The sequence below is a fragment of the Dioscorea cayenensis genome, chromosome 2 (genome assembly GCF_009730915.1).
Source record: "Dioscorea cayenensis subsp. rotundata cultivar TDr96_F1 chromosome 2, TDr96_F1_v2_PseudoChromosome.rev07_lg8_w22 25.fasta, whole genome shotgun sequence".
In the NCBI taxonomy this organism is placed as follows: domain Eukaryota; kingdom Viridiplantae; phylum Streptophyta; class Magnoliopsida; order Dioscoreales; family Dioscoreaceae; genus Dioscorea; species Dioscorea cayenensis.
Window position 1 is genome coordinate 13,337,153 of NC_052472.1, and position 72,089 is coordinate 13,409,241.

Genomic DNA, 72,089 nt, shown 5'->3' on the forward strand with positions numbered 1-72,089 from the left:
TTGAGACTAGTTCGGGATTATAATTTTTAGGAATTAAAGCCACATATGTGTTACCCCAAGTTTTATGAAGAGAGGTTGTATGAAAGAAATGACTAACAATATCAAACGATCAAGAATCAACATCATTCTAGTAAAAATGATAAAACTATGCATTGAGACCATAAGACCCTGGGCTCTTTCCTAGAGGGAAAAGAGCATAAAGTCATAAAGACCACTTGTTTGGAAATAGAATTAACAAGAAAATTTTTATCAACTTGATAAGTGCTTGTATATAAGTAATACGAAGTATTCTTTTCTTACATTGAGCATTACTTTTCTCAGATTTTATCACTTATTCGTGTGTGTATATGTGTTCTTTTGTGTATTTGAGGGTTGTGGAGACAACTGTGGAAGAAAAGGAACAAAAAGTAGATCACGGATATATTTGTTGATGAAGTTTTTGGATCAAACAAATGTGAAAACACAAGTTGTGCTCAAAGACATGTGAGTGTGTGCCAACATCCATCGTGCTTTAGCAAACATACAAATTTGGAGGGGCACAAAGGCAGTCACACTCATGTATTCCGACTTATGCAATACTAGCAAGATCTTCGTCAATGTGGTTTAGTTGAAAGACACGACGTGATCTACCGCATGGATATATGTCCCATTCATGTGGCCTCGATGAAAAGGTCCACTGTAGCAAAATCATTGTTCATAGCTCGCAAGAAACTGATTTTTGGAAACTAACACGGCCGTATGGAAATTCCACACACTCGTGTGGATGGCTGATTCCAACCCCTATAAATACCACAATTTGAGACGTTTTGAAGGATCTTTTCCCTATCTTTTCCCCACCTTTGGATGAGTTCACTGCTAGGGTTTGGAGATGCTTTGGCTAGGTCTTTGGAGCAGTTCTATGGCCTTTGACATCATGTTCCTTTGGAAGAGAGTTATTAGGGGAGCTTTTCATCGGTATCGATTTGGCGAGATGTGCCCTAGGCTTGACAAGGGAACCCTTGGAGGTGACGAGGCGACTCCACAAGAACATCGATATGGACTACAAGGGGTTTTTATCTATGGATTGCATGTTTTTACGTTCGATTTCATTGTTGATTATATATTGCTCTATGGAGAGCTAAACTCCTAGTGGGTGCTTGGACTTGTAAACCCTAAGATGATTTTATTTCATTGACTTTCATTATGCTTCTTTAATTGATGTTTTTAATTGAGTTCTATCCTTGAATGCTTGTTGAATTGATTTTCCCTTAGAGTGATACTAGGATTGAGAATCTATCTTAGAAATCCTTGTGAACGAGTGACACTTCATTAGGATTAGACAAAGAAAGGTTGTAGAGGGTCGAGAGGGTGAGTCGAGAGGTAGAGGAACATCTACTTCCTCTTCTGGTGTGATTTATCCTACCTCCACATTCCAAGAGTTCTTTGTGGTCATGATAGAGTGAAGTGCTAAGAGACAAACTCCACTGGGGCCTAGTTGCACGAGCAATAGAGTGAAATGTTGAAATAATCCTTTAGTGCTGGGGCTTAATTGTGACTAAGGGTCTTTCGCTGGACCAAAGGGTTAGATCTATATTAGGGAATATGTTTATCACTTGGAGTCCCTAGATCTTTAAGAAACCTTGCACAGTGTGAGGCATAGAGAGTATTCTTTCCGTCGAGGTATAGTGTAGGGTTAGTTATGGTTGACCTTAGGTTTAAGACCCTATGTTTTAGGATTTCCATGACTCTTTAAACATCAGTTGGGAGACATAATGATTCGTCTTGCACTTGAAACAATAATCCTATGGTGAGCAATATCCGGGTGCCCCATCTTTCTATCGATTGCTCTATCCTTATTTCTATTACGTCTCTCTCTCATGTTCTCTATTTTCATTTGCATTGATATTGTTCACACAACTCCTCAACCATTTTTACTATAGTTAAATAGCAATACTTGTGTTTACAAGCACTATTCCCTTTGTGGATATGATTACCCACTCACCAGGGCACATTTATTACTTCGACAACCCGTGCACTAGCGGTACACACATGCAAGGGGTGTGTCACAACTTCAAAAATTTCATTGAAATCGAAAGGTAAAGCATGCACCAGATCCATAACAAAAGTATAATTACTTTCAAACCACAAATGAGATTAAAAATTCAAGTCCCTATCTAGTAAAATTATTGCCATGCATGTTAGTAATATGAGCAATGAGACTTTATATGCTTATGAATCTAGGAATTATTGTGGAAAAAATAGTAGTAAGATTACCATTGCAAAACAACAAGAGTCTGGCATTCTGAGCCAATTTCATATAGTTTTGATGCAATAAAGCATTCTACTATTGTAGAGGGACCTAAGCTACCTAGAATCAAAAGTCCAAGAATTCTCCCTAGGGCTAAACTCTTCGAAGGCTATGATCTTCCATTCAATATCCAAAATATCTTTTTTGAAAGAATGTTTACTAGAAATTCTCAAGGAAGTAAGATGAGCTCGCCTACGAGCCACAAAATGTGAAAAAGCATGCAGAGGAGTAGAAGTAGAACTAGACTTCCATGTTTTATTACCAATATGATGACAATCAGCATAATCAAACCAATAATTGACAAATCTACAACCTTACTCTTAGAAAGAGTGTGGTGATATGAAACTAAACTAAGAGGAGCATGATCAAAAGTGATTTTTTGGAGATGAAAAATTAAATAAGAAGCAAAACAAGAGGTCTAGGGGATATAACCGAGGCAATGGTCAAGGTGAGTCCATCAATGAGCTAGGCCCACATAACCATTACACCATGTTAGATTGCCCCTTACTCCATATAGCCCAATATCCAAAAGTATATTTCAATTAATAAAATTTTAGAAAAGTTTTAGCTTTATGTGAATGATAATTAAAATATCCATCCCTATGCTTAGAGGTGGAACAGATAATATTGAAGTGCCCCATGGTAAGCTTGGGAAAGGGTAATATTAAACATACCCCTTAATTCTCATCAAAACTTCCTATGAGCCTTAACTTTCTACCCACTATAAATGATTGATAGGATTTAGGCTTTGGGATGATCCAATGAAATAACTAGGTATAGGATAACTCTTGAGATAGTAAGTGGAGTAACAGTGCCTAGAGAATGTTTCCAAAGAATAATAATGCCACCTAAGTAGCCAATCACTGAGATGGTTGGCCATTGCCAAAAGTTGAATTTTTGGCAAAATCTCCTAACTTAATCACTATTACCTCTCCTTCCCACTCAAGGAAATGTGATACGGTTTATGAATCTAAATTATTTCATGGATTCTATTGATCGTGTTTACACTAGAAGTACCCCTACAGTTTTAACATAAATATTTCAGCCTAGTCTTAGTTCAAAGAATATAGAGTAAAGTGAAAGAACACAAAGGGAGAGAAGATACCCAAACAAATGTTAAGGACAGGATTAAGCTAAGGTAGAGGTTCAAATCTCAAGATGGGCATGATCTACCAATCCTTTCTTGTGCGAACCTTTCCCGTGGTATTAGTTACATTGAATTAGAGCTTCCTTCTTCACTTTGCTTCGATGCTAAATTAAATTTATGGCATCATTAATGAGTGTACATTTATTCCTTATTTAATATCATTTTATACACTCATTAAGCATATAATAGAGTACTATTATGAAATTTTAAGCTAAACATGGTAAATATTGTCTCTTCAGGCTTCGGACAGTGCTTAAGTATGAGAGAGATCAAAAAGAAGCATTCTATAGCCAAAACAAGGAATATGGAGCTCTCTTGGCATCAACCATTAAAGAATAGGGGACTTATGGATAGGGCTTACGCTCGTAAGTCAAACCATAAGGGCCGCCCAAAAGAGCTTACAAGGAGCAACATACGGCCGTAATGATGGTCATAAGGGCAATCCAGAGAACTTTACGGTCTAACGCTTATGATTGTAAGCTAGACCGTAACACCAGACAAAAGACTTTATGGATAGGATTTACAGCCGTAAGTAATCCAGTAAGGCTCACAACCCATCATCTCCAGCTCCTTACGATTGTGTTTTTATGCCCATAAGAAGCCCATAAGTGGCTAGATATAAATATTCTTGAATAGGGTTTTAAAAGGGCTCTTTTGTTCTTTTGATGGCAAGGCTTGGGTGAAAGTAAGGAGGTGATTCTCCAGAGCTTTGAAGTTGAATCAAGAAGGATAAATAGCCCACCTACCATGGAGGATAAAGACTTTGAGTTGTCATGGAAATTCTTAGCGGCGTCTTTAGAAGGTTCTTATGAAGATTCGACGGCAATTTGATTGGCACAATTGAGAAGGGATTTTTTATGTTTTCATTTATTCTTATTGCACCTTGTGAATTGTATTGTTATTCTCCATTAATGGAGAACTATTTTTCAGATGCTTGGACATAGATGAACTCTAGGGTTTGATCTATTTTGATATTGATTGTGGATCTTTATTCGTTTATTGTTTTCTGATTGCAATCCGTATTATTTTAATTCAATCTTGTGTTTTCAATGTCTTGAATGGTATCAAGGTGAAAGCCCTACGTTCATGTATGATTTTCTTGTGTTACGAGTTTAAAGACCCACCTAGCATAGGCATCCCATTATTAGAAGGGAATTGTGAGTAAGCCTAGAAATTTGGGCACTTCAGAGTTGAGAGTTCTCCTCTCACAATCCTCCCGAGTGAATTAGCAAGTAATTCTATGCTCTTTGCAATCATAGGGAATGGATTTATGGAGAAATCACATTTTTATTTTGTATGGGATTAGGGGCAATCAGCTTTATAAGAAGGGTTGTCTACTTATTTAATTCTTGTTAATTTACATTAAGATTTCATAGAGTGCAACTCAATCGTGTGGTGTCTAAATTAGCACTATATTGGACTAGTTACTATTCACCATTGCAAGAAGGGATAGTATATTTTAGGATTTCTCTAGTTTAAATAGGATTGCTAAATAACAACATTTGCCTTGGACTTATGAAATCCTAGAGGGATTCAGTGGCCCTAGCATCCCATTTTCCCTTGTTTATTCAACGGATTCTATTTTTGTATTCTTGATTTTTTTTTCATCCTTTTATTCATGTTCACGGACCACAACTTTTGGTAGGCTAGTTTTTGGATTTAGGATTAGTACTAGTACTCTCTATTTTCCCTATGGATTGATACCCTGCTCTTAAGCATGCTATACTAGATGTGTAGCTCGTATACTTGTGTCTCCTATCAATCATCTGGTTCTTCACTTTCCTTTGAACACTCTTCCTCCTCGTTGGACTCTAGCATGTCAAGATCTCGAGTCTCAATCATCTTCCGGGAATGACAATATGACCTCAAAGACTCTATCTATAAGCATATCATGCTCTCTCATGTCAATAGGATCTCATAAGGAATGGGCAAAGAAGGTCATGAGGAGATGATGTAAGGATATGGAAAGGAGATCATGGGAAAATTTCCCAAACACCGTTTTAACCCTTTTTACTTTCTCAAAAGCACACATAATTCTGACATGATTCCGAAAAATCCAAGGCGAAATAGGATTGGATTGGATATGAAATGTGTATTTCCACTGAAACAAAGCGATCATGAGATGAAAACCAATCCCTTAGGTTGGTGAGTGACAGTAGGCAAAGGTGATGCGGGCTGCAATGTAGCAGTCATATCATCCTAGGACTTTTGAAAAGTGAGTGGAGGGTTAAGGGAAAAGGAAATGTAGGTGCCACCACACCCTCTGCAAGCACATCATCCACGTATCCTATTTTGGATCAACATAGGGGCCATGTGTCTTTGTTCTGGGCCTTGCACAAGTTTGGGCATAGGGCCAGTTTCTATCTTGCTACTACTAGCATTTTATGAGCATTACATTGATTTTTAAAGAATTTGCAATTTCCATAGTTCCATCACTCAATATCTTTTGCACTTCATTAGCCGTTGTTAGTATCCCTAGGATTTCTTGATTTTGATATTTCTTCTCTTGATTTTGATTTGACTCAACTATATACTTTGTTCATATCTTTTCCTATATTGTCCATGTTTATTACAAGCCTAAACTAGAAATAAATCTTCATGCGTCCAGATATCTTCATTCATGATCATGTCAATGACCCCTTTAAAACTTCAATTTTTATTTTAATGAACCACTAAATAAAGTCATAATCTTAGTTAGTTTATTTGCATATAATAGATTAACTATACAGCATATGTAAGTATAATTGACACATCTCTTATGTGCATGTGTGCATGAGTGTCGAATTTAATAAAGTACCCAATGAGTAGGGTAGTTGAATCCACATGGAACGGAAGTAATAGTAGTAACTATTTCTAAGTTATCTAGTTTGGAATCATGAATATGGTGAAATAAACTCAATCACAAGAATGTGAGTATCACAAGCAAGCAAGGAAGAGTAGAAACGAGGGAAGTCTCAATGAATAAAGATGAAGTACCTGGGCAATGCTCCTCCTAGTATCTATCATTATGCACAAGATTTAGCTAAGTGTTTTTAAACTGAGTCAATCAAGTCGAAGAAATCTTAGAATAATCGGTCCCTGCCTCCAACCACCGATACTAGTCCCCTACTAGGTCCCGGTGGATGAAATCACTCAATCTCAACACCTTACACCACATATGACCATAATAGACTCTAGGGATCCTAAGAGTACATCCGATTCCTAAGGATAGACCTAATCCTATTTATAGGTGAAAGATTCCCTAACCCCATACAAGGTTCCTGAGGAGAAATCTCTCAATCTCACGCCTCACACCAAACTTTGGCTGCATAAAGCCTAGGGAATATGGAGATAGAATGAACTAATCGGAGGGGAAAGGGGGCACTCTATTATCTCATGACTCACCCTCTCAGCCCTCTTCAATCTTAAAGTTCTAACCCTAATGGGGACCTCTCTCTCACACCAATCAACCATAAGTTCATACCAATCAATCATAAAGATCAACAAGGCAACAAAATAATAAGAAAACAAGATTGAAACTCAACTAAACTCGGATTTAATAAAAAACACAAAGTAAATCAATAGAAGAATAAGATCATAGGGTTCATAATAAGTGCTTGTAGATAAGTAATATGAAACATTCTTTGCTTACATTGAGCATCACTTTTATCAGATTTTATCGCTTATTTGTGTGAATTTGTGTTCTTTTATGCGTTTAGGGTTATGGAGACAAGTTTGAAAGAAAGAAAGCACAAGTAGATCATGAACGCAACTGTTGATAAAGTTCTTGGATTGAGTAAACATGAAGACACAATTTGTGCTCAAAGAAATATGGGTGTGTGCCAACCTCTATTGTGCTCAAGTAAATACATAAAATGGAAGGGCACAAAGGCAGTCATACTTATATGTTCCGACTTGTGCAACATTGTCAAGAGCTTCAACAATGTGGTTTCATTGAAAACGTGATGCAATCTACAGTAGGGATGTGTGACCATTCATGTGGCCTCGATAAAAAATGGATTCGGGAGCAATCCGGTGAAGTACTGTAGAAGTTTATAGTAGTAAAACATTATAGCAAAATCACTGTAGCAATTACTATTCACGATGCGCAGGAAATGAAGACCTGAAAATTCACACGGTCGTGTGGAAATTCTACACGCCTGTGTGGATGTCCCGATTCTAGCCCTATAAATATTGCTTTGAGAGTTCTATTTGGGGATCTTTTTCTATTTTTTGCCCATATTTGGAGGAGCTCATGGCTAGGGTTTGGAGAGGTATTTGCTTGGTTAGAGGAGCGGTTCTATGGCATTTTGACATCGAGTTCCCTTGGAGGAGAATTATTGGGGGAGCTTTCATCGGTATTGATTCAGCAAGGTGTGCCCTAGGTTTGACAAGGGAACCTTTGGAGAAGACGAGACAGCTCCTCAAGACCATCGATATGGAATACAAGGGTGTTTTATTTATGGATTGCATATATTTACTTTTGATTTCGTTGTTGATTGTGCATTGCTCCATGGAGAGCTAAACCCTAATGGGTGCTTAGACTTCTAAACCCTAGGATGATTTTGTTTCATTGACTCTTATTATGTTTCTTTAATTGATGCTTTAATTGAGTTCTATCCTTGAATGCTTGTTGACCTAATTTTTCCTTAGAGTGACTTTAGGGTTGAGGATCTTAGACTTCTAAACCCTAGGATGATTTTATTTCATGGACTCTTATTATGTTTCTTTAATTGATGCTTTAATTGAGTTCTATCCTTGAATGCTTATTGACCTGATTTTTCCTTAGAGTGACATTAGGGTTGATGATCTATCTTGGTAATCCTTGTAAATGAGTGACATTTCATTAGGGTTAGACAAAGCAAGGTTGGAGAGGCTCGAGAGGGTGAGTCGAGAGGTAGCGGAACATTCCCCTTTCTCTTCCGATGTGGTTTATCTTACCTCCACGTTTCAAGAGTTCTTTGTGGTTATGATAGAGTGAAGTGTTAAGAGACAAACTCCACTAGGGAGCTTAGTTGTGTAAGCAATAGAGTGGAGTGTTGAAGTAATCCTTAGTGCTCGGGTTTAATCATTACTAGGGGTCTCTCACCTATACTAAAAGGGTTAGATCTATATTAGGGAATAGGGTTTATCACTTGGAATCTCTAGAGCTTCAAGAAAACTTAAACAATGTGAGGCTTCGAGAGTATCCCTTTTCGCCGGGGAATAGTATAGGGTTAGTAACACTTGACCTTAGGTTTGGAACCGTGTGTCTATAGATTTCCATAACTCATTAAACATCAGTTAGGAGGAATAATGATTAGTATTGCACTTGAAGCAATAGTCGTAGGGTGAGCAATATCTGAGTACCCCATCTTTCTATCAATTACCTCTCTATATTCCTATTGAGCTTCCTTTTCCTTTCTTTACTTCTATTTCCACTGATATTGTTCACTCAAATGACAACTTGGTTTTCACTAGAGTTAGATAGCAATACTTGTGTTTTTTAGCACTATTCCTTATGGATACGACTACCCACTCACTGGGGTACTTTATTACTTCGACAACTCGTGCACTTGCGGCACACATACCCAAGGGGTGTGTCAGTTTACATGCCCAAATACCTACTAGGGTTTAGCCCTCCATGGGGAAAATTACAAGACAAATGATGCAATGTAAATCAATGAAAATTCATGGAATAAAACCACCTTGAATTCGTGATGATGGAATTGATGAGTCGCTCAACGTCTTGAATGATTCCTCGCCAAAGCTTGCCTGTTGATGGCTCCCTTGATGCTATGATGAAAAAAATATATATCAAAGCTGGTGAAGAACTCCACCCAAATTCTCTAAAAACCACCTCTCGAAACCCTAGCCACTTTGCCTCTCAAACTCTGTGAAAAAGTCCATCTAGAATAGGGCAAAATGACTATTTATAATAACCAGCTCATGCCTGTCACGTGCCTTGACCCGCACTGGTCAACTTCCACCCACCCGAGTAGCCTGCAGATTCCTTCACCCGCCCGAGTGGAATTCTGACCTGGTCAGGTGAATAGTATTTTACTACAGTGGTAGGCTACAAGGCTTATCGTCGTCTAATCTATCATTGGGAAGGTTCTCGAAGTCTTCACACAAGTAAAGACATGGAAATGTGGTTGCCTTTATTCCCTTCCAACTCACAATTTATCTTGAATCCTTGTTAAAAGTTGGCACACACCCCCATGTATATGAGCTTCACTTGTGTCTTAATACTTATATTACACAAAAAAAACTAAAATATGCTTGCGTAGCATATATTTGCTTCCCTTTCTTCTCTTAAGGCGACCACAACCTTATTTGTGCAAATGAACACTAAAGACAATTAATGAGACATAAAACATGATAAAAAAATGATGCTCAATGCATGTAAAACATACGTAGAAATATGTTCACTCAAGAACTTATCAATAATTGAGAAAAAGAAAAAAACAGGTTTTATGTACTTTTTTAAAGTTATGGTAAAATACATGTCTTTTTAAAATCAAACATATTGAACATACAAAAAAATGTAAAAAAATGGTTTTTTTTTAAATACAACTTACCTTCTTTTTAACCTTAAATTTGGCTTTGGCTAGAATCTAAAAAGATTTCTATAACCCTAAATTGGACTTTGTCTAGAATTCAAAAAAGCCTAGAAGTGTAGAGCAAGAATTAAGCAATAATTTAAAAAAATAGATAGAATAGAACTATGGAGGTAAGTTCTTCTAGCCCTATTAAAAGAAAAGAAAATATAAGCGCATGAATCGTTAATTAATAGGTTTATCTGTTTTCAACATTTTTTTTTTTTTGGAGTTTTGAGCTAAAGAAAACACATATGAAAATATTGTACTTGTATATGTGATGTAGGATACTTCTATTTCTGGGAATGTTTCTCATCTTGGTTCTTTTTTATCTTAAAGGTTATAATGGTTCAGAGATATTACTTGTATTGTAAAAGTTCTACCTTTATTAAAATTTAGCCAAAGTTATAAAACTTTAGCTTCAAACACAGGATGAGCATTTTCAGGACCATAATTAACTAAAAAATGGCTTAGCAAGTTATTAAAACCATTAGGAGATTTAATCTATAAAGCTTGGAGACACTAAGGTAATGAGAATGTCACAGTAATAGGACTAGCCATCTTATTTACCTTTAACTATCTAAAAGAAAAATGTTTTAAAAATAAGGCAAATTGACAAATGGCAAGTTGAAGTTATTGTAATAAAATATATATTCCAACACTACATAGAGAAACAAAACCTAGGAAAAGACTAAAATGAAGCACATATTATAAAAAAGGAAGACCTTGGGAAATTCATGTAAAGAAATTTGAAAATTTATAAACCACCGGTAAAATGTAAGTATTTTATATGTGTAGAAATAGGACATTATCCATGACATTGTACTAAAGACATAGTTAAAAAAGAAAGGCTAAATATATATCAATAGTTAGAATTACCAGAAGAAGTAGACATAGTAAGTGTAGCAAGTAGTGACACTACGAGAGATAGTGACATATGTAGCATATTTGGAGAAGAAAAATAATTTTATTGAAAAAGAGTAATCTTTTAGTTGGAAAAATTTGATGGACCTCTCAGTTTGAAACATCCACATAAACTAGAGTGGCTAGATGAAAATGATAGTCAAAAAAGGGAGGAAATATTAGATGCAAATAATAATGTTTATGATGATCTTTTCGTGGTTATATAGATGCTTATTATATCATATTATGAACTTAATTGCTCAATATTATCTTTAGTTTTTGTTTTTGAGTTTTTATTCCTACTATATACATTGGTCTTCTAAGTGATTTAATTTTATTGGATGCTCATATTTTAACATGTCAATATGATTTATTTGTAACATGTGCTATATTTTTGTTTATATTATAGACGCACTTTTCATGATGTATGTTTTAATATAAAACATAAAAAGAAAAACTCATATAAATAGCCACCCGTGTTATAAACTGTTTGCGTTTTATTTGCTGTAGTTTTATTCCAAATTTTCAATTGAAACACGTATAACCATAATTTTGCTGTACCACACTAAACTAACAAAGGCCATAACATCTTTCCAATTCTAAGGTAATGAACTAATGAGGTTTTGAATTCCATCATCAAATTTAACCTTTAAAAAATTTAATTGATCTTTATCTCCTGAAGTTATCAGAATAAAAAATTCAGTTGATCCTAGTCTTCTGGGGTTATTAAAATTATTCCAAGATATTGACTACAATTGAAGAGGTTTTATTAAATTTATTATGAGTGTTATTTAAAATTTCTGTTTTTAGATTTCTTCAAATTGAACTACTTCTTAATCAAGTGCACCTTCTTTGCCACATCCTGGATAAGGTTAGCCTAATCACAGTAATTGCTTTGCTATCTAACAAATCCTATTCTGCTTGCTTCATCTTTCTCGATTTCTCAATCATCCATAAGTAAACATTTTTTTAACTCAGAAACCCTCCATGTTTTCTTTCAGAAGACCAAAATTTGTGCCATCAAATTTCTCCTTCTTTAAAGCATCTTTTGCTGAATCTATTTACTCTCACTCAAGCCATGAGCAAAATCCTTCGAATCTAAATTCATCAGCCTAACTCTGATACAAATCGTCAAAACGAATATGAGGCATGCAATCCCTAACTCTTTGCAGATCTTGAACTTAATGAAATTAAAGACAAGAAAATATATGTGAGGATGCATATGTGGAGGATAATTAGATTTGGTCCTATGGTTGATACAAATCGTTAGAATTTTAACTATATTATATCAAATATATGATGCATTATCTCAAATGCTAGTTATATTTTATGGTTGGATGCATATAGGTTCCTATACATGGACAGATGTATGCTTAAAGGAATATGATCCTACAACCCTAAAAAGTTTCGTTAAAAACCTTCTTAAAGCCAATTAAGGTTTAATATAACATGAGCTATAATTAACAAATAATAACATTGGACCCTTTTTTTTTAAAATCATTTATGTAGGTTAAATAGCTTGAATGATAGCCTACATATGCTACAAACACAAAGCCAACTTTCTCACTAGAAGTTGCCTAAACGCTAGCTAGTGACCTATGTTCTCATTATTTTCCAATAAAATAACATCAAAATTGCAACACATCTATGGTGACTTCAGTCTTTAATTTTGACACCTACCAACTTGCACATCATAAACCCTAAATGCACCACAATTGATGTGAACTTATCTATCTAGTGCTTTAGGAAAAGTAAGAACAACAACGCTCCACCCTAACCTTTCCACTAGCTGTTTAGATAGCTATTTAGGAACTAGGACTAGCACTGTGGGGATAACATTATTAGCTCCTAGCTTTATCAGTCTAATTTTCCTAAACCACCCTTCATGCATCCTCAACTAACAAAAAGAAAAGACTTATTTAGATACCTACACCACTCACTCTTAGATCATTATTATCATTAGTGTTCATTGCCTACTAAACTCTGTCTGTCCTCCACCACCACTTGTTTGTGAACCTTATCAATGTAAATTTTTTTTAAACTGTGACTAATTTTTACTTTAAGAATCTAATAATTAATTCATTAGAAATATATTAAATTTATAAAAAATGATTAATTTTGATAAATGCATTAGCATAACCATGTTTCAATATTGTTAAAATATTTATTTTGAATATTAATAATTAAAAAAAAAATTTAGTTAAGTTCCCATTTAAACCCAAGTTAAATAACTACCCTTTTCCCAATCCAATCAAACACTCTATGTGTTCATCCATCATTTATGATTAAGGCTGTTAATGTTTGACTCAATGACAACTTGACCTTAACTAGACTGGGCCTAAATGGTTGTTTGTGTCCTAATGATAGATGAAACATCCATATATAATCATATCATTTTTAGTAATTCTAATGGGATAGCTAGTGATATACTGTTTAGAATTATAATAATTGTTTATAATATGAAAAAATGGGAAATATTAACTCGCAAAATATTTAAATATTTTGTTAACATTTATTTTCCACTTACTAAATTATAGGTCTTTCACAAATACAACCCTTTACAAAAACCAAATATTCCATCCATACTCAGAAATTTTCTTCCTTTTCACACACACACACACACACACATATATATTTTTGAAAACTTGAGAATTTTGCTTTATTTCTTTGAGATTTATCCACAAATTGATGTATTGACTAAATAAATTAATTTTTTAAAAAGAACTTAATCTTTAAATTTTGTTTTTTCAAAGTGTCTATATTCCGTTTATTAATAAAATGTTATAAATAAATATATTTTTAAAATATAAATTTATTTTATAAGTAGTTAAAATTTAAAATGGAAAAATAAAACATTAATTAGGATATAAGCATAAGTTTTATGATAATTATAAATGAAATGTTAAATGTACATAGATGTATATATCACCCTTTTTATTATTCCATTATCAAATGATAACAAGTAGTTAATCATATATATATATATATATATATATATATATATAATCTCAATTTTTTTTAATTGTGTGATTTTTGCCGTAAAGGTTTATACAAGTAAATTAAAATCTTATGCAATTTTAAATCCATTACCAAATATTCCACTACTAAATGTGTTCAAGGGTTAGGTGTATTGGATTTGGCATTTGACTTGTTTATTAAAATTCTCAATTCAGGTCAAATTGATTATGATGTTAATATTTGATCCTTAGGGCTATTTGATTCAGCAGTTGTGATATATTACCACGGTGATAAGATTACTGTGCTAATAAGGCCGGGAATACCATATGCCCAGGAATGTTGTGGGAATGTGGGATTACCATGTTTGATTGAGAACTTATATTACTGACAATCTTTCATTACCATATTTAGTTAGTCATGGTAATCACCTCAGCAATATTTCAAAATTTTCCCAAATAACCCTGCATATAAATTTTTTTAAATTTTTATTTAAAATATTTAGATTAATAAATAATTAAATTATAATATCAAAAAGTATATTTTTGCACATTTTTTTAAATAGATTTATATTTAAAATTTTGAGCAAATTTAATCTAATTTCAAGAAATCTTTTGGCTTGGTTGCTAGTCCCTCTCTAATTAATTTCATAAAGAAAAACATATCGAAGCCATTAGAGAATATAGAGAATCATAATATATTGATTAAGGACAAAATTAATCTAAAGAATCATGCATTTGCAAAATAATATTATGACAATTGAATATGTATTCCACATATTGAATGCATGTCACAAATGAAAAATCTGAAAAAATTCTAGAAAAAGAATACATATTCTAAAAAGTCAATTTTCACTCAACATAAAGCATGTAAAATGTTGAAGCAACCAAGATAAAATTCAGTCATAGCGTACTAGTTGCACAACACAAAGCATATAAAATATTTATACAAAACAAAAAAAATACATAACAAGCAGTCCATATATATAATAGCACACACATTACTTGTTTCACTCAACATACATCACACAATTTAAATAGTCACAAAAAAACACCAAGTTTGAATTCTATTGGCAACCCCCTAAAACCCAAGCAATATACTCCTTCTTACACTCATCAAGAAGTGAGAAGAAATATGACACCTTACTAGTGTCATATACAATTAACCCACAAGCTCTGATCCTTTCCCATTAGGACAAGCTTTTAATCTTCTATAGCTCAGTATAAAATTTCTTTGCCTTTGTCTCATCAGCTAGAAATTGGAAACAACTAGCAACTCTTAAAATGTGCTCCCAAGAACTATCAATCTAGGTTCCAATAGAGCTAACGGTGCTTGAGAACATATCATTGTCAACATCTTGACCCAATGAGCATTTACGCCTAACTTTCTTTGGAGGTGCATCATGTAATGGGCCTGGTTGTGAAGTGGCAGTGGCATTAGTTGGGCTTAGAGCAGGATATTTTCTTCCCCATCTAAGAACATAAGATGAACATTTAGTAATATATGAAATATTCATTGTGAAAAAAATAGAAAACAATTGTAAAGCATAATGACCATTATAAGTAAGCAAGCTATTTAAGAATCTTAATTAGAAAGTATAAAAGTTCAAACTTTTTACAATATTTATAACAGAACATAAATGAACATTCACAAGCAATTGGAAAGAATAATGAATACTATGGTGATGGCTTTTCCAGTCCTATGAATACATTCATAAGTAATAAGCATGAAATCATTTTCTTTTCTTTTCTTTTTTCTTTTTTTTTGGGTGCAAAGTTTTAGAAATTGATTACAATAAAAATGTTATTTTGTTTGTTATTAGAAATCCAAAGAAATTTTGTGAATAAAGATGAATGACTTGCAAACTTTGAGCCATATTTGTCTCAAAACTTAATGTCCACTATTCTATACTTGTCTTTCACTAAAAAGATAATAGATTAAAAAAAATCAGTAGAATTTGAGGAACCAACCACACTCTATCAGGGATGTAAGGATTTGTATAGAAATCAATGATGATCAAAATAACAATAGTTAATCATCTTTAGCATTAGAAGATAGATTAAAAACTAAATTTTTACGAAAAAATAATCAAAACAACAACAAAAGCAATATTAGAAAATACCAGCCCTTCCGTCAATGATAAGCATACACTATAATTATAAGAAAAGGAATAACTATTGACAAATTATACATAGAATGTTAGATAGTTATAAATTCCTATCCCATGATTCCATCTCTAAACCCTTAAATTACCAAGAAATCATATCTAAATTATAAAAAACAACATGAAAAATCAGAGAATCATATGTTAAAATTGATGCCTTAGTGAAAAACTTGAATCAAGCATTACCTTAGAGGGAATCCTTAGAGAGTTTTCAAAGGGACTGGTTCATAAGAATTGAAAAGAAATCTAAACATTAATGATAATATGGAAAAAAGCCAAAAAAATTTAATATGGCTGGGTTGAATGATGCTTTAAAGAAATCCAAACAAATTGGAATCATATGTTTGGTAGGATAAGTACAAATATATAATCCCAGCATGATAAATGAAAGACAATAGAAATAAAGAGGATAAATACAAACATCATCTCATACTTGAATTGATGAGGTTTCTAGGTGACATGGTTGACGGCAAAAATCTTGATGGCGGTATGGCGGCTGGTTAATAGCAATAGATTTCAGAGGCACCTCAGTCACGATGGAGATGGCTTTAGATGGAGGTGTAGGTGTTGGACAAAATTATTGAAAGAGAGAAAAGTGTACGGTTTTGATTTGAAGTATAAGATGGAATTAGGTTAAATGAGTGGGGGCACAGTTGAAAAAAAAATATAGATTACCACCAACCTGGTAATCTGGATGGACACCTATTTTGGTGGTAATCTCACATTGCTGTTAACATTACCAATGCTACGATAACAAACATAGTAATATGTTTAGATTACTGATAGATTCCCGGTAATGTTTTCACATTACCTAGAACCAAACAACCCCCTAAGGAAAATCTCAAAATTCCTAACTTATATCCTGTTAATCATCAACCATAAGGGAAAACTCAAAAACATCAAGTGATATTAGCCAACATGGGAATTTGCTTCTTTTACATTTTCAACTTGAAAGAGATATGGCTTCATGATAAGTGTTTGTGTACTAAGAATACGAAGTATTCTTTTCTTACGATGAGCATTATTTTTATCAGATTTTATTGCTAATGCATGTGTTTTTGTGTTATTTTGCGCATATAGGGTTGTGGAGCCAAATAGAGAAGAAAGAAGCCAAAGTAGATTTCGAATGTATTATGTTGATGGAATCTTAAAGTGAACATACGAGAAGACACAAGTTGTGATTGAAGATATTTGAATGTGTACCAACCTCCATGCTCTCAAGCAATTACATGGTTTGGAGCGGCACAAAGGCATAGACGTGTGCCCGTTTATGTTGCCTCGATGAAAAGTGTGGATTTGGCAGCATTTTGGCAGAGTACTGTAGAGGATACTGCAGAAAAGCATTGTAGCAGTTATTGTTCACAGCGATGCAGAAAATCAGATTTCCAGAAATCCACATGGGTGTGTGAAAATTCCACACTCCGGTGTAGATGCCCGATTCCAGCATTTTATAAAGCCGCGACTTGTACTGATTTAGGGAACGATCTTTCATCCTTCTCTCCATCTTTTCTCTAACTTTTTGGAGGCCGGCGCCTAGGGTTTAGAGGGGCTTTGGCAAGGGTTTTGGAGTGGTTCTACGGCTTTGACATCGTGTTGCTCTTGGAAGATAGTTATTGGGGGAGCTTTAGTCGGTACCGATCGGTAAAGTGTGCCCTAAGCTTGACAAGGGGACCTTTGGAAAGGACGAGGCTACTCCATAAGACCATCGACATGAATACCGAGGGGGTTTTCTTATGGATTACATGTTTTTACTTTCAATTTCATTATTAATTGTACCTTGTTCCATGGACAAGTAAAACCCCTAGTGGGTACTTGGACTTGTAAATCCTAGGATGTTATTGTTTCATTGACCTTTTATTATGTTTTCCTTAATTAATGCCTTTAATTGAGTTCCAATCTTGAATGCTTGTTGAATGATTTCTCTCTTAGAGTGACACTAGGGTTGAGAGTCCATCTTGGTAGCTTTTGTGGATGAGTGACACACCATGAGGGTTAGACATTGCTAGATTGGAGAGGGTTGAGAGGGTGATTTGAGAGGTAGCGGAGCGTCTCCTTTCCCATCCGGTATGATTTATCCTACCTCCATGTTCCTAGAGTTCTTTGAGATCACAATAGAGTGAAGTGCTAAGAGAGAAACTCCGCTGGGGCTTAGTTGCCCGAGCAATAGAGTGAACCATTGAAGTAATCCTTAGTATCTGGGGCTTAATTATGACTATGGGTCTTTCACTTGGACCAAAGGGTTAGATCTACATATAGGAATAGGGTTTATCACTTGGAATCTCTAGAGCTTCTTGCAACTGTACACACTTGTGAGGTATTGAGACTGTGCGATTTCTCCGCCTGGGCATAGTGTAGAGTTAGTCAAAGTTGACCTTAGGTTTGGGACCATGTATTTTAGGATTTTCATGATTCATTAAGCATCAGTTAGGAGATATAATAGTTGGTCTTGCACTTGAATCAATAATCCTAGGGGGAACAATGTTCGAGTGCCCCGCTTTATATCGATTGCCTTTCCTCTCATGTTATCGTGCCTCTCTTTCTTATTTTCTCAAATTGGGATTCTTCTCCCTCCATTTGATCCTCTAAAATATATTGTCCTTTTTCCCCCACTTTCTCATTGTTCTCGCACACTTCCTTGTCATTTCCAAAAGGAACTTCCTCAACAAGTTGCTCAGTTTGGTTCTCTAAGTCATGAATGGAGTCTTGTTGATTTTGTTGCAAAATCTGAAAAGCTTTGGTTCTGGCTTTAGCGTATAGGATAAATTTATCCAAAGCATCCTCCAAAATTCAAAATTTTCTCTTTTGAGATTGTTCCTCTAATGGAGCCCCATATCTCTGAACAAATCTTGCCAATCGATCTTCTAGGCTAGGCTCATGTTCTTGTGGTGGAATGTACTCTTCAAATCCAAATTGTGAATTTTGTGATTGTTGTCCAAATACATTCCATGAGATGTTGGGGTAGCTCCTATGAGTTGGATGATATGTGTTAGACAGTAGGGATAACTTTGTTGTTGTGTAGAGACAAATTCATCAATCTTTGTATTGAGAGCTTTAATTTGAATGGATAAAGCTATAATTGGATCAACCATCCTTCAAGTTCTTTGTAAAAGAGAGTATAAAATGAAGTAAAATGAAACAAAATAAAATTAATGGCTAAAATAATGGAAAAGAAGTGTTCCTAATATCGCTATTCTTCCTCGGCAATAGCGCCAAAAACTTGATAGGAACGCAAGTGTACGTGCCGATCAGATAATAATGGTGTGCGTGAATGCCGAGTGTCAGTCCATAGGGAAGAGAGTTAATACTAGTAATACCCTAATTCTAAAAAATAGCCTAAATGCTCGAATGATCTATGTGCAAACAAAAGAGAATACAAGGCAAGAAATACGGAAGTAAACAGGAGCAAATCAAGGAAATAAATGATGTTCAGGCAAAGGCATCCTTCTAGGGTTATGAAGTACAGGATAAAGGTTGTCTAAATATGCAATCCTATTTGAATAGAAAGGTTTTCAGAATTATAGTAAATCCCAATTTTTAAGGTGAAGAGTAGCTGAATAAGTGTAGAGCTGATACAGACATCCACACAATTGCATTAACACTTTATGAAACCTTACTGTGAGCTAATGACAATCTCTTAAGTAGATAATCTCCCGCGTAGAGAGATTACCTCTAATCAGATTACAGAGTAGAGGTGCGATTTCTCCTAAAATCTACTCCACATGATTGCAAAGAGCATGGAGATTATCACTAACTCACTTGGGAGGATTGAGGGAGACAAGGTCTCCAAAGTACCCTAACTAGAGGCTTACTCATAATCCTCTCGAATTGCGACATGTCTATACTAGGTGGGAATTTCTCCTCATCACCAAGCACATCAAATGTATGAAAACTAGGGGGCTCTCACCACAATAGCAATCATTCAGTAAAAACACGCAATTAGATATAAATAGAAGTGATTGGAATTAAGAAAACAATTATAGTATCAAAGATCAAATAACCATTATCAAAGAAATAAACTCTAGAGTTCAACTATACCCAAACATCGAACAAGATAGCCCTCCATTGAAGGAGAGTAACAATCCAATCCAAGTGAATTAAAATACATAAAGAGAATAACAAAACTTTCCTCAAAGCTCGCAATCTACTTGGATGGTTGAAGTTCTTCAAAGATTTCCCAAAATCACCGCCAAGATCTCTATACGAATGCCCCCCTTAAATCTTTGAACCTTCTCCTAATCTCTCTCTCTTGTTTTCTTCCTTTTCTGGAAAAATATCTAATAGAAAACACCTCAAATAACCGCCCAAAGGGCGGCAAAGAGTAGAGAAGAAGATCCTCCCAAAAGCCCTAATTTTTGGCTTTTATAACTCAAGAATTGGGGGTTTTTACTGCTACTACAGTAACCCTTACGCTATAACAATTGTTCGTAAGGTTCTTGGGTTGGGACTTACACCTATAAAAGTGGTAGTAAATAGCAATTTGCTATAGTAATATGAACATTGAGCTGCTACAGTAAATAGAAATGAATTAAGCGCCAATTCAATTATATATTCAACAATCACATGTATAGTACTATGAATAATAATAATTAAATACATTCATTCAAGCAATTATTAGAAATGAAAGAGATGAAATTGATGTAGACAACATTGTGATTTGTGTTATTTGGATGTATTTAGTTAATTATGGGAGTGATTGCTTCCCCGCAAGTGTACGGGATCGCTAAGTAATTCCTCATGTAAAGACATGAGGATCATATTCCACGGGGCCAAAGAAGTATAATTACTCACTCTTCATCTATTATCTAGCCTACAATTTGTAGTAAAAATAACAAATAAAATAAAATAAACTAACTAATCTATGACCGGGTTACTAACATACATAAATAAATGAACAAGGGAGTGTCAACCAAGAGAAGATGGTATCCGGATAAGGAATACCCCAAGGGTTGTCGTTTAGGTCCAAACTAGGATGTTTTAAAGTGTATAGATGGCATTTAAGACCTAGAGGTCTCTTAGATAGGTAAACCCCAATTTCTTGGAGGCTAACCCCTAATCCCATATGAGAGTTAATCGGAATCTCTTCGGGATCAACCCACCTACAATTGCAAAGGGTTCAAGGAAATCTTTAATAGGAGTAAACCCACTATCCTTCGGCTTAAACCTAGCATTGGAGGGTTACCAACACCCGATCTCTCAGCGTGTAGACACAAGTATGCCCTTTCAATCTCTCTTAGAACTAGTACACGCGAGTAGGTCACATCTACATGTACAACTCATAAAAGAATTATGGATTTCTCCACAAATGTAATTCTAGACATCAAAGCATGAAAGATTGAATCTCAAACAACCATCAAATTAAATGACTAACAACATCTCAAGTTCTTACACAAGAATAAACCCTAGGATCCATCCACATCCAAACACCAAAATAAGTTAATCCCTCATGATAAGGAACACTTATACAACATACAAGACAAAAACATAAAAGAAGTAATGAAGACCCCCTCTAGGTTGTGATCTCCTTGAATCGATGAAGCTTTGAATAGTGATCCAATGGTGGCTTAAAACTCCACTCCAACTCCTTCTCCTTGTATTCTCCAAAGGTCCCCTTGTCCGGCCTAGGACATACCTCAGGTTTCGTCGGCATAGATCAGGTGAGGTATGTCCTAGGCCGGACAAGGGGACCTTTGGAGAATACTTGCCTACTCCACAAGACTATCGACTCGACTACCAAGGGGGTTTTCTTATGGAACATTTGTTTTTACTTTCGATTCCATTGTTAATTATATTGTGCTCCATGTAGGAGGTATGTCCTAGGCCGGACAAGGGGACCTTTGGTGAACAGTAACTGCTACCGTACTCGCTATAGTATTTTCCTGCAGTAACCTGCTACAATACTCGGTCAAAACACTCCCAATTCCACACTTTTCATCAAGGCAACATAAACGAGCATACGTTTATGCCGTAGATCGCAACTCTTCTTCAATCAAGGGCTTCGTTGGTGAAGATCTTGTATCAATGCACAAGTCAGGATACACAAATATGACTGCCTTTGTGCCCCTCCGACTCATTGTAATAGCTTGAGTACACAGAGGTTGGCACACATTCACGCATCATAAGACCCCACTTGTGTCTTCACGTTTGTTGCTTCCAAGATTCCACCAATTAGTGTGCTCACGATCTACTTTTGGCTTCTTTTCTCAATACTTAGCTTCACAACCCTACATGCATAAAAGTAATACAAATGCAAAAGTATTAGCACTAAAACCTAATATAAGTAACGCTCATCATAAAGAAAGAACACTTCGCATTCTTATCACACAAGCACTTTATCAATAGGCTATAAGACTTTTCTTCATCGACGCATCTTTGAAAGGTCTTGCAATCTTCATAAAGAGAAGGAATATGAAGATGTGACTACCTTTGTGCCCTTTCCAAATAGTAAAGTTGCTTAAATCTCCTTGGAAGTTGGCACATATCTCCACATTCATGAACTCCTCTCGTGTCTTGGTCCTTGAATTGAAACAAGAACTCCCAACATTGTGTCTTTATAGTCTATCTTTGCTTCCTTTTGACTATTCAAGGCATTCACAACCTAATTGCACAAAAGAATACCAAAATACACTATATGAGACATAAACCATGGTTAAAATGATGCTCAATCCATGTAAAACATATAGAAAAATATGTCTACTCAAGCACTTATCAAGTTTAGAATCAGTTAAGTTTGACCGACTATGCTAGAGCTACAATAGAGCATAGTGCAACCTCCCGTCATGAGCCACTACATTTGAACTTAAGCCAGCCTTTATCCAAAAGGTTCAACAATCGTGTTCATTCCATTACTTACTGGATGAAGACCCCAATGCACATTTGAGCACTTCCATTGAAGTTTGTGATATGTGGAAGCTAAAATGACTTAAGTGATGCTATCTATTTGGGTGACTTCCCGTTCTCATTGAAGTCATGGGCAAAGGAGTGGTCGCAAACACTACCTAGGGCTTTACTGACTACTTTGGACCAACTAGCCAAGTTATTCTTAACTCGCTATTTTCCACCGTGGAGGACAACCAAGCTTTGGCATGACGTAGCATCTTTTACACAATAAGAGAGTGAAGCACTTTATGAGGCATGGGAAAGATATAAAGATCTTTTGAGGCATTGCCCACAACATGGTTTGCCAGGTTAGATAGAGGTCCAAACTTTCTACCAAACATTGACTACAAGTGTGCGATAAACTATTGATGTCGGGCTAGTACAACCATTGGGAACAAGACACCGGAGGAGGCTATGTAACTATTTGATGACATGGCTATGAATAATTAAATGAACTTCTAGAGGAAAACAAGTGAAAGCAGCTATGGTGTTTGAAGTGGATGTGGTGACAACCTTGACATCTCAAGTAGAGTCATTAAGAAAGAAGATAGATGGCATGGTGACCCCATGAGCGGCTCCTGTTAAATCTTGTGAAACTTGTAATGGACGACACCCTACCACCAATTTCCCTATTTTTAGTGTATCTTCTAGAGAAGTTGAGCAAGTCGATTTTGTTAGTGATATGAACCAGCCACAAGGGAATCCATATAGTACAACTTATAATCCAGGATAGAGGAATCATCCTAATTTTTCCTGGAGTGGTTAAGGGCAACAAAAGCCAAATCAACCTCCGGGATTTCAAGAGAAGAGGCCAAGTTTGGATGCGCTAGTAATAAAGTTTATGCAATCTACCGAGTTGAAATTCCAAACACAAGATAATCACCTCAAGTCTATTGAGACCACATTAAGGAATAAAATAGCCTCGATCCAAAGTTTAGAGAATTAAGTTGGCCAAATTGCTAGGATGTTATTGAAGAGACCTCAAGGGAGCCTTCCAAGCAACACGGAAGAAAACCTCAGAGAGCATATTTAAGTGATCACCTTTAGAAGCTATCTAGAAATCAAAATAAGGATTAAAAAAAGGCCAATGTTTTGAAAAAGGAAAGCCGATTAAGAGTGAAAAAGAATGGAACAAGAAGAAAGTTGTGGAGAAACACATTGTCTAGGAATACCAACCAAGAATTCCTTATTCCTCACGACTCAAACAAAGAGAAACCGACGACCAGTTCAAGCAGTTTCTAGAGTTGTTAAAGAAACTTCACATCAAGCTTCCTTTTGTAGAGGCATTAAAAGCAAAAATATATCCACGCCATTCTAAGGCGATCAGTGAATGAACGTGGTGATAGTACAGGGGTGTTGAGCCGTCAGGGGTTGTTATACTTATACTTCATGGTGTAGAGCGAGCCGATTCATCTTGGGCATATGCTGGCCAAGTATTTACGCCACCAGGGCCAGTAGCCAGACTTGGAGTTCTCTTTTCAGGCTTATACATCACAAGGCTTATTATTGGTATGGGTCTCATGGATGGTATCAGGGGACCCGAGAAGATCATAGTAATACAAAGTATTATTTTCTTATGATGAGGATTACTTTTATTAGGTTTTAGTGCTAATGCATGTGTATTTGTGAACTTTGGTGCATGAAGGGTTGTAATGCATGTGTATTTGTACTTTGTTGATGAAGTCTTGGAGTGAACAAATGTGAAGACACAAGTTGTGATTGAAGATACGTGAATGTGTGCCAACCTCCATTCGCTCAAGCAAATTATAATGGTTTGGAGGGGCACAAAGGCAGTCACATTTGCGTATCCCGACTTATGCAATGATAGCAAGATCTTCACCAATGAGACCTTTTAATGAAGAAGAACGTGATTTACGGCATAGATGTGTGCCCGTTTTTGTTGCCTCAAAGAAAAGTGTGGATTCGAGAGTATTTCGGGGGAGTACTATAGCAAGTTAACGTAGTAAATCGTCACGTAGCAATTTACTGTTCACAGACCGCTGAAAAGTATATCTCTAGAAATCTACACAGGTGTGTGGAAATTCCACACGCCCTTATGGATGCCTTATTCCAACCCTTTATAAAACCGTGACTTATACCGATTTGGGAATCCACCTTTCATCCCTTTCTTCTATCATTTCTCCAACTTTTGGGAGGCCCGCAGCTAAGGTTTAGAGAAGCTTTGGCAAGTATTTTGGAGTGGTTCTACTGCTTTAACACTGCATTTCTCTTGGAAGATAGTTATTGGGGGAGCTTTCGTCTATACCGATCCGGCGAGGTGTGCCCTAGGCTTGACAAGGGGACCTTTGGAGGGGACGAGGCTACTACACAAGACCATCGACATGAATACCGAGGGGGTTTTCCTATGGATTACATGTTTTTACTTTCAATTTCATTATTGATTGTATCTTGCTTCATGGAGAGCTAAACCTCCTAGTGGGTACTCAGATTTGTGAACTAGGATGTATTTGTTTCATTAAGCTTTTATTATATTTTCCTTAATTGATGTCTTAAATTGAGTTCTAATCTTGAATGCTTGTTGAATGATTTCTCCCTTAGAGTGACACTAGGGTTAAGAGTCCATCTTGGTAATATTTGTGAGTGAGTGACACACCATAAGGGTTAGACAAAGCAAGATTGGAGAGGGTCGAGAGGGTGAATCGAGAGGTAGCGGAGCGTCCCCTTTCCCCTACGGTGTGATTTATCCTACCTCCATATTCCAAGAGTTCTTTGCGGTCATAATAGAGTGAAGGGTTAGGGGATGAACTCCGCTAGGGCTTAGTTGCACGAGCAACAGAGTGAAGCGTTGAAGTGACTTTAACACCTGGGGCTTAATTATGACTAGGGGTCTTTTGCCTGATCCAAAAGGTTAGATCTACATATAGGAATAAGGTTTATCACTTAGAATCCCTAGAGCTTCTTGCAACTTTACACAGTGTGAGGTGTTGAGACTGATTGATTTCTCCTTCGGGCCGTAGTGTAGAGTTAGTCACGGTTAACCTTAGGTTTGGGACCATGTGTTTAAGGATGTCCACGACTCATTAACATTAGTTAGGAAGCATAATTGTTGGTTTTGCACTTGAAACAATAATCCTAGGAGGAACAATATCCGATTACCCCACATTTTATTGATTTTCTTTCCTCTCATTTTATTGTGCCTCTCGTTCTTATTTTCTTTAGTTCATTTGCATCGATCTTTATCCACACCATCATTATTTCATCTCCACTTAGTTAAGTAGCAATCTTGGTGTTTCTATTCCTTATTCCTTGTGGATACGATACCCCACTCACCTGGCATTTATTACTTCAACAAACCCGTGTACTTTCGGGTCACACGCAAGGGGCGTTGTCAGTCATGCTCATGTGTTCCGACTTGTTCAACACTAGTAAGATCTTTGTCAAATTTGATTTTATTGAAGACGCAATACGATCTACCACATGGATGTGTGCCCTATTCATGTGGCCTCGATGAAAAGTGTGGATTTGGGAGCATTTTGGCGAAGTAGTATAGTAGTTACTGTAGCGAATCACTATAGCAATTACTGTTCACAATACGCTGAAAATGTGATTCTCGGAGATTCACACGGGCGTGTGGAAATTCCACAGGCTCGTGTGGATGCCCGATTCCAACCTATTTAAGTCGCGATTTGAGGTGTCTTGAAGGATCTTTTTCCAATCCCATCTGTTCCCCAACTTTGGAGGCTCTCTCGTCTAGGGTTTGGAGATGCTTTGGCAAGGTTTTTGGAGTGGTTCTACGGCCTTCAACATGACGTTCCTTCGAAAGATAGTTATTGGGGGAGCATTTGTTGACATCGATTCGACGAGGTGTGCCCTAGGCTTGACTAGGGAACCTTTGGAGAAGACGAGGCTACTCCACATGACCATCGATACGGACTACAAGGGGGTTTTACTTAAGGATTGTATGTTTTTACTTTTGATTTTATTATTGATTGTATCTTACTCCATGGAGAGCTAAACCCCTAGTGGGTGCTTGGACTTGTAAACCTTAGGATGATTTTGTTTAATTGGACTTTTGTTATGTTTTCTTTAATTGATGTTCTAATTGTGTTATAATCTTGAATGCTTGTTGAAGTGAATTTCCCTTAGAGTGACACTAGGGTTGAGAATCCATCTTGGTAATCCTTGTAGATGAGTGACACACCATGAGGGTTAGACAAAGCTAGATTGGAGAGAGTTGACAGGGTGAGTCGAGAGGTAGTGGAAGATCCCCTCTCCCATCTGGTGTGATTTATCCTACCTCTGTGTTCCAAGAGTTCTTTGCGGTCACAATAGAGTGAAGTGCTAAGAGAGGAACTCAGCTGGGGCTTAGTTGCGCAAGCAAAAGAGTGAAGTGTTGAAGTAATCCTTAATGCTGTTGCTTAATTGTGACTAGGGGTCTTTCGCCTAGACCAAAGGGTTAGATCTAGATTAGGGAATAGGGTTTATCACTTGGAGTCCCTAGAGTTTTAGGCAACCTTGCACAGTGTGAGGCGTCAAGAGCATTCTTTTCCACTGGGGTATAGTATAGGGTTAGTCATGGTTGACCTTAGGTTTGGACCATGTGTTTAAGGATTTCCACTACTCATTAAACATCAATTAGGAGATATAATGATCAATCTTGCATTTGAAGCAATAGCCCTAGGGTGAGCAATGTCCTTGTGCCCCACTTTCTATCGATAGCATCTCCTACCATTTTATTGCATCTCCTTCTTGTTATTTTTTATTTCTATTTGCATCGATATTGCTCACACCACTTTGAATCATCTTCACAATAGTTAAATAGGAATTCTTGAGTTTCTGATCACTATTCATTGTGGATATGACTACCCACTCATCAGGGTACTTTATTACTTTGACAACCTGTGCACTTGAGGTATACACGTGCAAGGGGTGTGTCAAGAGATCTCATTCCTGAGGTTAGCAAATTATTCAGGTGGAAAGTATCGATTAAGAATAGCTTCTACCATTTCCTCCCATGTAATGATCAATGCTCGAGGTAATGACTGTAACCACTATTTTGTTCTTCCCTTTAAAGAATATCAGAATTCGCTCAACCGAATAGCATCATCCATAACCCCATTGATCTTGATCATGTCGCACACTTCTAAGAAGTTCTCAATATGGTTGTTTGGATCCTCATAGGTGAAACCATTGAACTCTGCAGACTATTGTACCATTTGGATGAAACCCGGCTTAATCTCAAAGCTTTGAGCTGTAATCGGTGGCCTAACAATGCTAGACTGTGTATCCTAAGCTGTAGGTCTTGCATAGTCTGAGAGTGTCCTCTGTTGCTCATTCTACTCAACCATGTTGTCAGACCTCTCAACCTCTATTTTAGCTTGATAGTTATATTCTTGTATGGTTTCCATTCCCCATCGATGAATTCTTCATTCAATCTCTGGATCACATTCAACTAATGTCAAAGGTTTGCTTTGGGTCATAACCTGGAGTTGAAATCAAGAAAATAAAACAAATTAGAACAATGAAAGAGTAGAAAATATGGAACATAATAGATGGTGAATAGCTAAAATAGTAAAGTATAATGCTTCTAAGATGCCTATTCTCGGGCAACATCACCATAAAAACTTAACGCACCCTTGTGTTTGTGTACCACAAGTGCACGGGTGTTGAATTAGTAAAATACCGAAAGGGTGTCTTGTTGAATGCATAGGAAATAGACACTATAAACAAATAATATTACTAAATAGCCAAAGTGAGAATCAATTGGTGAATATATTCAAGATCATAATGAAGACAAGAAAATAAGCGAAGGACATGAAGAGGAGATAATCAATGATAAAGTGGGTCATCCGAACAATGCTACCCCGAGGATTCTAGTTTCAAGTACAAGACTAAGATTATGCTTCCCTAATTGAGATACAATGAGTAATGGATATATAAAAGCACAAGGTCCCAAATCTAAGGTCAACCATGACTACTCCCCTATGAGATTCCCAGCAGGGAGAAGACTCTTGACGCCTCACACCACGTATGAGTGCTTAAAGCTCTAGGGATTCCACCTGATAAACCTATTCCAAAATCTACATCAAACCCTTTAGTCTAGGCAAAAGGTCCCTAATCACAACTAAGCCCCTGTAGAGAGGAAACTCTCAATGCCTCACTCTGTATGCAATTGCAAAGAACTCTTGGAATGTAGAGGTAGGATAAATCACATCAGAGAGAAAATTATACATTCGGCTACCTCTCGACTCACCCTCTCAATCCTCTTCAGCCTTGGTAAATCTAATCCTAATGGTGATGGTCACTCGTGAAAAGGTTGATTATAATAGGTTCTCAACCCTAATGTCACTCTAAGGGAAAACCAAACATCAAGAACACAAGATTGAAACTCAAATAAATACTCAATTGAAGGAAACACAATAAAATTCAAAGAAAGAAATACATCCTAGGGTTTACATGTCTAAATACCGACTAGGGGTTTAGCTCTCAATGGAGCAATACAAAATCAAAGATGAAGGCAAATAAGAGTACAAATAATACATAAAGATAACCCCTTTCATTCCATAATGATGGTCTCCAAGAGCCACTCCTCCTTTGAGCCTAGGGCACACCTCGGCAAATCAATGTCATCAGTGGCTCCCCCATTAACTCTCCTTTGAATGAAATCGATGTTGAATGGCATAGAAGTGCTTCCAAACCTTGCAAAAACCTCCTCCAAACCCTAGTTGTGCTCCTTCTTGAAGATAGGAAAACATATCCCCAAATAACTCTTCAAACCTGCTATTTAAACCCTCAAATTGGGAATCCATATGGTCATGTGGAAAATCCCCATGGCCTTGTGGAAAATCCACATAGATGTGTGGAATTTCCACACCCCCATATAGATTTTTAGCTTCACTAAAATTTGCTCAAATGAATTCCAAATTTCATTATATTTTTTTAGGCCACCCCGATAGACACACATCCTTGTAGTAAGTCATGGGGCATTTCTTGAAGTATAAAACCATGTTGAGAGCTTTTGAAATCTTTGAACAACCCAAAACATGAGTGTGTGACTGCCTTTGTGCCAATCTACATCACCTATTTACTTGAACTCTTTAGAAGTTGGCACACACTCTTATGTATAAAATCACGGCTTGTAACTTGCTCATTATGTTGCACAAAAGAAATCTATAAAGAACCTCAATGACTTATTTTTGTATTCATTCTCCACAACATACCTTCACAACCCTAAATACAAAAAATAACACAAAAACACAATAATGAGCCATAAAACCTGATAAAAGCAACGCTTAATATAAGTAAAACATCCTAATTAATATGCATACACAAACACTTATCACCTCGGCATAGTGGCCTACAATAAAAATTGATAAGAATTTTATGAAGATAGCAAAATTTCTGAACAAACATGGCCATGCTCTAGGGAAGCACGGTTGTGTTTTGTAAGTGCACCGTCCGTGCTTCAAAAGAGCACAGGCGTGCTTCGGGCATGTCATCTTTACCAAAGTCGAGCATAACAAAATCATGTGATCAAAATTAACTCATTAAAATGGAAGCTTGAAAATGATGGTACAATAATCACAAATTAATTGGTCAGAAGAAATAACGTACCTTCTGCTCGAAGAAAATGGTGAGCATGATAAGTGAAGGGAACCCTTGATTTGGCTACATACATCAAAAACTGATGATAAACCTAGCCTGGGCAGCAAAATAATGGAAGACATCAGGGAGATAAGGAGAGTGTTGAGTGAATGCAAACCCTATGAGGCCATCACTTTAAATAGAATGGAATCGAAGAGCTAAAATGACACAGTAGATAGGTGAATTTGGGGAGCACGGGCATTCCTTCACCCGTGATGACAGCCATGCAGATTATAGATAGAAAATGAAAAAACAACCATTGAAAAGCATGGGTTGAAAGCACAGCCTTGTTTTTGGCTGTGCAAATTACAAAAATCTGATAAGCACTCCAAAAAACTCTGCGTAGCCCTGTTAGAAGCAAGGAAACCTTGCTTCTCGGGAAACACAACCTAAGCATGGGGGTGTTTGGTCCGTGCTTCCTACAAATCTCAATTTCACAAGTTCATGCAAAGTGTATATCCATTATACATAGCCTTGCTTTAAGCATGTTCGGCCCAGGAAAGTTTCAAGGTCTGGAATTCACAGTTCAAATCTGTAACATATTGGATCATTATCGACACAGCTAACCTAAAAGATATGCACTGAAAAACTCTTTAAACATTGAGGATTTTGAAAATCAAATAGAGAAACTACCAGCTAACACAAAACATAAAATAGAAATAACAGAATAACTAAAAGAACTCGAGAAAAGAAAACAAAACAAGGCTTGGGTTGCATCTCAAGGAGCTCTTGTTTAACATCACTAGCTTGATGTACCTGTGCACTTGTCATGGAGGACTATGAAATTGAATCTTTTCCTAAAAATTACCTTCCATGAGTAGATAAGGTTTCAACCAATGCCTATTAGTTTTAAAAGTGCCATTTTCTAGATGAGAAATCTCTACCACACCATGAGGAAATATTTGGGTGATAATGTATGGCCCAAACCATCAAGACATTAGTTTACCAGGAAATAGTCTCAACCTTGAGTTAAATAGCAAGACTTCTGGTTAAGCTCAATCCCGACAAGTGCATGGGTCATCAAGTAATACGCCTCGCATGAGCACGAGGGTGTCGTATTCCTAAGGTCTGAGAAGCTACTCTTACTTCCTCTTCGCGTGTTGTTTAACCTACAAATTCAAGTGATGTATTGAAACTACAAAGCAATAAGAAAAACCCTACTAATATGTCTATAGTGAAGGCCAATCATTGGTAAGAATTAAGAAGGGGAAGTGGTCACGGATGAGGATTCCCTTGGGGCTACTAAAGTGCGACGGATGCTACAACTATCACGCAAATGGTGCTTTAGACTGAGAAAATCCTAAGATAGGTCAACCTGATGGTCACGGTTATTGACCCCTAATCAAATACTCCTATGATTACAATGACGGAAAGGGACTTCTCAAATTAGAGTCAAAACACAAACTAGATACAACCCTAACGTTAGAGGGGTACAAAAATACCCGATGATCATGGCATATTCGTACATGTATCCCTTCCAAGCTAGGCATGTCTAATACAAAGGCGATAGTCACGCAACCTAGTATAACCTAGAAATCGATACACAGAGTTCTCATGCATATCAATACCATAAGGTACACCAAGCATGGATCACAAACACACCAAATGCAATAAAACAAGTCATAGCATTAAATCTACAGAAGTTCACCGCCAAGGTTCACCTACATCTGGTGACCTTGGGGATTAGTTGTTCATACTAGCAACATACAAGATAAAATCCATGGAAAACAACTAAATAAAGCAACATCAAACTCTATCAAAGGTAAGAGGTCAAAGGACGCTTGGGATCCCCCGTAGAAAGCTTCCACAGACGCCACTCAAGGGGTAGCATCCATTGTTGTCTTCAACCTTCTAAAATTGTGCCATAGGAGTATATCTTGCCAAATCACGCTCTCCTCATCGATTTTCACTTTGGAGATGCCCTCTCTTGCCTTTTTCTACCTCAGATCAAGAATGGTGGTGATGAGATCCAAGAACAAGGCCTTCCTCCTTCTCAAAAGATTCCCTAAAACACCTTTAAAAACTAACTTCGGGATGGCATATGGTCTGGCTTATAGTCAGCAAATGGGCGTGAGGTCCTCAATCATTCTGGCAAATTTCCTGTGAGTTGCTACAGTGACTACTATAGAAACTACTGTAGTAAAACTGCTACTTCAACCGGTATGTAGTCGTCTTCACAGCCGTAAGGTTTCCCATGAGGAATTCTAAACTTATCATTTTCCTTCAAGTCTTTGTGCTATAAGTTTCTATAGTGATGCTATAGTGCCCGGGCTCTAAAACGCTATTTTTGGTGCCGATTTCTTCTTGAATCGCATTGTTGAGCTTACTTAGGCTTATTTCATGCCTGTAACATAGAAGAAGCCAATTAAACCATAAAAGGACATCGATTCATCAATAAAATACACAAATAATGCACAATAGATACATATAAAATACATACATTTAGGCGTTTATCAACTTGCTTCCCAACGAGGAATTTTTTGTTTGCCTTGATGTGGCTATCATGGAACCACTTCTTTATATAATATGGAGTTTTCATATATGATAAGTACTTAAATGTTCTTATTTTCTTATATGAATCTTATACACTTTACATGTAATTTTTATAGGATTGATGCCTATTTCTTGGTTAATCTTGTGTAATTGCCTTTGTAGGGCATGAAGAAGCCATGGGGAGGTTCACGACACAATTTGAGTGGAAAAATAAGCAAATTTTGAGGCACAACACTTCAACATCACTGGAGTAGCATTGTAGCACGGCAATAATTCTTTGCGGGCCATAAGACACTCACAAAAGCTAATTCAAATTGACCGTAAGGATTTTTAGGCCAAACCAAATTAACCTGCAAGGCACCCACAAGGCACTCTTAAGGCATGAAATGGGTTCTTAGGCAAACCTAATCCACCCCCTTGCAGGCACCTTGCTGCCCACAAGGCGTGGGGAGGTATAAATACCCAAAGTTATGGCAAAGGAAGGGATCTTTTTCTTTTGGCCTCTTAGCCGCTACCACTAAACCATCTTGAGGTCTCTTTGGCAGTCTTTTGGTGGCAATCTTTGGGGGATCCACCAAAAGGAAAGGCAAACAAAGGAGAAGGAGAAAGAGTGATGCCCTAAGCCTTTAGTGGAGAGATCCACTGCATCATCGAAACCTTTTCAAAGGTTCATCCATTCAAGGAGATTGTAAATTTAGAGGGAGTTTTATGCTACTTTTATATGTTTGTCTTCCTTGGTTGTTGTATAAGTATCCCTTATCATGGGGGACTAACTTATTATGATGCTTAGGCTTGATTGAACCATAGGGTTATCTTGTTAGAAACTTTGGATGTTAATATTTTTAAATTGATGGTTGTTCGAGATTCAATCTATTGTGCTTTGTATGCTTTGAGCTACATATGTAGACCCTCATAGCTCATTCTTGAATTGTACTTGTTGATGCGGATGTGTGCTTGTACTAGATCATACATATGTTGAAAGGGGATACATGCACCAAGACACTAAGACACCAAGAGATTCGGGTGTTTGTAGCCCTCCAACATTATTTTTTAGCCAAAATTAAGTTTACTCCAATTTAGAGAACTCCCAGAGCATAATGCGATCATAGGAGGATTTGATTCAGAAGGGATTCTGACCAATACTCGTATGGGATTAGGGGTTAATCGTCAAGGGATTTGGGGTTAATCTTATCAAAAGATCTCTAGGTCTAAACGACCATCAATATATCTTTAAGCAATCCTAGTTTATGTCTTGATGGCAACCCTAGGGATATTCCTTGTCTGAACACCTTCCATCTCATGTTTAACTCTCCCTTATTTATTAAAATTGTTTGTTCTAGTAACCATTCCTTATGTTAGTTAGTTTGTTTTCTTTACTCCCCCTTATTTGGAGTTGTAGGCTAGAAAGTAGATGAAAAGTGAGTAACGATACTTCCTTGGGCCTTGTGGAATACAACTCTTATGCTCACACACAAGTATTACTTGACGATCCCGTACACTTCGTGGAAATAATCAATATGCGTTTGACGACACTCTTTAAATTCAAGAATTTCCATTTTCGTCCTGCTTCTACTATGTCAAAATTCAAGAATTTTTAAGCCCAATATGCTTGATGTTCCAATTCAATTGGTAGATAGCATGCCTTTTCGTAGACTAGATGATAAGGAGTGTGTCCTATGGGAGTCTTAAATGCTGTCATATAGGCACAATGTGTTATCTAATTATTTAGACCAATCTCTTCTATTGTGATGCATAATCTTCTCTTGAATTTGCTTCTATTCTTGATTTGTGACTTCAACTTACCCACTTGTTTGTCAGTGGTGTGTTGTGGCTATGTGGTGGTTAACCCCATATTTCTTCATCATTTTCTCAAATTCAGTGTTGCAAAAATGAGTTCTAGGATCACTTATGATTGCTTGTGGACTACCAAATTTTGAAAATAGCTTCTTCAAAAATTTCACCATTACTCTTGTATCATTAGGTGGTAAGGCTTGAGTTCCACCCATTTAGACGCATAATCCACTACCACCAATACATAGTTGTTCTCGTTCGAATTTGGGAATTATCCCATGAAGTCACGCTTTGATAAATTCCGCTTCTTTGACATTGATCACAAGAGTTCACAAATTTTTGAGCATCACTAAACATTGAAGGCCAAAAAAAAATCTTGCTCCCAAGACTTTCTCAAGAGTTCGATTTGCACTAAAATGGCCTCCCACTACTACAGAGTGGTAATGTTGCAAAATTTCCCAACCTCAGAGTGTCAAACTCATTGCCTCACCATTAAATATACACAAACCTTGTATAGAAATGGGTCTTCCCACACATAATGCTTCACATCTGATAAAAACTTCTTCTATTGTTGACATAAAAACTATGTAGAAATAATGTTTCCTACCATGTAGTTCAAATAATCAGCAAACTAGGTGATCAATTATGAACACCCACAAGTGCATAGGGTCACCAAGAAATACCCCTCGAGCAAGCACGAGAGGGTCGCATTCCTCGGGCCGAAGGAGCTATCCTTACATCCTATTTTGATTTTGTTTAGCCTATAAGTTGGAGTGAGTGCTCTAAACTACGAAAGAAATAGAGATAACTCTAGGACAGAGTCCACAGTTGAGGTTAAAGGGATAAAAATCAAGGGATGAAACTGGTCACAGATGTGGATTCCTCTGGGGCTACTAAAGTGACAAGGATGCTAGGACTACCATGCAACTGGTGGTTTGGACAAAGAGATTCCTAATATAGATTAACTAGATGGTAATGGCAATTGACCCCTAATCCAATACGAGTATCGATATAGAATTTCTTCTAACCAAATCCTCCTACGATCTCATTAAAAGAGGGAAAAACTCTAATTAGGGCCAAAACTCAAGCTAAGTCCAACCTTAATGTTGGAGGGGCACAAAATACCTGATGGTCAGGGCGTATTTGTACATGAATCCCTTCCAAGCTTAGTGTGTCTAGTACAAGGGCATTGGTCACACCACCAAGTACAACCTAGAAATTGACATATAGGGTTCTCATGTGTACCAATGCATCAAAGTAGAACAAGCTTGAATCTCAAACACACCAAATACAATAAAATAGATCAAAACATCCAACTACAGAAGTTCTCCCCAAGGTTCACCGACATCCAGTAACCTTGGGGTTTAGGTTTTCATGCTAACAAAATACATGCTCATAATCATAAAAACAAATAAAGAAAGCAACATAAAACTCCCTCATGTGATGCCATTAAAGGGATGGCTTCCTTGTCCTCTACAAGCCTTTACACTGAGAGATGAAGGGAGTGACACACCCCTTGCGTGTGTACCGCAAGTGCACGGGTTGTCAAAATAATAAAAGTACCCTGGTGAGCAGGTAGTTATATCCACATGGAATAGTGATCCGAAACAATAGAATTGCTATTTAACTATAATGATGATGGTTTAAAGGTGATGTGAACAATATCAATGTGAAAAGAAACAAAGAGAACAAGAAAGATAGACGCAATAAAATGAAAGGAAAGGCAATTGATAGAAAGTGGGGCACCTGGACTATTATTTCAAGTGCAAGACCAATCATTATGTCTCCTAACTGATGCTCAAAGTCGTGGAAATCCTAAAGTACACGGTCGCAAACCTAAGGCCAACCGTGACTAACTTTACACTATGCCCCGGTGGAGAAATCGCTCAGTCTCAACACCTCACACTGTGCAAAATTACATAAAGCTCTAGGGACTCCAAGTGATAAGCCCTAATATAGATCTAACCCTTTGGTCCAGGCAGAAGACCCCTAGTCACAATTAAGTCCTAGCACTAAGGATTACTTCAACGCTTCACTCTGTTACTTGTACAACTAAGCCCCAGCGGTGTTCCTCTCTTAGCACTTCACTCTATTGAGACCTCTAAGAACTCTTGGAACATGGAGGTAGGATAAATCACACAAGAGGGGAAAGGGGACATTCCGCTACCTCTCAACTCACCCTCTCGCCCCTCTCCAATCTTGCTTTTTCTAGCCCTCATGGTGTGTAACTCACTCACAAGGATTACCAATGTAGAATCTCAGCCCTAGTGTCACTCTAAGGGAAAATCCATTTAACAAGCATTCAAGATTGGAACTCAATTAAAACATCAATTAAGGAAACATAATAAAAGGTCAATGAAACAAAAACATCCTAGGGTTTACAAGTCCAAGCACCCACTAGGAGTTTAGCTCTCCATAGAGCTAGATACAATCAATGATAAAATCAAATGTAAAAACAATCCATAAGTAAAACCCCCTCGTATACCATGTCGATGGTCTTGTGGGGTAGCCTCGTCTTCTCTATGGGTTCCCTAGTCAAGCCTAGGGCACACCTCACCGAATCGAAATCGATGAAAGCTTCCCCAATTATTCACTTCCAAAGGAACGCGGTGTTGAAGGCCGTAGAACCACTCCAAAAACCCTGCCAAAGCATCTCCGAACCCTAGCTGCGAGCGCCTCTAAAGATGAGAAAAGGATGGGAAAAGGATCCTTCAAAATGGCTAAAATCATGACTTAAATAGGGCTGGAATCGGCCATCCACACGAGAGTGTGGAAATTCCACACACCCATGTAAATCTCCAGGAAACTAATTTTCTACGGTTTGTGAACAGTAATTGCTATAGATATTTGCTACAGTGTACTTCTATAGTACTTCTCCAAAATGCTCCCGAATCCACACTCTTCATCAAGGCCACATGAACGGGAACACATTCATGCAGTAGATCACGTTGTGTCTTTAATAAAAGTCACATTGATGAAGATCTTGCTAGCATTGTATAAGTTGGAACACACAAATGTGACTGCCTTTGTGCCTCACCAAACCATCTATTTATTTGAGCACAATGGAGGTTAGCACACAATCGTGTGTCTTTGAGCACAACTTGAGTCTTCACATTTGGTCACTCCAAGATTTCACCAACAAAGTGCATCCATGATCTACTTTTGGTTCCTTTCATCCACTTTTATCTCCACAACCTTACATGCACAAAAGCAACACAAATACACATGTATGAGCGATAAAATTTGAGAAAAATAATGCTCAATGTAAGAAAAGAATACTTCATATTACTAGTATACAAGCACTTATCAGGAAGATCTTGCCAAATCTTGCTTCTTCCTTCAATTTCCAGTCCAAAGAATGTCTTCTTGCACTTCCATTACCCTGGATATAGAGACGGAAGTGAGAGGTCTAAGGTAGGAGGAGAATGAATGCTCAAAAAGCCCTAAAAACCTCTTTTAAAACCTTTCTCGGATTAGCTTCATGGTTTCGTTTCATGGGCATGAAAGAACACGTAAGAGCCTTTAGATTTCTGCCAAACTTTTTTTGTGAAATTCTAAAGTAAATTGCTACAGTAACTGCACATTCTTCATCCGGTTTATGGGTGTCTTCATGGCCATTAGAAAGCCTATCAACAAAACCTGAGACTTCACCGATTCTTAACTCCTTCGTGCTACAGTGTCTACTATAGTGCCCAGGGCTGTAGAACATCATTTTCAATGTCAATTTCTTTCTCACTTGCATCGTCGAGCTCACCTGGACATCCTTGAGGCATATAACATGAATAAGACTAATGTTTGCTCTCATTAAATCCGGTATAAATGTTCCTCGTGGAATGCATTATCGATCTTTTTTTGAAAACCTATCCCCCTTTTGTATATTCTAAACGGGAAAGATGATCACCTACCACATTCTTAGAGCCTAGTTTATACATAATTTCTAGATTAAATTCTTGCAGTAAAAGAACCCACCTTATCAAATGCTATTTTGTATCTATCTTTGAGAAAAGATACCTCATTGTTGTGTGATGAGAGTAAACTACAACTTTAGGCAAGACTAGATATGGGTGAAATTTATCAAAGGGATGGATGATAGCAAGCAATTCCTTTTCTATAGTAGTGTAATTCTCTTGAGCCGGTGTTAGCATCTTATCTACATAGGAAATAAAATGAAATTTCTTGTCTGTGCTGCTACCTTAACACAACACCCTCTGCCCAATCACTTGCATCACACATGAGCTCAAAAGGAAGACTCCAATTTGGTGACTTGATAATGGGTGCATTAATCAACATCTTTTAAGAAGTTAAAAAGATTTAAGACACTCTTGATAAAAATTAAAATAAGTATCCTCCTCCAAAAGCATAGTTATGTGTTTCTATATTTTTGAAAAGTCCTTGATGAATCGTAGATAAAAGGCCACATGACATAGAAAACTTTGAATGCCTTTTGTAGAAACCTATGGTGGAAGCTTTTGAATAATCTTGATCTTTGCTTTATCGACCTCTATCCTAGAGTGAGAAATTTTGTGTCCCAATACTATTCCTCCCTTCACCATGAAGTGACACTTCTCCTAATCAAGCACCAAATTGGTCTCATTGCACCGAGTTAGTACCTTTTCAAAATTACACAAACATCCTTCAAAAGAATCTCCAAAAACTGAGAAATTATCCATAAAAACCACCATGATATCCAAAATGGGCATCATGCATCTTTGAAATGTTCCCAGTGTGTTGCACAACCCAAATGGCATCCTCCTTTATGTAAATGTCCTATATGGACATGTAAAGGTTATCTTCTAATCGATATGAACACCAGCAAGTGCATAGGGTCGTCAAGTAATAACTCTCGTGCAAGCATGAGAGGGTCATATTCCCAAGGCCCAAAGAGCTACCCTTACTTCCTCTTTGCGTATTGTTTAGCCTACAGATTTCGAGTGAGCTCTAAACTATAAAAGAAATATAAATAACTAAAGAAAGGAGTCTACAATCGAGGCAAAAGATGGTGAAAATCAAAGGGTGAAAATGGCCACAGATGTGGATTCCTCTAGGGCTACTAAAGTGAAAAAGATGGTAGGATTACCATGCAATTAGTGGTTTGGACCAAGAGATTCCTAGGATAGGTCAACTCGATGGTTACATGAATTGACCCTTATCCAATATGAGTATTGATACAGAATTTTTTCTGACCAAATCCTCCTACAATCGCATTAAAAGTAGGGAATTCTCTAATTAGGGCCGATACTCAAATTAGGACCAACCCTAATGTCCAGAGGGGTACAGAATATCTGATGGTCACAGTGTGTTTGTATGTGGATCCCTTTCAAGCTAAGTGAGTCTTGTAGAACGACGTTGGTCACACCACCAAGTACAATCTAGAAAATGACATACAGAGTTCTCATCTATAGCAATGGATCAAAATACACTAAGCTTAAATCTCAAACACACCAATAGCAATAAAAGTGAGTCAAAGCATTCAACTACACAAGTTCACCCCAAGGTTCACCAACATCTAGTGATCTTGCAGTTTAGTTGTTCATGCTAACAAAATACATGCTCAGAATCATAAAAATAAACAACCAAAGAAACATAAAACTCCCTCAAGTGTTGAATGCAGAGTGACAAGCCATGGGAAGCTTCCAATGATTCCACCAAAAGGGTTGCTTCCTTGTCCTCTACAAGCCTCTACACAAGGAGTTGAGGAGAGATCATGACAAATCTTGCTTCTTCCTTTGATTTCCACATCAAAGAATGTCTTCTTTTAGCTTCCTTTACCCTGGAACTAGAGGTGGAGACGAGAGCCCTAAAGTAGGAGGAGAATCAATGCTTAAAAATCCCTAAAAACCTCTTTTAAAACCATTCTTGGGTTAGCTTCACAGTCAGGTTCACGGGCATCAAAAAACATGTAAGAGCCTCAGGATTTATGCCAAAATTTCCATGAAGCGCTACAGTGAAATGATATAGTGTTGCTATAGTATGATACATTCTTCAGCTAGTTTACAGTGACTTCATGACTATTAGAAAGCTCATCAACAAAACCTGAGACTTCACCATTTCCTAACTCCTTAATGCTACAGTGCCTGTTATAGTGTTGTTGAAGTGCCTCGGGCTCTAAAACATCATTTTCGGTATCAATTTCTTTCTCACTTGCGTCATCGAGTAACACAACCCTTGCGTGTGTGTACCGCAAGTGCACGGGTCATCAATGTAATAAAATACCCCTTTGAGTGGGTAGTCGAATCCACAGGGAATAGATGTTTAGAAACAAAAAATATTGCTATTTAGCTAGAGTGAAAACCAATTTGTAATTTGAGTCAAAATATTAATGCAAATAAAAGTAAAAGAGAAAAGAGAAAGCAAGAAGAATAAGGAGAGGTAATATTTGGTAAAATGGGGTACTCCGACAATGCTTTTCCCTAGGACCATTGTTTCAAGTGTAACACTAATATTATGCCTCCTAATTGAAGTTTAATGAGTCATGGAGATAAAAAGACACACGGTCCCAAACCTAAGGTCAACCGTGACTAGCCCTCTACACTTTGCTCTGGCAGAAAGGGATACTCTCAACACCTCACACTGTGGAGGACTGCTTGAAGTTCAAGGGCCTCTAGTGATAAACCCTATTCCCTAATTTTGATCTAGCCTTTGCTAAGTCTAACCCCAATGAAGTGTCACTCATTCAAAAGGATTTTCTAGATAGATTCTCAACCCTAGTGTCACTCTAAAGGAAAATCAAATCAATAAACGCACAAGATTGAAACTCAATTTAAAAATCAATTAAAGGCAACATAATAGAAGTCAATTAAACAAAATCATCCTAGGGTTTATAAGTCCGAGCACCCACTAGGGTTTTAGCTCTCCATGAAGCAATACAAAGTCAAAGATGAAATCAAAAACAAGTGAAAGTAATCAATAGTGATAACCCCCATTGTCTTTGTCAATGGTCTTCAAGAGTCACCTCGTCTTCTCCAAAGACACCTCCATCAAGCCGAGGGCACACCCTGCAGTATTAAAGCCGTCGGAAGCTCCCCCAATAACTCTCCTCTGAAAGAAATCGATGTCGAATGCCTTAGGAACACTCTCAAATCCCAACAAAAACCTCTCCAAACCCTAGTCGCGCTCTCCCCAAAAGATAGGCAAAAGATAGGCAAAAGATAGGAAGAAGATCCCCAATATAAACTCTTGAAGCGGTATTTAAAGAGCTGAAATCGGACATCCACATACCCCTGTAGACTGTTCACAGCATGCAGGAAATGAGAAGCGTGGAAATCCACACGACCATGTGGAAATTTCCACATGGGCGTGTGGATTTCCACGCTTCTCATTTTCTGCATGTTGTAAACAGTAACTGCTACAGTAATTTTATTATAGTGATTTGCTACAATGTTCCCGACTTCAATTTCTTCATCGAGGCTATATGATTGGGCACACATCCATGCAATAAATCATGTCGCATCTTCACTTTCGAACACATTGATGAAGCTTTTGACAATGTTACACAAGTAGGGATACATGAGTGTGATTGCCTTTGTGCCCCTCCAATTTGTGTATTCACTTGAACATTTTGGAGGTTGGCATATACCCACATGTCTATGAGCACAACTTGTGCCTTGATCTTTGTTCGTTCTAAGAGTTTCCTCAACAATTGCGTCTATGATCTATTTTTGCTTCCTTTATTCCAAACTTGTCTCCGTAACCCTAAATGCACAAAAGAACACAAATACACATGAATGAGACATAAAATCTGATAAAAATGATGTTCAATATAAGAAAAGTATACTTAGTAATACTTATACACAAGCACTTATCAAACTCCCCCCACACTTATGCTCTTGCTTGCCCTCAAGCAAATATAAAACATTAAAGCATTTAAGAGGAACAATTGAAAGCCCTCGGCCTTAGGTTCACCAAAAGTATACAAAAGAGGAATTCTAAAAGTAACGAAAAATTCAAACAACAAATAAGAGAAATCATAGCTCTAGCTAAAAACATACATCAAAAGGACAACAAACCTGACATTGTGTAAGTTTGTGTAAACTCACTCAAGTCAACCCAACATGTACTCCTCAGAGTTCTTATTAAAGAGGACTTATTTAAAAACAAAAAGAGAAGGTAGTAGCTTCACACATCCTCTAAGGTAGCCCTTTCTTAGGCGGCCACCAAGGTGGTTTTCACACTTTTGAGATGGTAGCTATTTCTACCGGGGAAGTAGCTTTCACTCATCATATTAGATAGTTCTTTCTCTCATTAGGGAATAACTAGTATCCGACTTATGAGAGTAGCTTCATACTTCATAGGTGGTAGCTCTTTCCAAACCCAATATACAAACAAAACTATTGTTTTCTTTTTTTTTTAGAAATTTAAACCAAAACAATGCTAACACAGCCCCTTAAGTGTTGAAGTTGAGTTTCCACAAGGGCAAACAAATGAGTAGTTTAACAAGAAATGATCGGGCAAAAAAATTCCTTTGAAATTCAAGTAATACTAGAGCATGATGAAATTCAATGTTCAAAATTCTCCTAAACTTAAGAATACAACCTTGCAACTAAGGTGAACCACCATTGGCTACTGATAAGTGCTTGTGTGATATGAATGCGAAGCATTCTTTCGTTATGTTGAGCATTGCTTTTCTCGGGTTTTTACATTAATATGTGTGTTTTTATGTTACTTTTCTGCAGGTAGGGTTGTGAAACCAATTATGAAGGAAAGAAGACAATGTGGATCACAATGCATCAATTTTGGAGGAAATCTTGCTAAGGTTCAAATGCGAAGATATAAGTCGGGTGCGAGATGCTAGAGTGTGTACCAACCTCCCCCTATTTGAGTTTGCACAACCATTTGGAGGGGCACAAGGGCAGTCACACTCAAGCATTCCGACTTATGCACATAGAACAAAGATCTCCATCTACTTATCCTTCATTGAATAAGCAAAGCGATCCATGGCATAAACATGTGCCCGTTTATGTTACCTCGATGAAAAGTGGATTCGGGAGTATTTTTTTGGCAAAGCACTATAGCATGTTACTGTAGCTAGGTTTTTGGAGAGGTTCTATGGTTCCGACATCACGCGTCGTTTGGAAGAAGGTTATTGGGAGAGCTTTCGTCGGCACTGATCCGGCAAGGTGTATCCTAGGCCTGACAAAGGATCCCTTGTGACGAGTAGAGGACTCTCCACAAGACCATCAACACGACCATCGAGGGGGTTTTCTATCGATTCATTGCTTTAACATTCTATTTTTTTTATTGTATTTAGCTCGATGGAGAGCTAAACCCCTAGTGAGTACTTGGGTATTTGTGAACCTTAGGATGTATTCGTTTCATTGAATCTCTTTATTATGCTTTCAATTAATTGATGTTTATAGTGAGTTCCAACCTTGAATGCTTGATTGTATGAACATTTCCCCTAGAGTGACACTAGAGTTGAGAGTTCTTGTTGGTAACCGAGTGAGTGTGTGACACACCACGAGCGTTAGACAAAGCCAGGTTGGAGAGGGTTGAGAGGGTGAGTCGAGAGGTACAGGAGCGTCCCCTTTCCCCTCTGACGTGATAGATTCTACCTCCGTTCCTCGAGTTCTTAGCGGCCATAATAGAGTGAATGGTCTAAAGGATGAACCTCCGCTGGGGCTTAGTTCCTCGTGCAACGGAGTGAAGTGTTAAGGTGATCTTAGTATCTAGGGCTTAATCATGGTTAGGGACCTTCCACCTAGACCAAAGGGTTAGGTCTATAATTAGGAAGAGATTTATCACTTGGAATCCCTAGAGCTCATTGCAACTCTATGCGAGTGTGAGGTGTTGAGATTGTTCGATTTCTCCTCCGGGACATGTATAGAGTTAGGCATAGTTGACCTTAGATTTGGGACTATGTATTGAAGGATTTCCACGACTCCCTATTGCATTGATTAGGAAGCATAATACAGGGTTCTTGCACTTGAAACTATTGTCTTTGGCGGAGCATTATCCAAGTACCCCATCTTTATCGATTGCCTTACCTTCTCCTTTATTCGTGCCTTCTTACTTGTTGTTTTTACTTTCGAGAATTGAATCATTGTCACACTTATAACTATTGATTTTTCACATTGCTAAGAATCGAATTAAGTATTTTTATCCCCTACTCCCTGTGGATTCGATACCCGCTTATCCGAGATTATTACTTCGACAAACCCGTGCACTTGCGGGATATACGCAAGGGGACCTTGTCAGCTACATGTGTATTAAAATATAATACATAAGTATAGAATATGTTTAATATGAACTCCCCCCACACTTAAGATGTACATCGCCCTCAATGTACGCATGTAAGCATGTAAGCACAACAAATAATAAGGCAAGTAAAACATGCTTGTGAAGATGGACAATTGAAACAATACTCCCCTGAACTCCTAATATTGAATTTGATGGAGCTATATTCATTGAGAGTTGAGTTTCAACGAGTTGTGGAGCACACACGGCCATATGGAATGCCACATGACCATGTCGATGATTATTCCTCAATTCTAAGACTCACAAGACTATCTGCACGTATACACAAGGGGGTTTAATAATGCTCAACAAACAAAGATAAAATTAAGTCTATAAAGATATGAAAATGAAATACAACTCAATACAACTAAAAACCAATAATATAAAATCAGAAGGAAAAATCCTTTCTGAGTGATACAAGTCTAATATAAAATACTAAAGTAAAATAACAAAAGCATAAAGAAACATAAAGACGCCTCAAGCGTCGGTGTCATTCTCTACTAGTGCTGATACTACTGCTATTGAAGGTGATCCTAGTGCTACTGGTGATGGTGATGCTGGTGTTGTTGGTGATGCTTGCGGTCTTATAACAAACAGTGATGTCATGCCATCACCTCAACGTGGTTCACAGCCTGAGTCATGCGAACCTCAGCCAAATCCATCTATTACACCCCTACAGCACTCTTGAGACTCTCAAAATGATCATGGGCTCAAGACGGAGAAAAGATATACACTGGAGGTGGCTCCTGTGCTACAGGGGTGCCTCAGTGTCCATCTGCTCCTGCTGTGGCTCTGGAGCATGCTGAGAACCCTCTACATCATTATCCCTCACCCTCAGTCATCTCTGGTGGTGGCATGATCATCGCATATGTGCTTGGTCCATATCTGCGAACCATACCCATCAATCTCATAGTCTCCAGGTCGAGAGGGAATGGAACAATGATCTTCTCGGCCCCTCTGATCACGTCGGGTTACCCATCCCCATGATGAGTTTAGTAATGTACGAGCCCAAGAATAACACTCCTACTCTGGCATACCTGCCCTGGTGACACAAGTACTCGGTCATAATGTGTCCAAGGTGGAGTGGCTCGCCCTGTACTATCGAAATACACATAGAGCAGCTCCTGTCGATTGAGAACTCCAGTACTGTCAGCATGACCATTCACTGATCGGCTGAGAAGGGCATGGATATATCTGTAGGCCAGTGGAGAAAGGCACGTAGTCTTGGAGATCCCAGGCTCGTACTAACCCTGGCCACACAACATCCTTTAAGTGCACTACGGAATCAAACTACCAGGATAGTAGGTCGGTAATTGGTCATACTCCTCAGTATCAATATAGTCCTCATATTACAAACAGAGTCGCATAGAGAACTGTGTTACACTCACGCTATGGTACTGGCTTAAGGCCCGAAACTAAATGGGGTTAATGCTCATGAAGCATGGAGTACGATCAGTCGAACTCGAATGATGCAAGTATCTTCAACATCAACATACGGGTAATTGGCTCTCGAATGGACAATAAAGATCGCCAACTACCCAATAACAACAACTTGTCTACCTCCTATGCCATCTTATCTCCTAACTAAATCTCTCGCAATGCACTCAGGTTTGGATATCTGTCCAAACTACAACTTCGACAAATGCTCAAAACACGTTTGATGTTCGGTATGGCGAGCTCAAGTTACTCTAGTGAAGGATCATGAGGATGCTTGCCGGCCAATTTCTTTGATCTGGGAGCCATTCCTGCAAGAATTGAAAAGAAATTGATCAAATTAGATGCGAAAACGATTTTGCTGAAATCCACACCGTCATGTGGAAATTCCACATGCCCGTGTGGATCTTCGGTGAGCAACAATAGTGCTGCCGAAGCTCTCAAAAGCTATACAAATCAACACAAATGCTTCTACATTCATCTACGTCCGTTCACCAGCAATATAGTAATGAAATCCAAGCACAATTGACCAAATCAAGTAAAAGAAAAGAAGATTGGCAAAGAAAAGGGGAGAAGAGGCTTATCGATGAAATGGAAATCAAAAACTTCGAATGCGGCCGGAAACCACGCGAAAACCCCTTAAATAAGTGAAGAGAAGGTCGGAAAGATGAAGAGAGGCATTCTTTGAGTGTCGAGGCATTTAAAAATGGAGAGGCGTGAGTAGAATATAAAGAAAAGTTCCTACTCTTGGAGGTTTGTACATCTACATGGGCGTATGAAAATTACCCACTCCTGTATGCCTCCACAAGGGAGCGCTTCACAGGGTCATCCACACACCCCTGTGTGCTCTCAGGATGGCCATTGTGGCCTTTAAAGGCATCCATATGGGCATATGAAAATTACCCACGCCCGTGTGCCCAACCACAAGGCCAGCCACAGGGGCACCCACAAACCCTTGTGGCTTCTCTGAAATCCAAAAATTTTAATAAGTGTTCCACATGCCCTAATGGAAATTCCACACGGGCGTGTGAATTTCACAGGGGGGCTCACAGGGTTAGCCATAAGCCCCTTTGTCTTCTCAGGATAGAAAATTTTGGCTCTGCAGAGGTTCACATGCCCCTGTGAAAATTCCACACGAGTGTGTGCCTTTCATAGACTCACTCACTGGGGACTCACACGCCTCTGTGTCTTCTCGGGATGGAGAATTTGAGCTCTGAATGGAAACACATGCCCGTGTGGAATTTCTACATAGCCGTGTGTCTTCTCTAGATTGCTCAAAAACTAACAACTTATGTAGAAAAATTCTGCAACACCAACACAATATACAGAAGTAGTGAATACGATGAAAAACTGACCAGAGACTCATGAAAACGTGCTCAAACGACCCAAAACTTTGCCAATCACATTTAAGCACGATAAAACACCAATGATCCATGAGAAAAAAACTCATAGCAATAGCATATTAAAATCAATACACCGACACTAAAGCTTTTATTCATGCAAAAAACTAAACTAAGACCTAGAAACACAGTAAAGACTTGGGTTGCCTACCAAGAAGAGCTTGTTTAACGTCACTAAGCTTAATGTACCTGCTCTTACCTCACGGGGGTTCATTAGGAAAAGTTGCCCTCTTACCTATGACTTGAAAGCATGATGAGCACAATTTTTGCAAGTTAGAGGTGGAATGATCGAGTTTGTTACCACACAAGGGTTTGTCATCCCTCACTTCATGAATGCTCATTCCCACTAGCATTGGGGCGATTCTTGTGATGTCTTCTTATCCTCTCAAACTTTTGGATCGTCCTCTTTATTAATCCCGGTGTAGGTTGCATTTTGTTCTCTAGACCAAGCAACGAAATTTCTTCATTATCTTCTTCATGGTCTAGCCACTCCTCCAATGGGTTTGGACACAACATTTCCTGCACATAATCATTAATTAACTTATCAGTGGTGTCAAGAAAATACAAAGTATCATCAAACTCAAGAGAATGTCGCACAGCTTCGACAAGGAGATATGTCAACTTGTCATCTCCAACTCTTAATGTTAAATCCCCACCATCTATGTCAATGAGAGCCTTGGAAGTGCGCATGAATGGCCTCCCAAGTATCAATGGAACCTTGACATCCTCATCTACATCTAACACCACAAAATCTGCAAGAAAGATGTATTTGTCAACCTTCACAAACACATCCTCAATGATACCCCTCGGAGGTCTAATTGATCGATTAGCTAATTGATGTGTCATCCAAGTGGGTCTAGTTTCTCCCAAACCTAGTTTCTGAAAGAATGTATAAGGCATGATATTGATGCTAGCCCCTTAATGTGCCAATGCCTTCTCTGCACCCAAGTTGCCAAAATTGCTTGGAATGATGAAGCTACCGGGTCTTTCTTCTTGTTCGGCATATTCTTTTACAACACCGCCGAACATGAGGCATCTAAGATCACAGATGCACTCTTCTTTGATTTGTCTCCGTGTTGCTAGGTAAACTCCCTTATGGCTTTTTTGAAAGTTACTTCCCAATTTGACCCACTTGGTTCTCCAAGTTATGCAAGGATGCTGTGTGGTTGAGAAGTGTGGTGTCAACCAACTGATATCTCTTGTTTGAAGATTGAATAAACTTGGTTAGAGCCTTCTCCAAATTAGTCATCCAGTTTTCCAACCCTGAAGCTCTGTTCTCCATATTTGGGGCTTGTTGTTGTTGGAAACCCAGTGGTGTAGTGGTCTTCTGTTGTCCCTGATTGCCCCAAGAAAGGTTTGGATGGTTCCTCTAACCTTGATTGAAGGTATTACAGTATGGATTCCCTTGACCTCTCATTATATTTCCTACAAAATCCACCTGTTCCACTGATACTGTGCCACTAATAGAAATCAGGCAATCGAATGAAGCATGTCCACCCCCACACCAGATGCAACTCATTACTGCTGCCAATCTAGAAGAAGTTAGGGTATCTAACTTCTTGCTCAAGGACTCCACCTGGGCTGCTAATGATGTGACTACATCGATCTTATGAAGTCTAGCTACCTTCTTCTTATCCCCTATATTCCACTGATAAGTGTCCATAGAAATTTCTTCAATGAGCTGTCAATCTTTCTTTGGGGTTTTACTATCTAAGGTAACTCCTGCCATAGCATCAAGTAATTGCTTCGTATTTGGGTTAAAACTATTGTTGAAAGAATGGATAATCATCCACTCTAGGAACCCATGCTGAGGACATTTCTGCAGGAGATCCTCAAGCGTATCCCATGTCTCAAAAAGAGACTCCAATTCCACTTGCATAAAAGAGGATATTTCATTCTTGAGCTTTACAGATTTTCGAAGAGGGAAGTATCGGGCTAGGAAAGCTTCTACCATCTCCTCCTAAATAGTGATCGATGCTCGAGGCAATGAATGTAACTACTATTTCTCTCTTCCCTTCAGGGAAAATTAGAAAGCCCTCAATTTGATGGCATCATCTATAACCCCATTGATCTTGAGCATATGGCACACTTCCAAGAAATTCTCGATGTGGTTGTTTGGATCCTCATTGGCCAAACCATTAAACTATGCTAATTGCTGTTACATTTGGATAGAGCCTGGCTTGAGCTCAAAATTCTGAACTGTGATCAGTGACCTCACAATACTAGATTGCGTACCAAGAGCTGTGGATCTTGCATAATCAGAAAATGTCCTCTATTGTTCATGCTGTTCAGCCATATTATCAGACACTTCAACTTCTATCTCAACTTGATTTAACTGTTCTTGTACATGTTTCTTTCCGCCCCTATGAGTTCTCCTTCTAATATCTTTGTTACCTTCAACTAATGTCGAAGAGTTGCCTCAGGTTATAACCTGGGGCTGCAATCAAAGAAAAACAAATAAGAACAATGGAAGAATAAGAAAGTGTGATGTAGAACAAGAGATGAAAAGCTAAAATAGCAAAGTGCAAATGGTCCTAAAATGTATACTTCCCACCAATGGAGCCAAACACTTGACACACACCTTGCGTGTGTGTACCGCAAATGCACGGGTCGTCAGAGTAATAAAATACCTCGGCGAGTGGGTAGTCGAATCCACAAGGAATAGACGCTCAGAAATAAGAAGTATTGCTATTTAGCTAGAGTGAAAACCAATTTGTGATTTAAGTCAAAATATTAATGCAAATAAAATTAAAAGAGAAAAGAGAAAGCAAAAAGAATAAAGAGAGATAATCGATGGTAAAATGGGGTACTCGGATAATGCCTACCCTAAGACTGTTGTTTCAAGTGCAAAACTAATATTATGCCTCCTAGTTGAAGTTTAATGAGTCATGGAGATCCAAAGAAACATGCTCCCAAACCTAAGGTTAACTGTGACTAATCTTATATACTATGTCCCGGCGGAAAGGAATACTCTCAACACCTCACACATTGTGGGACTACTTCAAGTTCTTGGGACTCCAAGTGATAAACCCTATTCCCTAATTTAGATCTAACATTTTGGTCCAGGCAAAAGATACCTAATCATAATTAAGCCCCAACACTAAGGATAATTCAACACTTCACTCTCTCACTCATGCAACTAAGCCCTAGTGGGGAAGGTCTCTTAGCACTTCACTGTATCATGATCTCAAAGAACTCTTGGAACATGGAGCTACGATAAATCATGTTGGAAAGGAAAAGGGATGTTCCGCTACCTCTCGACTCACTTTCTCAACCCTCTTCAATCTTGCTAAGTCTAAGCCTAAGATCCCCAAATTAAACTCTTGAAGCTGTATTTAAAGGACTGAAATCAGGCATCCACACACCCCTTTGGAAATTCCACACGGGCGTGTGGATTTCCAAGCTACAGTATTTTTGACTTTAATTTCTTCATCCAGGCCGCATGATTCACTGAGAAGATAATAGTTGAGTCACCCAAAGAAGTGAAGGTTGAGGAGATAGCTAAGGAGAAAGAGGTGGCATCCCTACCTTACAAGCCAAGAATCCCTTATCCTTCAAGGTTGAAAAATGACCAAAATGGTTAGCAATACAAGAAGTTTTTGGGTCTATTTAAGCAGTTGCACATCAACATCCCATTCATGGAGGTGTTGTCTCAAATGCCTCGTTATGCAATGTTTCTCAAAGACCTCTTGACCAACAAGAGGAAGTTGGAGGAGAGTGCATTTGTGATCTTAGATGCTTCATGTTTGGCGGTGTTACAAAAGAATATGCCGAACAAGAAGAAAGATCTCGGTAGCTTCATCATTACATGCAACACTGGCAATTTGGGTGAAGAGAAGACATTGGTGGATTTAGGGGCTAGCATCAATGTCATGCCTTATATATTCTTTCAGAAGCTAGTTTTGGGAGAACCTAGGCCCACTCAGATGACACTACAACTAGCTGACTGACATCTTTCCTGCTGACTTTGTGGTGTTAGATTTGGAGGAGGATATTGAGGTTCCACTGATACTTGGGAGGTTATTCTTACACACTTCCAAAGCTCTCATTGACATGGACGGTGGGGAATTAACACTAAGAGTTAGAGATGACAAGTTGACGTACCGCCTTACTGAAGCCATGTGATATTCTCTTGATTTTGACAATACTTTATATTTTCTTGACACCACTGATGAGTTGATTGATGAGTATGTGCAGGAAATATTTTATCCGGATCCATTAGAAGGGTGGCTAGATCAAGAAGTGGAGAATGAAGAAGTTTTATCACTTGGTCTAGAGGACAAGGTGTAATCTACCCCAGGAGTCATGAAGAGGATGATCCAAAAGCTCAAGAGGACAAGGAGATGTCACAAGAAGCACCCCAATGTTAGTAGGGATAAGCATTCACGAAGTAACGATGATGAACCCTTGTGTGGTAACAAACTTGATAACTCCTCCTCTACCTTGCAAAAATTGTGTTCATCATGCTTTCAAGTTGTAGGTAAGAGGGCAACTTTCAATCATGAACCCCCATGAGGTAAGGACAGGTACGTCAAACTTAGTGAGGTTAAACAAGTAATTCTTTGGAGGAAACACTAGTCTTTGCTTTTTTCCTAAGGTTTTAGTTTAGTGTTTGCAAGAATAAAAGCTTTTATGTTGGTGTCTAAATTTTTATATGCTATTGCTATGCATTTCTCGAGGATTGTTGGTGTTTTATTGTGCTTCATTGTGTTTGGTGAAGTTTTAGGTCGTTTGAGAGTGTTTTCATGAGTCTCTAGTTAGATTTTCATTTTATTTGCAGTCTCCATATATGTATTAGTGTTGTAGAGTCTTTCTGCAGAGTTTGTAATTTTTCTGAGTTATCCAGAGAAGACACACAGTCGTGTGGAATTTCCACATGGCCGTGTGAATCTCTGTAGAGTGAAAGGGCTCCATCCCGAGAAGATATAGGGGCATGTGGTTACCCCTGTGGGAGGCACACGGGCGTCGGTAATTTCCACACGCCGGTGTGAAAGTCTGCAAAGAAATCTCGCTATCTCGATAGTACACAGGGACGTGTGGTTGCCCCCTGTGAACTTCTACACGATCGTGCGGAATTTCCACAGGGGAGTGTGGAACATTCAGAAATTTTTCTCAGGTGAATAGAGAAGCCATAGGGGTATGTGGGTACCCCTGTACGTCGAGCACATGGGCATTGGGAATTTCCACACGCCTGTGTGGATGCATTTAGAGTTAAAAATTTCTATCCCGAAAGCACACAGGGGCGTGTGGATGCCCATGTGAAGCTCTCCTGTGGAGACACACGGGCATGAGTAATTTTCACACGCCCGTGTGGATGTACAGAACACAAAGGGATGCGACTTTTCTTTAAAATCATTTTGCGCCTATTTATTTCTAAACGTTTCCACACTCAAACAACGCGTCCTTTCCTTCTTCCTGACCTTCTCCATCTATTTATAGGGGTTTTTGAGTTGTTTGCTGGTCGTATTCGAAGTTTTTGATTGTCATTTCATCGGTAAGCTTCCTTTTAACTTTCTCTTCGCCGATCTTCATTTCTTTTGCTCAATCTGGTTGATTTCACATGGATTTCAGGTTTAAATTGTTGGTGAATGATTTTAGAAGGTTATAGAAGGTTTTACGTTGTATTATGAGTTTATTGGAGATTCTAACCGTGCGGCTGTCATGCCCCGAAGATCCAAATATGTGTGTGGATTCTTGTAGAATAATCTTTTAAGTTGATTTGATAAGTTTCTTTTCAATTCTTGCAGGAATGGAACCCAGATCAAAGAAAGCAACTAGTAAGCATCCTTGTGGTCCCTCTCCTGAGCATATAGAGTTTGTGATCCCCAAGCATCAAGTTCGGTTTGAGCACTTGTCAAAGCTCAAGTTTGGTCAAGCGAGATTCCCCGACTTGAGCGCATTGAGAGCAGATTCAGTTGGGGGATGAGATGGCCGATGAGGTTGAGGAGTTGATCTCCGTGGGTAGCTTGAGGTGATTATCGTCCATTCGAGAGTCAGCTATCCGTATGCTCACTTTGGAGTTGCTACCGTCATTCGAGTTTGACCGTTCATACTCCAACTTTGATAGTATTGACGTTATTGAGTTCAAAGCCTTCAAACAGTACTATAGCATGAGCGTGACTCAGTTTTCTATCCGACTTGGGCTTTACGGTGAGGCTTACACTGACACAGAAGAGTAGTAGCAGCTATCAATAGATTATCCTCATAGCTTGACTCTTTAGCAAACCTACAGCAGACTGTGTGGCCAGGGATAGTATGAGCCTGGAGTTTCCAAGGCCACATATCTCTCCCGACCGGCCTACAGATATGTCCAAGCCGTTCTCAGCTGATCAGTGAACGGACGTGGAGACAACACAGGAGTCCTTAGTCATCAGGAGCTGTTTTATCTATATTCGATGGTACAGAGCGAGCCACTCCATCTGGGACACATCATGGTAGAGTACCTGCATCATTAGGGATAGCATGCTAGAGTTGGAGTGCTCTTCTCATGCAACTACATCACTCAACTCATCATGGGGATGGGTCCTTTGGATACTATAAGAGGGGCTAAGAAGATCATTGTAACATTTCCCATCAGTTTAGAGACGATGCGGCTGATGGGCATGGTCCGTAGATACAGAGATGGTCTTTATGTCATGATCATGGCACCACTAAAGACGGCCGAGGGTAGGGTGATGCAGCTGAGGGGTCTCAGCCTGCTCTTCAGCCACAACAGAGCAGATGGAGATAGAGACACCTCCTGTAGCACAGGAACCACCACCAGTGTGGATCTTTTTTCCATCTTGAGCCCATGATTGCTTTGAGAGGCTTGAGAGTGCTGTAGGGGTGTTACAGCCAGATTTGGTTGAGGTTCATGCGACACAGGTTGCGAACCACACCGAGGTGACGATGCATCTCGACACACTACAGCAGATTCTAAAGCGAGACATGACCTCATCTTTAATTACGACACCCCGAGCTCCACAGATACCTCTAGCATCACTAACAGTACTGTCTCCATCACCACCAGCACCAGCATCACCAGCGGTAGCAGAGACAGGAGAGTAGGACACCGACGCTTGAGGCGTCATTATATTTGTTTTTCTTACTATTTTGTTATTTTATTTTAGTAGTTTATTGTGGACTTATATCACTCAGAAAGGATCATCCTTATGAGTTTACCTTTTTTCCTTTTTAGTTGTCTCAAGTTGTGTTTAATTTTCAAATCTTTATAGACTCCAATTTTATTGTGTTTGTTTGAGCTTTACTAAACCCTCTTGTGTATACATATAGATGGTCTTGTATACATGCACTCTCAATAAATATAGCTCCATCAAACGTACCATTAGTAGTTTAGAGGAGTATTGTTTCAATTGCCATCTCCACACACATGTTTTACTTGCTTTATTCTTTATTGTGCTTGCATGAGTACATTGAGGATAATGTACATTTTAATTGTGGGGGAGAGTTCACTTTACATGCGTTCTTTGCATATACATTTATTATTCATTCTTATGTAGCTAATGGCGGTTCACCTTGGTTGCAACGGTTGTATTCTTAAAGTTTAGGAGAATTTTTAACATTGAATATTATCATGCTCTAGTTGTACTTGAAGTTTTTAGGAATTTTTTCCCGATTATAACTTGTTGCACTACTCATTCTTTAAACCTTGTGGAAACTCAAGTTCAACATTTACGGGAATATTTTAGCATGCTTCTTGTTTGAATTTCCATGAAAAAAAGAAGAGTGGAAATGAATGAAAAGGAAAAAAAATATGTGTTTGTTTTGTTTGTGTGTTGGGGGTGGAAAGAGTTACCGCCTATGAATTATGAAACTACTTTCATAAGTCGGATACTAGGTATGCCCTAATGAGAGAAAGAGCTATCTCATAGGATGAATGAAAGCTACTACCCGGGTAGAAAGAGCTACCGCCTTGAAAATGTGAAAGCCACCTTGGCGGCTGCATAGGAAAGGGCTACCTTAGAAAATGTGTGAAGCTACTACCTATTCTTTTTGTATATTAATAAGTCCCTCTTAATGAGAACTTTGGGGAGTATATATTGGGTTGACTTGAGTGAGTCTACACACACTTACACAATATTAGGTTGTTGTCCTTTTTTATTCAAGTTTTTAGCTAGAGCAATGATTTCTCTTATTCGGTGTTTGAAGTTTTCGTTACTTGTAGAATGTCTCTTTTGCATGCTTATGGTAAACCTAAGGCCAAGTGATTGATCGCCCGCAAGTGTACGGGGATCGCCAAGTAATACCTTGAGCGAGGGCCCAAGGATCGTATTCCACGGGGCTAAGGAGCTCTTATTACTCATCCATCCCCTATTATCTAACCTTACAACTTGAGCATGGTATACTACTCTAATAAATGCAAGAATGTAAATCGAGCATAAGTATAACAATTCCAAGGCAAGCAAGGAGATCACAAAAGCAATGATAATGAAAATAGGCCTAGGGACGAGGATCCCCATGAGGGGTCATCATGACGTATGGATGCATAAGAATAAAATACCAAAGGTGATCTAGACCGATGGACCTCAACAATAGTTCAACCCCAATTTCTCGGCGGTTAAACCCTAATCCCGTACAAATGATGACAAGGATCTCTCCTTAATCATATCCCTACTATTGCATTAAGTGAATGGAGGTCACGCAACAAGGATACACTTAACCTAAGTTTATCTTCATGGTTCGAAGCGGGCTACCTACATCCAATTTCTCGGTATGTTGGTCAAAGATTACCTCTTTTAACTCATTAACGATCTAGTACACGCGAGTAGGTCACGTGTACGTGTACAACTCAAACAAGAACTAAGGATTTCTTCACATAATAGTTCTATGCATGAAACACAATGAGCCAAACCATAAATCACACCAATGCATTCCAAATATAAGTGTAGCATCCAAAATACATGATGAACCCCCAAGGTTCACCTACATCCAATGGCCTTAGGGGTCTAGTGTGCCATCATACAAACAAGTATCTCAAACTCAACAAAAATAAGAAGTAAATGCATAAATGACACTCCCTAGTCCGAATGATGATGAGGATGAAGAATGCTGGCCGAATGACGATTCCTCTAACCCAAGGAAGGCCGAATGCTCCTCCTCATTTGATGATGAAGCTCTCCCCTTGAAGTTCAAGCTCTTGATCTCTCCAAGCCTCAAGCCAAAACACTGCCAAGAATGATGTCTTCGTTCTCCTTTTCTCTCCCAAGTAATGGCTACCAAGAGTCCTCCCAAAAGTCCCTCAAATGGCCTTCAAGATACCCTCATATACCCCCCAACATCTCCCACAAATTGGCCTCTACATGGGATGGTATACGGGCTCAATGAGGAGCTCATTGAGGCTGTTTGGGGTAGGCCAAGTACATAACAAGCTCTCAGAATAGTCTCTATACTGGCTCAATGAGCACCTTATTGAGCCAGTATGCCTTCAAGCAAATCATCTTCTTCAATAGCTACAGTAATCATCCCGGGCTCCATCCCGGCTAGCATTGAGGCCATATGCCATGGTTCAATTTCTTACTTGAAAACTCTCCAAGTGCTACAGCGGAAACTACAGTGATTTTGTTACAGTACCGACACTACAGTACCATTGCTACATTACGCCATCTACAGTAATATGCTACAGTATTCGACCTAGTTTTCTTCGGTTTTTCACCCAAATTGTATCTTCGTGTTCTCCATGGTGTTTCTGTGCTCTGCAAAGAAAATAACATACGATTAAGCATAAAACGGGCATCAATCCTTATAGAAATACATGCATAATACATCAAATATATACACTAAAATACATATATTTAGACACTTATCACCAAGCACTTTCAATTTTCTTTCTTATATTGACACACCCCTTGCGTGTGTGTACCACAAGTGCACGGGTTGTCGGAGTAATAAAGTACCGTGGTGAGTTAGTAGTCGTATCCACAGGGAATAGTGATCAGAAACACAAGAATTACTATTTACCTATGATGAAGATGATTCAAAGTAGTGTGAACAATATCGATGCAAATGAAAATAAAGAAAATAAGAAAGAGATGCAAGAGAATAATAGGAGAGGCAATCAATAGAAAATGGGGCACCCGGACATTGCTCTCCCTAGGACTATTGTTTCAAGTGCAAGACCAATCATTATGTCTCTTAACTGATGTTTAATGAGTCATGGAAAGCCTATAACACACGGTCCTAAACCTAAGATCAACCATGACTAACCCTACACTATGCCCCGGTGGAAAGGAGTACTCTTGACACCTCAACCTGTGTGGGGTTGGAAGAAGCTTTGGGGACTCCAAGTGATAATCCCTATTCCCTAATATAGATCTAATCTTTTGGTCCAGGCAAAAGACCCCTAGTTATAATTAATCCCCAACACTAAGGATTACTTCAAACGCTTCACTCTATTGCTTGTGCAACTAAGTTCCAGCGGAGTTCCTCTCTTAGCACTTCACTCTGTTATAACCGCAAAGAACTCTTAGAATGCGGAGGTAGGATAAATCACATCGGAAGGTGATAAGTTCTTGTGTGATAAGAATGCGAAGTATTCTTTCCTTATGATGAGCATTACTTTTATCAGGTTTTAGCGCTAATATGTGTGCATTTATGTTACTTTCATGCGTATAGGGTTGTGAAGCCGAAGGTTAAAGAAAAAAGCCAATGTAGATCGTGAACGCACTATTTGGAGAAAATCTTGAGAAGGTTCAAATGCAAAGTCATAAGTCGGGTTCAAGATGCAAGAATATGTGCCAACCTCTTTGTATTCAAGTTAGCACAATGATTTGGAAGGGCACAAAGGCAGTCACATTCGAGTATCCCGACTTGTGCATTAATAGGAAGATCTTTACCAATGAAGCCATTTATTGAAGAAGCAAGGCAATCTACGACGTAAACGTGTGCCCGTTTACGTTATCTCGATGAAAACATGGATTCGTGAGTGTTTTGGGATGTTACTGTAGTAAGTACTGTTCACAGCTGGCCAAAAATGTGATTTTCAAAGAATCCACACGGGCGTGTGGACATTATCCAAGCCCGTGTGGAATTTCCACAGGCCTGTGTGGAGAATCCACAGGGGCATGTGGATGTCCGATTCCAGCCCTATTTAAGACCGATTTCAGCCCCGATTTCATGATTCTTTTCTCCATCTTTTCCCCAATTTGAGAGAGGGTGGAGATGAGGGTTTTGAGAGATATTGGACAAGGGATTTGGGAGGTTCTACGGCTTCGACATTGCGCTTCATTTGGATGAAGGTTAGTGGGAGAGCTTTCCTAGGCATCGATCCGGAGAGGTGTATCCTAGGCCGAACAAAGGGACCTTTGGAAAAGTCGAGTCTTCTCCACAACACCATTGTCACGACTATCAAGGGGGGTTTCTATGGATTACTTTCTTTAACATTTGATTTCATTGTTGATTGTAACTAACTCCATGGACAGCTAAACCCCCTAGTATGTACTTGGATTTGTGGACCATAGGATGTATTTGTTTCATTAAACCTTTTATTATGCTTTCATTAATTGATGCTTTAATTGAATTCCAATCTTGAATGTTTGATTGAATGAATACTCTCTTAGAGTGACACTAGGGTTGAGAGTTTTTATTGGTAACCTTGTGAGTGAGTGACACACCACGAGAGTTAGACAAAGCTCGATTGGTGATGGTTGAGAGGGTGAGTCGAGAGGTAGTTGAGCGTTCCCTTTCTCCTCTGGTGATTTATCCTACCTTCATTTCCTCGAGTTCTTTGTGGTCATAGTAGAGTAAATGGGCTAAGGGATGACCTTCCGCTGGGGCTTAGTTGCAGAGGTAACGGAGTGAAGCGTTGAAGTGATTTTTAGCACCTAGGGCTTAATTATGACTAGGGACCTTCCACTTGGACCAAAGGGTTAGGTCTACATCTAGGTAGAGGATTTATCACTTGGAATCCCTAGAACTCATTGCGATTCGGTACGAGTGCGAGGTGTTGAGATTGTTTGATTTCTCCTCTGGGACATGTATAGAGTCAGGCATGGTTGACCTTAGATTTGGGACCATCTATTGAAGAATCTCCACGACTCATTAATGCATTAGTTAGGAAGCATAATAGAGGGTTTTGTACTTGAACCGATCGTCCTAGGCGAAACAATATCTGAGTACCCCATTTATATCGATTACCTTACCTCCCCTTTACTTGTACTTCTCTTTCTTGTCTCTTTTATTCTTGTTTACATTACATCTTGTTAACAAAACCATTATTCATCTTTCACTTGGTTAAGAAATAATTTAAGTATTTTTATTCCCTACTCCCTGTGGATACGATGCCCACTCACCTGGGATTTTATTTCTCGACAAACCCGTGCACTTGCGGGACATATGCAAGCGGTGTTGTCAGAAGGGAAAGGGGATGTTTCGCTACCTCTCTACTCACCCTCTCGATCCCGTCTCCAACCTTGCTTTGTATAACCCTCATGGTGTGTCACTCATCCACAAAGATTACCAAGATGGATTCTCAACCCTGGTGTCACTTTAAGGGAAAATCAACCCAATAAGCATTCAAGATTGGAACTCAATTAAAAACATCAATTAAATAAACATAATAAAAGATCAATGAAAAAAAATCATCCTAGGGTTTACAAGTCCAAGCACCGACTAGAGGTTTAGCTTTGCGTGGAGCAAGATACAATCAATAGTGAAATCGAATGTAAATGCATGCAATCCATAAGTAAAACCCCCTTGTAGTCCATATCAATGATCTTGTGGAGTAGCCTTATCTTCTCCAAAGGTTCCCTCGTCAATACTAGGGCATATCTCACCGAATCAATGCCGACGAAAGCTCCCAATATAACTATATTCCAAAGGAATGATGTGTTGAAGGCCATTGAACTACTCAAAAAACCTTGCCAAAGCCTCACCCAAACCCTAGCCGCTAGTGCCTCCCAAGTTGGGAAAAAGATGAGGAAAAGATGGGAAAAAGATTCCTCCAAACGTTCCAAGTCACGGCTGAAATAGGGCTGGAATCGGGCATCGACATAGGCGTGTGGAATTTCCACACATGTGAATCTCCAGGAATTGAATTTTTGCGAGCTGTGAATAATAACTACTACGGTGATTTGCTACAGTGATTTGCTATAATCGGAACACATTAGTGTGATTGGCCTACTTCCTTGGCCCTGTGGAATATGATCCATGTGTCACTCACTGGGTATTACTTGGCGATCCCGTACACTTGCGGGTAATAAATCAAGATTTTGGCGCCGTTGCCGGGGATTCAAGGAATATTAGGAAAGCTTGTAATCTATTGCTCTAGCTATTTTTCTTTTATTTGTACATATTAATCTTTGTACATATTTGTTTTCTTATTTTATTTAACTTTGTTCTTTATATCTTCTTTTGTGCAAGGTACAATTTTCTTGGCAAATGCAAGGTGCTTGCAATTTGAATGATTCTAACACAATTTCGGCCACTAAAGTTGATGCCCATGTTGATTATATTGAAAACCAAAGACCACAAGGAAACCCTTACAGCTCAACTTATAATCCGGGGTGGAAATACCACCCAAAATTTTCATTGAATCAAGGGAAAAATCAAGAGGTTGCACCTCCTCAGGGTTCAAAAATGCAACAACAACCACTAGTAAAGACATTTACTATAGAGGATGTGTTAGCAAAATTCATGATAAATACTGAACAGAGATTTCGAGACATCGACACCAAATTTGATGTCCTCACCACTGAACTTCATGCCCTTAATGCCAAGTGTAATGCTAGATTTGAGGCCATCGATGCCACACTTTTGTTGGTGCAAGCTTCTCTTCACAAATTAGAGAATTGGGTTGAACAATTATTTCAAGAGCGAGCAATTGAACTCCCAACCACAAGCAACAATGAAATTGAAGAGAAATATGATGGAAGGGAGGTGGTTGAGAACTTTGGTGTATTAGAGGTGAAAAAGGTAGAAGAAGTGGCACAAATATCACTTGAGCTAGCTCTTAGCATGGAAGTGACTCAAAACACCTAGCACAAAAGAGAATTATTCGGGGCGATTGAAGATATGGGTAGGAAGTTGAAGCCATCCAATGACCCACCGATGCTAATGTTAGACACGTCCCAACCAAAACTTTTTCCTTGGAGGCCCAAACAATTTTTGTGGGTAATTAATGGAAGATTGACTTTGGTTGAAGAAGGAGATGTGGGTAGGAGGTTTCTACCATCCAAGGACCCACCAATGCCGAGTTTGAAATATTTTCAACCATACCTATTCCCTTGGAGGCCAAAACAATTTTTGAGGAAGCTCCAAGGAAATTCAGCCGGGACCGAAGTAGAAGCGAGGAGGAGGTTCAAACTATCTAAGGATCCGCCCAAGTTTAAATTGCTCAACTCTCGGCCTAAACTTTTCCGATGGAGGCCTAAAGGTACAATGTTCTTGGTCTCCACAAGCACACCATCCCGGAAGGTAATTCTTTTCTTTCATGGATGTAGCTATGCTACATGTTGTCGAGAGGAACACACCCTCTTCAAGCCTCCTTAAGGTGAGCAAGAGGTACATCGAGCTAATGATGTTAAACAAGCGCTTCTTGGGAGGCAACCCAAGTTTCAATTTCTTTTATTTCTTCTTTTCTTGTTTTAGTTAAGTGTTGATTGTGTTTTTGTTGTGTGTGTGTGTGCTTCTTTTATGTTTTTATTGTGTGAATAAGTCCATCCTTGCATGCCTTGTACATTTTTTCTCATTGTCCTTCTTGTGGTTTAATCATTTATCTTCTTGAGAAATTCATGTTTTGGATAGTATTTCATGCATTAGATCGAAATTTTGAACCATTATTTCATGTTGGAGATGATTTTAGAACACCTTCTAGCCATGTCCATACGTTTGGAGAAGTGTTTATAGGCTTTAAACCAAATTCTAGGGCCGTTTGGATTTTCCAGAAACTTTACACTACTCCAAACAGCCTCAATAAGCTGCTCATTGAGGCCGTATACACTGTAGCAAGAGCTATGCCTTAGCTTTTATGGCAACCTTTTCTCACTCTTCTTTCTCCACCTTCTTCACCCGATTTTCTCTCTTGTTTCTCCACCATTCCTTGGCCAAAAACTCTCATTTTTTCTCCTAGATCACCTCCTAAACTCTTTGAGACTTCGATCTAATTGTTCACCAAAGTTTTAACTTGAGTTTTCTCAAGGTTTTGTCGGTAAGCTCTTTGATGCCCTTAGTTTTATCTTCTTCATTTTTCTTGCATTCTTGGAGCTTATTTGTGGAATTTATCAAGTATTTGGCTTGGTTTTTGTGGTGTGATTGTTATGGATGAAGTCTACCTTCAATTTATGTAAAATTGTTTCGATTTTCATGTTTTTGGGGAGGTTCTTTCGGAGTAAACAGTACCCATACGGCCCCATACGGCCGTATGGACACTATACCTCATGTTTTTCATTGTTTCCTCATCTCTTACACCACATTTTCAATTATATTGGATTCCTCTATGCTTGATTGGGTTTTTCATGGTTTGTAGGAATTATGAGGATGAAGAATGGGCAAACAACAATGGAGATATGATTACACCACATGAATGACCACATTTTTGGACAAGAATACCATATAGCAAGATGTCATTTTTGTGATGAGAAACCTAATTCTAAGGACAAGGACTAGCATGGACACTATGTTTTGTTGTTTAGACTTTATTTTCTAGTTTTTGTGTTAGTTTTTGCATGATTACTCCCCATCTCTTCCTTGTAAATTTTTATGGAATGATGATGTCCCCTTTATGCCTTGCAAGGCATTAAGGGAGCTTGGTGAGCCCTCCTTTCCATTTAGTGGAAGCCGGACCCGACATGTATAGCTCGCCATACCTTATGTTCGGGTCACATCTCACTGTGTGCACAAGAATAACCGGGGAAGTTCATTTTCACCCTCCTCTATTGTTTTCATTGCATATATTAGCATGTTTTTCATTATTAGTGTACATTGGGGACAATGTACAATACTAGGTGTGGGGATGGGTGTATTTCTTGTATTAGGGTTATTATCTACATGCTAGTATACCAATGATGCCTTGCTCATTCTTGTAAGACTCTTCTAGCATGGTTTAATGATTGATGTGAGTTACATATTTGTTGTTATGCTCTATTGAATCATGTTTCACCTCTAGTATTGTTTTGTGCACTGAATCTTGTGTTGATGCCCTGGGAATAGCCAACTTGACTACTCTATCTCTCTTGTATGCTTAACACACAACTTTGAGTATTTGGTCTTAGAGTATTAAGTTCTTTCATTCAATGAACTCTTAAGAACTTCTAAGTCTTATTGAGCTAGCCCTAGTTTTATAGCATGTAGAGTAGTATAGCAGTGGTACTGTAGCATGGATCACTGTAGCTGCCACTGTAGCACCTAGAGAGTTTTCAAGTCAGGAATTGAATCATGGCATAGGGCCTCAATGCTGCCCGGGATTGAGCTCGGGAAGATTACTGTAGCCATAGAAGAGGACAGTTTGCTTGAAGGCATACTAGCTCAATGAGGTGCTCATTGAACCAGTATGGATACTGTTACAAGAGCTTTTATGCACTTTTGCCGACCCCAAATGGCCTCAATGAGGCCCTCATTAAGCTGGTATACCACCTCAATGAGGTCCTCATTGAGCCAGTATACCACCCGTATGAAAGCCAATTTGAGGGATATAAAAGAACATTTGTTGGGCAAATGAGAGAGACTTCTTCTTGGTCATTTGGGCTGCTGCCACCATACGTCCTTGAGGCCTTCCAGCCATATTCCGGTGACGAGCCTTGTGGGAAACGAGCACACATCATCACCAAGAGGGAGAGGAGCAAAGGAGAAGGAGTTGGATTGAAGATCTAGACCACCATTACATCACCATTTGAAGCTTCATCGATTCAAGGAGATTAAGATCGTAGAGGGAGTTTTCTTGCTTCTTTATTGTCTTTCTTTTCCTTGTATGTTGTATAAGTATCCCCCATCATGAGGGATTAACTTATTTTGGTGTTTGGATGTGGATGAACCCTAGGGTGTATTCTTGTGTGTGAACTTGGGATGTTACTCTTCATTTAATTTGATGGTTGTTTGAGATTTAATCTTTCGTAATTTCATGTCTAGAATTACATGTATGGAGAGATCCGTAATTCTACTATGAGTTGTATGCGTAGATGTGACCTATTCACGTATACTAGATCTAGGAAAGGTTGAAAGGGATTTCTTTTGACGACACGCCAAGAGATTGGGTGTTGGTAGCCCTCCAATGCTAGGTTTAAGCCGAAGAATAGTAGGTTTACTCCTATTAGAGATTTCCTTGAACTCATTGCAATCGTAGGTGGGTTAATCCGAAAGAGATTCCGATTAACACTCGTATGGGATTAGGGGTAAACCGCCGATAAATTACAGTTAACCTATTTATGAGATCTCTAGGTCTTAAATGCCGTTAATACACTTTAAACCATCCAAGTTTGGGACTTAATGACAATCCTAGGGGGATTCTTTGTCCAAACACCGCCATCTCTTGCTTGGCGCTCCTTTATTTATTTATTTATGTGTGTTAGTTACCCGGCCATTGGATTAGCTTAGTTTAGTTTATTTTATTTTATTTGTTCTTCCTACTAAGAGTCATAGGCTAGATAATAGATGAAGAGTGAGTAATAATACTTCCTTGGCTCCATGGAATACGACCCCTGTGTCACTCACAGGGTATTACTTGGCGATCCCGTACACTTGCGCGCAATCAATCAATACCCGCTAGGGGGGTTTAGCTCTTCATGGAGCTAGTTACAATCAACAATGAAATCGAATGTAAAAACAAGTAATCCATATAAAACCCCCTCGATAGTCGTGACAATGGTCATGTGCAGAAGCCTCGACTCTTTTAAAGGTCCCTTTGTCAGGCCTAGGATACACCTCACCAGATCGATGCCGACGAAATCTCTCCCACTAACCTTCTTCCAAATGGAGCGCGATGTCGAAGCCGTGTAACCTCTCTAAATCCCTTGCCAATACCTCTCAAAACCCTATCATCTGCCCTCTCTCAACTTGGGGAAAGATGGAGAAAAGAATCCTGAAATCAGCCTTAAATAGGGCTAGAATCGGGCATCCACACGGCCCTTTGGATTCTCCACACAAGCCTGTTGAAATTCCACACGGGTGTGGATAATGTCCACATGCCCATGTGGATTCTCTAAACTTCATTTTTCAGCCGGCTGTGAACAAAACCTACTACAGTAACGGCCCGAAACACTCTCAAATCCATGTTTTCATCGAGGTAAGGTAAACGAGAACACCTTTACGTCATAGATCGCCTTGGTTCTTCAATAAACGGCTTCATTGGTGAAGATCTTGCTAGCAATGCACAAGCCGGGATACTCAAATGTGACTGCCTTTGTGCCCCTCCAAATCATTGTGCTAACTTGAATACAAGTAGGTTGGCACACATTCTTGCATCTTGATCCCGACTTATGATTTCGTGTTTGAACCTTCTCAAGATTTCCTCCAAATAGTGCGTTCATGATCTACATTGGCTTCTTTCTTTAATATTCGGCTTCACAACCCTATACGCATGAAAGTAACATAAATGCACACATATTAGCGCTAAAACCTGATAAAAGTAATGCTCATTGTAAGGAAAGAATACTTCGCATTCTTATCACGCAAACACTTATCAAACTCCCCCACACTTATGCTTTTGCTTGTCCTCAAGCAAAAATTAAAACATTGAAGTATATACGAAGGAAATATTGGAAGTGCTTGGCCTTAGATTCACCAAAACATGCAAAGAGAGCATTCTATAAGTAAGGGAAATTCAACACTAAATACGAAAAATCAATGCTCTAGCTAAAAACTTGAATCAAAGAGGGCAACAAACCCAAAGTCGTGTAAGTGTGTGTAAACTCACTCAAGTCAACCCAAGGTATACTCCGCAGAGTTCTAAGTATAAGGGACTTATTTATCTACAAAAAAAGTAACAAAAATTAAAAAAAGAAGGTAGTAGCTTCACACATCCTCTAAGGTAGCCCTTTCCAAAGCGGCCGCTAAGGTGGCTTTCATACTTTCGAGGTGGTAGCTCTTTCTACCGGAGTGGTAGTTTCACTCATCCTATGAGATAGCTCTTTCTCTCATTAGGGCATAACTAATACCCGACTTATGAGAGTAGCTTCATACTTCATAGGTGGTAGCTCTTTCCACCCAACAAGCACAGCTAAAAATAAAATAAAACTATTTTGTTCTTTCTTTTCCTTTTTCTATTTATTTTTTTTGAAGTAGTTAACAAAAGAAACAACTATAACTAGTCCCTTTAACATCAAACTTGAGTTTCCAAAAGAGTTTAAAGAGTGAGTAGTGGAAAAAGTGTCAACCGGGCAAAAACTTCTAGAAATTCAAGCAAGAACTAGAGCATGAGAACATTCAATGCTAAAAATTCTCCTAAACTCAAGAATAAAATCATTACAAGGTGAACCGCCATTCGCTATGTGAGCATGTATATCAATCAAAACTAATATAAAGGAGACGTGCATTATGAAACTTCCCAGTTTCCATACTAGTTCTCAGTTTCCATACTGACAAGACCATCTGCACGCGTACACAAGAGGGGTTCAGTGAAGCTCAATAAAACAAAAATAGCTCGAGTATATAAAAGATGAAGTAATGAATACAACTCGAGATATCAAAACGAAAATACACTCAGAAGAAAAGTCCTTTCTGAGTATACAAGTCCAAAATGAAATACAAAGGTAATAAAAATAATGAAAAATAAAGTCAAATATTGGTGTCATCCGTTATCGGCTCTGTTGCTGCTGCGGGTGCTAAATCAAATGGCGCTAGTAGAAATAGTGTTGTTGATGCCGGAAGGGGTCCTCGGTCTCCTGATAAAGGGTGAGGATGCGTCTCACTCTAATAGCTGCAGTACGATGTCAAGATGCCCCATCATCCCCGCGTACTGCGCAACCTGTAAAGTCCGGACCTCCACGACCTCAGTCTGAAGCTCACCCACAGCACTCTCGAGCCTCTCAAAAATGATCGTGAGCTCGAGAGGTAGTAAAAATGGGTACCGAACGCCAGAGTGTCTCCTGTGCTGCAAGGGATGCTCCGGTCCTTATTGGTGCAAACTAAGGCTCGGGAACCTGTAGTGAACCCTCCGATGCATCCCTTCCGCCCTTAGTGATCTCCGGCGTAGCCGTAGCTAGAATGTATGCTCAAGGCCCACATCTACGCACCAACCCCACCATCCTAATTGTATCAAACCGAAGAGGAGAAGGCACGACCGTCCTCTCGGCACCTCAGATGGCGTCCAGAAAACCCATCCCCAAGATGAGTCTAGTGACGTAGGAACCAACGAACAATACTCCCACTCTCGTAAACTAGACCTGGTGCCACAAGACATCTGCCATTACGTGCCCCGAGTGAATCGGCACATTGCAGACCATGGAGTATAAATAGAGTAGGTCCTACTTGCTCAAAATAGCTGTGTTGTCACCACGACCGGACACAGACCTGCTGAGGACTGAGTGTAAGTATCTGTAGCTCAGCCAAGATAGGCTGGTGGCCTTGGACACTCTTGGTTCGTACTGCCCATGTCCACACAAAACTCAGTACGCTTGCTGTAGTGTCAATGTACTTGGGAAATCCGTCGGCATGTGTCCATTCTCCTCTGTACCTGTGTAGGTTTCGTCATACAAACCCATACAAATGGAGAATTTAGTGACACTCATGCAAAATGGATGTCCGAATACTCAGAACTGTATAGCATCCACGGTGTCAAATCTCCCATATGGCAGATCAAACTCAGAAGATGCCAACACCTCTAGCGTCAATGCATGGAAAGCTGGCTCTTGGATAGTCAATAATCTTCTCCAGCTTCCCACAGCTAGCATCTCATAAATCTCATCGGCTAGCTCGTTACCCCGCCGGATCTCTCTCAGCACGCTCAAATCCACAAAGCGAGACTGACCAAAACTGAGTGCTTATAATCTCTCAAATCAAGCCTAATGCTCGGGATTCAAGAATTCCATGTGTACTGGCTCAGGTGAGGTCTCTCTGGGATGCTTAACTTCATGCTTCTTCGAACAAGGTGCCATATCTGCAAGAATTGATGAGAAAACAATCAACGAAGCTCTAGAAACAGTACTACAAAATTCCACACGGGCCTATGGAAATTCTCCATGCCCGCGTGGATCTGCGTGGCATCAAAATCGCACGGCTGCATGTCAATACTCCCAAAAGACACCTTAAAACCGTGTTTAAACTCTTTCCAAACATGCATAAACCATTATAGAGTGAAAATTTCCGCGACTCAACACTTTCAATCCAATAAAAACACAAGAATTTGTGAATAATAGAGAGCAAAAGGTTTACCGATGAAATGGGTATGAAAACTTCGAAATTCGACGTGGAAATTGACTGGAAATCCCTCTAAAATAGCGGTACAAGGTCGAGAAATTGATTAAGAGTGGTTTTCGAGTATTTGGAAGGGTAATGGATGAAAATTCAACGAGATATTTAAAGGAAAATAACGTCTCTTGGAATTCTACACATCCACACGGGCGTGTGGAAATTACCCACGCCCGTGCGCTCAACCCACAGGGGTAGCCGCACGTCCCTGTGGCTCCTCTGTCTAACTGAGAAAATTCTCTAAGTGTTTCGCACGCCCATGTGGACATTCCGCACGGTAGTGGATAATTACTGGGAAGTTCACATGGGTAGATGCATGCCCCTGTATATTCTCTGGATGGAGGAGAGCTCTTCTGCAGAGATCCACAAGGGCGTGCGGAAAATACCCACACCTGTGCTCTCGGGAAAAATTGCTAAGTTTCTGCAGGAAACTACATGCCCGTGTGGAAATTATCAACGGGCGTGCGGTTGTCACAAGGTCATTCACAGGGGCGCGTTCATGCCTCTGTGCCTTTCTCTGGACGAGCTCACAGTGCAAATCCACGAGTGTGTGGAAATTCCACATGCCCGTGCATTTTCTCTGGATGCCTTAAAACACTGCAGGCTCTGCAGAAAATTCCTGAACATATAAACACACTCAGAGCCTGCTCCATTATGTAAAATAGACTAGTGAAAACATGAGAAACTAGCTCGCACGACCAAAAACTTTACCAAATCCACATGAAAGGCTGATGACATCAAAAATCCACAAGAAAACACACAGCAATGCATCAAAACATATAGACACCAACACTCAACACTTTATTCATGCAAACACTAAACTAGCAACTAAGAAATTAGTAAACACTTGGGTTGACTCCCAAGAAACGCTTGTTTAATGTCACTAAGCTTGACATACCTTGTCTTAACTCACTGGGGTTCATAGATGAAGGTTACCCTCTTACCCATAACTTGAAAGCATGATAGGCAAAGTCTCTTGAAGGTAGAGGGGGAATAATTTGGCTTGGTACCACCTAGCAAAGGTTCATCCAATTTGTTCAATTCGCACACATCCCCAACAGCCTTGGGCATTTCGGTGGCGTCACCTTGCCCTCTACATCTTTCGGAGCACCTTCTTCATGATCCCCGGGTTAGATGGTACTTGTTCCTCCAGACCAAGCATCATTACTTCTTCATTGTCCACATCTTGGTCGAACAAACCCTCATACGGGTCGAGATTAAACATTTCCTACATGTATTCATCAACAATCTCATCAGTTGTGCCAAGAAAGTAAAGAGTATCATCAAAGTCAAGAGAATGTCGCATGGCTTCGGCGAGGCGGTATGTGAGCTTATCATCTCCAACCCTCAGTGTCAACTCCCCACCGTCCATGTCTATCAATTCTTTGGAAGTGCGCAGAATGACCTCCCAAGTATTAAAGGAACATCCGTATCCTCATCGACGTCCAACACCACAAAATCTACAGGAAATATATATTTGTCCACTTTGACAAGCACATCTTCATTGATACCCCTCGGATGTCTCACTGTTCGGTCCGCCAATTGCAATGTCATCCGAGTAGGCCTAGGCTCTCTAAACCTAGCTTCTGGAAGAAGGAATATGGCATGACGTTGATATTGTCCCCTGAGTCTGTCAATGTCATTTCTTCACCCAAGTTGCCAATGTTGCACGGAATGATGAAGCTTCCTAGGTCTTTCTTCTTGTTCGCCATATTCTTTTAGAAGACCGCCGAGTTAGATGCATCTAGAATCACGGAGGCACTCTCCAATTTCCTCTTGTTGGTCAACAAGTCCTTCAAGAATTTTGCATATTTAGGCATTTGGGACAATGCCTCAACAAAGGGAATATTGATGTAGAGTTGTTTGAATAAACTCAGGAACTTCTTATACTGTTCATCTGCTTGGTCATTCTTTAATCTAGAGGGATAAGGGACTCTTGGCTTGAAAGGTGGGACCACCACCTCCTTCTCTTTGCTTGCTATCTGTTTAACATCTATGACCTCGGTTGCATCTACATTGGGATTCTCACTCGGAAGCCTACCCTCAACCTCACGACCACTTCTCAAAATGATCGCCTTCACTTGCTCTCTAGGATTGGTCTTGATATTACTTGGCAAGCTTCCTTGTGGTCTTCCCGATAGATACTTTGCAATTTGCCCCAATTGATTCTCAAGATTGTGCAAGGAAGCAGTGTGGTTGCGAAGTGCAGCCTTGACTGATTGAAACCTTGTATTCGATGATTGTACAAATCTAGTCAAGGCCTTCTCTAAATTAGTCATTCAAGACTCCAAGCCTGAAACTCGGTTCTCCATGTTCAGGGCTTGTTGTTGTTGGAAATCCGTCAGTGCTATGGCCTTTTGTTGTCCTTGGTTGCTCCACAATAAATTGGGATGATTCTTCCAACCTTGATTGTAGGTACTGCTATATGGATTCCCTTGGTTCCTCATTGCATTACCCACAAAGTCGACTCTCTCCGCCGAAGATACATCACTAATAGAGATCGGGCAATCGGATGGAACATGTCCTCCACCGCACCCGGTACAAGTAGTCACGGCCGCCACTCTATTAGAAGTTAGAAGGTCTAACTTCTTGCTCAATGATTCCACCTGGGACGCCAAAGAGATTACTGCATCTATTTCATGGAGCCCGGCCACCTTTTTCCTTTCTCATGCATTCCATTTATAACTATTCATGGCCATGTCCTCCACTAACTGGCCGGCTTCTTCTGGGGTTTTACTCCCCATTATACCTCCTGCAGTGGCATCTAGCAATTGCCTTGTACTCGGATTCAACCCATTGTAGAAGGTTTCAATAATCATCGATTCGGGAAATCTGTGTTGTGGGCACCTCTGCAAAAAGATCTTTGAAGTGCTCCCATGTCTCAAACAATAATTCCAACTCCATCTATGCA

At 39.0% G+C, this 72,089-nt stretch overlaps 3 non-coding genes across 3 annotated transcripts in view; 2 read left to right on the forward strand and 1 right to left on the reverse strand.

The window, feature by feature from the left end:
* Positions 1-23,085: 23,085 nt before the first annotated feature.
* On the reverse strand, positions 23,086-23,192 carry LOC120281285. Its single transcript, XR_005542528.1, has one exon. It is a non-coding gene; the product is annotated as a small nucleolar RNA R71 (small nucleolar RNA).
* A 26,452-nt stretch (positions 23,193-49,644) lies between these two features.
* LOC120281186 lies at positions 49,645-49,751 on the forward strand. The gene has a single exon (XR_005542512.1). It is a non-coding gene; the product is annotated as a small nucleolar RNA R71 (small nucleolar RNA).
* A 22,256-nt stretch (positions 49,752-72,007) lies between these two features.
* Positions 72,008-72,089, forward strand: part of LOC120281809 — a 108-nt gene continuing 26 nt past the window's right edge. Inside the window, exon 1 of the small nucleolar RNA XR_005542804.1 lies at positions 72,008-72,089. This exon is cut by the window's right edge and continues 26 nt beyond it. This is a non-coding gene — a small nucleolar RNA (small nucleolar RNA R71).